Source organism: Humulus lupulus, chromosome 2 (genome assembly GCF_963169125.1).
Source record: "Humulus lupulus chromosome 2, drHumLupu1.1, whole genome shotgun sequence".
Taxonomy (NCBI): domain Eukaryota; kingdom Viridiplantae; phylum Streptophyta; class Magnoliopsida; order Rosales; family Cannabaceae; genus Humulus; species Humulus lupulus.
In genome coordinates this window covers 12,882,619-12,954,707 of record NC_084794.1, presented here as the reverse complement: position 1 = coordinate 12,954,707, position 72,089 = coordinate 12,882,619, and the positions used below count along the sequence as shown (strand labels likewise).

At 35.2% G+C, this 72,089-nt stretch overlaps 4 protein-coding genes across 4 annotated transcripts; 3 read left to right on the top strand and 1 right to left on the bottom strand.

Annotated features, from left to right (window-relative positions):
• Positions 1-31,450: 31,450 nt before the first annotated feature.
• LOC133813927 (uncharacterized mitochondrial protein AtMg00810-like) lies at positions 31,451-32,599 on the top strand. Its single transcript, XM_062246956.1, has one exon. The coding sequence runs from the start codon at positions 31,451-31,453 to the stop codon at positions 32,597-32,599; it is 1,149 nt and encodes a 382-aa protein (XP_062102940.1).
• Positions 32,600-39,296: 6,697 nt separating this feature from the next.
• LOC133817313 (agamous-like MADS-box protein MADS1) lies at positions 39,297-48,069 on the top strand. Its single transcript, XM_062249796.1, has 9 exons — positions 39,297-39,654; positions 39,768-40,009; positions 43,370-43,451; positions 46,653-46,714; positions 46,799-46,898; positions 47,026-47,067; positions 47,185-47,226; positions 47,347-47,570; positions 47,708-48,069. Exons 2-9 carry the CDS (start codon positions 39,783-39,785, stop codon positions 47,709-47,711), a joined length of 783 nt encoding a protein of 260 aa, XP_062105780.1. The 5' UTR covers positions 39,297-39,654; positions 39,768-39,782; the 3' UTR covers positions 47,712-48,069.
• Positions 48,070-48,130: 61 nt separating this feature from the next.
• Positions 48,131-53,286, bottom strand: LOC133817312 (probable galacturonosyltransferase 15). Its single transcript, XM_062249795.1, has 7 exons — positions 53,129-53,286; positions 52,664-53,035; positions 52,290-52,333; positions 51,204-51,356; positions 49,430-50,011; positions 49,038-49,340; positions 48,131-48,938 (listed from the first exon to the last, which is right to left on the bottom strand). Exons 2-7 carry the CDS (start codon positions 52,899-52,901, stop codon positions 48,651-48,653), a joined length of 1,608 nt encoding a protein of 535 aa, XP_062105779.1. The 5' UTR covers positions 52,902-53,035; positions 53,129-53,286; the 3' UTR covers positions 48,131-48,650.
• Positions 53,287-63,583: 10,297 nt separating this feature from the next.
• Positions 63,584-66,830, top strand: LOC133813926 (uncharacterized). The gene is made up of 2 exons (XM_062246955.1): positions 63,584-64,220; positions 65,356-66,830. Exons 1-2 carry the CDS (start codon positions 63,584-63,586, stop codon positions 66,828-66,830), a joined length of 2,112 nt encoding a protein of 703 aa, XP_062102939.1.
• The last annotated feature ends 5,259 nt before the right edge of the window (positions 66,831-72,089 follow it).

Here is a 72,089-nt window from a genome sequence, read left to right as displayed (position 1 = left end):
CTACATCACTATCTATATCCATTAATTTCTGGTCATGAGTTTTGGTTGGTGGCCATTTTCTTACCTCTTTCTAGATTCTAATACTATCATTGTATATTAGTACTGTAAAATTTTCTGTCACTTAGCACATGAAATCATATTGATTCATGACTAAAAAAATATATATTAATTCATTCCATAAAAAAGTATATATATATATATATTGATTTACAATTTATGATTTTTAATATAGTATCAAAGTAATAGCTTGTTATATTTTATCTAAATCGGTCCATATAACAAATAATCACTTGAGAATATATTAAAGTCTGGCAGATGAAAAATATGAGGAAATGAACATGGTCACTCTACTCCCTACAATTGAGGTTCATATGAAAGCTTATAATATAAATAAATATAGCATATGATGAAATGAAAAATAGAATAAATGAATAAATAAGAGAGACAAGAATGAAAAGAAATAATAATGCATAAGAAAAAATGTATTTTATTTAGTTATAATCATAGTCAAGTGTTATTACATTTTTCCATAAAAAGCGGTTCCAAGTTTGAATCAACCTCTACTAATGTAAACAAACAAAAAAATGTATATATTTCTAGAGATAAAAAATAACTTATTAAGTGATCATGTTAGATATATTTTGAATCAAAACCAAACGATCTAATTATATTCAACAACAGCATACTATTGCATTCTATAGGAGTCACTTCACAGTTTTTTTAAGTATTAATACACTTTTGTCTCGTTATAATATTGGTAAATTGTGAAATTTTTGAAAGAATGAATAACTAAAATATGAGAAAATTAAATAGATACAAAGTTGTAAATTTTTATTTCATCATATATGTATATGTATGTGTAATACAAACTTGATTATCCTAATCTTAAGTGATCAATATATTATTATTTCATTTTATGTGAACTAATTTGGTGATTGAATAAATTTTTCAAACATGTTTAACTGATTTCGTAATATAAAAACATATATACAATATTATATAATCCATCTCATTTTCTCAAAACGTGATCTTTATGTAAAACGATCCATCGATACATTAGTATACTCGGTGTGTAAAAATTGACATGTTACATAAGATTTGATATTTGATTATTTACCTATATTAAAAAAAATCTGCCATAAAATAAAGTGTAAAAAAATAGATAGTCACTGTAATTACTAAGCAATTTTTTTTATCTTCTTCTCTCTCACACAAATGCTAATTAAGGGCTTCTTAAGGAGTTCTTTCAAATGCTATCATAATATGAGCCACTTTATTAATAGTGCGGTCAACCACATTAAGAAACTGTGGAGTCTCGTGCGTTATGGTTAATATATTACAAATAGATCCTCGAAAATATTGGGAAATTTTACTGTGTGTTCCCTGCTTGCGAATAATTTTCAGTGCAATTTTTTTTTATAATTGTATATTTTGTAGTTATTTAGAGTATTTACAAACTGTGCCGAAAACTAGGTGTAAACAAATTGTTGTTTACACTACAAAAATCAGGGCCTATACCGAGAACAAATGTCCTCGGTATAAGCCGAAATGTCCTCGGTATATCTTCTACCGAGACAATGTCGTCGGTATAAAGTTGTCGGTACAGCCGCGTCGGTAAAACAAAACGTCTACCGACGACATTAAAAATGTTCTCGGTATAAGTTTTACCGAGGATAATGTCCTCGGTAGAAAGTGACAAATGTCCTCGGTACAACAAACCCCAATTTCTCATCGTACTGGTATATACCGACATCTTGGTGGTATATACCGAGGACAATGTCCTCGGTATAGACTTGTCCCCAATTTTTTTTTATATTTGTTATTCCCTTATTTATTTATTTATTTTGAATTAAATATAAGAAAATAGAATAAAATTAAAACACTTATATTAAAGATATAAATAAAAACATAAGAGTGTATTCGTTGAATTAAAATAAAGACTTGTCTTAAACATGATAATGTAATAGTCAATTGTAATAAAATTCATACATAAGTCCTACTGAGTCGGTGCTCCAACATCAGGATCATCGGGTGGTGGTGGTGGGGCAGATTGAGATCCCGGGGTGATACAATGAGTCCGGACATGCTCCTCTAACTGTCGAAGACGCTCTCTCATCTCAGACAACTCTTCATCTCTAGTTTGTGAAGGACGAAAATCAAATGGAGTTCGGTCCCTTATGTTAAGGATACGTCCATATCCTTTCTGGTGGCCCCGTCGTTTTCCGAAGACATTTTGTACCAAAGATATGTCTTCATCTTCAGGCGCACTCGAAACTGGTGTGGAACTCTCAGTATTAGTTGCCTGTGTCTGCTGTGTGTCGCGGTATGCACGCAATTCCTCCTGTGATACAATGTATAATGTAATTAAAATTTTGAAACAATTAAAAATTTGAAAAATGTTTAAAAAAACTTAACGTACCCAAGTATTTTTTGCTGTCTCTGTCACCCACCCTGTGCCTGATTTATGGTGAGTATCCATCCAGCTATCCGGGATGGACTCAAGTTGCCCAGTCTCTAAATTGCGCTGTCACGTACATATATTTTTATAAAATTAATAATTAAACGTAAATAAGAAAAATAAACTAAAAAATAATTAATTAACTAACCTTTTTATAGCGTAAGGCTGGGATTGACTGAGAACCTCCATAGCTAAGCTCTTTCAGTTTCTTTCTATTTTCCTTGTTGACCACAGAACGTTTCTGCAAAAAGTTATCGTTAGTAATATATTTAATTAAGATAGTTAAGTTTAGCAAGAAATTAATAACGTAATTTCTGGGCGACAGAAAAAATCAATTGCTTTTTGCCACTGCGTATCCGTGCAACCACCATAACGATTTTGTGGCCCATTAATCGTTAAGTGCTCTTTAATATCGTACTTCCAGTCAGAATACTTTTTAGCACACGAAGTATCAATGCCTCTCAAGATCCCAGGCATATGCCCTTCTCCATATCTAGTACGTTCAATATCAAACAAATCATCCTAATTTACAAACATTTATTGGTGTTGCCACATTGCAAGTAGAGCAAGCATGATAACCTTGAGCAGTCCATCCAGAAAGGCTACTCCTTGCTGGGTAATCGTTTATAGTCCACATCAAAGCTGCCCGAAGAGTGAAGAAACTGCCATCGACTGCATCTCGAGTCTGTACACCAGTCACCCATAATTCTTTTAACTCATCAATCAATGGTCTTAAGAAAACATCAAAATCTTTTCCTGGCGAATGAGGTCCCGGAATTAATAAACTCAACATGAAATTAGTTTCTCTCATGCACAACCATGGTGGCAAGTTATATGTCGTCAACACTACTGGCCACATACTATAAGACAGACTCATATTACCAAAGGGATTGAATCCATCTGCAGCCAATCCAAGCCGCACATTCCTAGGTTCCATTGCAAATGTTGGATTATTTCGGTCAAAGTCCTTCCAAGCTTTCCCATCAGCAGGATGACGCAATACATCATCTTCTTTTATACGTTGCTCGTGATGCCATCTCATATGTTGAGCAATGTGCCTCGATGCATATTTTCGCATTAACCTAGGGGTTAAAGGAAAATAACGCATCACTTTATGAGGCACTTTCTTTCCCTTGGTGTTCTTGTCCACCCATCGATCCTCTCCACAAACAGGACATTTGCTTTTTCCAGCATGTTCTTTCCAAAACAGTGCGCAATCATGCTTGCAGACATGGATTGACTCGTAGCCCAATCCAAGTTTCCGCAACAACCTTTTCGCTGCATAGTGCGATTTTGGAAGCTTATTTGGGGCTGGAAATGCATCATGTAACAACTCCAGCATTCCATCAAATATTTTGTTGGGAATTTTTCCCAACACTTTGAAATGCATTAACTTCACTAGGAAATTCAATGAAGTGTAATTTTGACACCCGGGGAATAATGGAGCCTCGATCTCAGCAAACAAATCGTTATAATGTTGCCCACTCCTGTAGTCAGTTGTAGGTATCTCTTGGCCGCGCTCATTCTCCGCTTGTTCGTCATTGTCATTTTGCATAAGATCAGTGAGAAGATCCATCATTTCATCTTCATCATTTTGATCTATCCGAGCTCTCATTGGTATTATTTCATCCTCTCCATGCCAATGCCAATTGGTATATTTCCGTAGAAAACCATTTACAAAAAGATGATTTTCTAATACATCAATCGTCTGAAATTCAACGTTGACACACCTCCTACACGGACATTTCACCAATCCCCTTGAGTCAACGCACTGCCGGGCTCTCTGGAGAAAATCCATCACACCAGCCTCATACTCATCGGATAATCGATCTGTCAAATTAATCCAACTCTTGTCGATCGACATTGTATGAATGTAGCACTGCACGGAACACTAATCATCAAACTTACAATCAATTTGTGTGTGTCCTAATTCAGAGAGAGGCAAATGTAAGAGTCTTCAATGACTCACCCTCTCTAAACGGGTCTAAGGCTTCTTGTGATGAACACTAAAAAAATATAATATTATCACTATGTGATAATAACACTATTATATCTTTGGTAATAATTTCTTATTACCAAAGAAAAAAGCAAATATAATTAAATATGTTTTTTTAATGTCTTATGCTTTTTGAAGTTAATTATGTTGTTTTATGATATCTAACTATAATATATTTCAGTGTAAATATTATTAAACTTATTTAAATTTGACATATTAATTTAGTATTTATTAAATTACATATTTTACTTATGCTTTATTGAATAGTTTGATTAATTTAAACAAAATTTCTAAAATTTGTTTAAAATTTATTTAACTACTTTAGGATTATTTTTTATTTTTATTAAAATTTAGTTGCATAATGTTAATGTTAATTTTTTTTAATCTTAATTTTAAAATATATTATTTATATAAAAAAAATAAATTATTCAAAAATTGAAAAAAAATATTAAAAAAATACAGAAAAATTAAAAACAACTAACAAATAATATTAAAAACATATTTTTTTAATTTTAATTTTAATAATGATTAAAACTAACAAATATTAAATTTAATTTTTTTAATTTTAATTTTAATTTTAATAATGGTTTTCTAATAATATATTTGTTAATTTTATTTAATCAGAACTAACACATATTATTTTTTTACATATTAATTTAGTATTTATTAAATTACATATTTTACTTATGCTTTATTGAATAGTTTGATTAATTTAAACAAAATTTCTAAGAGTTGTTTAAAATTTATTTAACTACTTTAGGATTTAATTATTACTTAAATTATTTAATTAATGTTTATTTTTATTAAAATTTAGTTGCATAATGTTAATGTTAATTTTTTTAATCTTAATTTTAAAATATATTATTTTACTTATCAATTCACTATTTATTAAATTAGAAATTTTATTGAGTACTTCTACTAATATTCACAATATCTCTAAATTTTACAATTCTAAAAAAATATTAAATATGTTTACTAATATGTTTAATACACATAAAATTCACCAAAACAACATAGAATTTATTTTTAAAAAAATACTAATCAATCATATAACAATTTTCCAATTCCTAATATCATTTTTACTAATACATATTTTGAAAACCTAAAAATAAATACATTCTATCTAATATAATAATTTCATATTTTTATTAAAATTAATATTATATTATTTATATAAAAAAACATAAATTATTCAAAAATTGAAAAAAAAATTAAAAAAATACAGAAAAATTAAAAAAAAACTTACCAATGCCTTCAATATCTTGCTAGCAATCTCTTTAGTCCAACAAAAACCGAATATCCAACCTTCAAACAAAAATTACAAAATATCATTATACAATTTCATAAATATATATATAAAATGAATAAATCGTTAGAATTACTTTAAGATTTATTACTTATTTAAATAAAATTTCAGGATTAATGTTTATTTTTATTAAAATTTGGTTGCATAATGTTATTGTTAATTTGATTTAATCATGATTAAAAATATATTATACAACTTATCAATTCACTATTTCTTAAATTATAAATTTTATTGAGTATTTTTAATTCTAAAAAAAATTGGGCAGCATAACGGTTGTATTTTCATATATCCCAAAATTTAAAAACCTGCAAATAATACATAAAAAAATATCCAGTCGCAGAACATACACAAAGCAATACAAATACATTGTAAATGACTATATAATTTATAATTATTACTCTAAATTTTATTAATTATTCAATTTTCTATTTAAAATATCATAATTCTACTAAAAATTAACAACAAAAACAAAGCATCAATATTCATCAACACTAAGAATAAAAAAATTAACAACAACAACAAAATTCAAATTAAATAAACAAAACTCACTCTAATAATCAAAATTTATTAACCAAATCTAATAATCTAAAACTAAAATTATTTAACTCAATCTAAAAAACAAACAATCAAATATTAAATTTTCATATAAACATATATTTATAACTAAAAGTCAAATTATATACCTAAAAAATAAATTATTAAATTAATAAATTTTCATACTAATAAATTAATTATTTATCATAGGATTAAACTAACTAAATCTTAAAACTATATATGTATTTTACAAAAATACTACACAATATATTATTTCCTCTAAATTGGATATCACTAAATTTTTAACTAATTTTCATCACAAATTATTATTTTTACCTATTTTAATTACATAATCAGAAATTATATATATAATATAACAAATAACAATATATTAACAATATTAAACAAATTATAAATAAAACCCTAAATATATTTATGCAAAAAATATAAATAAAACCAAAAAATTACAAAGAAAATGTGAAATACCTCTAAAACCGCTGGTATACAATGCAAAACCTGAAAAAAAATACCACGAAAAACTCATTATAAAAAATCAAAACTGAAAAAAAATTTAACAATTTATACAACAAAAAAAAACTGAAATATTTGTAAATCATTACCTCAATAAGCCTTATAGCCACTTAAATCGCCTTTGGAAGGGAAACTTTGACCAAAAACAAAGTTTGTGGGGGCCGAAATCCAGGAAAACAGAAATGGGGGGCGGAGAAAACGGGGTTTGGTGTTTTTCCGTTTCAGAAAAATAAGCTCTCTGTTTGGGGAAGATGAAGATTATAAAGACCCTATACCGAGAACATGTTCTCGGTATAGGGTCCTCGGTACACAAACTAAAATGAAATAACCGCGTAAAAAAGGCGGGAGTCTGAATTAACTATACCGAGTACACGTTCTCGGTAAAGACCCTATACCGAGAATCTGTTCTCGGTATAGGGTCATCGGTACACAAACTAGCAAAGAAAAACCGCGTAAAGGAGGCGGGTGTGTAAAAGATCTATACCGAGAACTTGTACTCGGTACGATGTTCTCGGTATAGGACGTTTTTTTTTGTAGTGTTACGTGCATAAAAAAATTAGTCAAACCTATAACAATCTGTTTTGAATCTAGTTTTAACCACTATAAATTATTCAGAATTTTTTCAAAATTTGCAGAATGCACTAAATGACTACAAAATACATTCATAAAAAAAAATTGTGCCAAAAACTATTAATAGGTCGGGAATATACAAAAATCCTACCGGTTAGACTCATCTGGAAGCCCTTTGCAGTATAATCTCCCTACATATATTTATATATGCTACAAACTTTTTCAGAGAATTGCTAAAATACCTTGCTAACCAATGATTTGCAGGCAGCTCTGGCACACTACAGTAGGTTTGGTTTCAAAGCCTCGATAACAAAAACACAATGGGCCTCACACGGTCACAGAAAATCATCATCATTTTGTTCTGAATATCTTGTCACATATATACATGAATGAAGCTAAGAATCATAACATCATCGTTGCAATCAGACTCCCCAAAGTTTCCTCTTTTATACATTTGTACCACCACAAGGAGTTGTTTGGCATTTATAAAGTTAGGTATGGCATTGAAGACTCTGCTTTTTCACCATTATCAAATTTGTTTTAGCTTTTCCATATATCATGTAATTCTATTATACATATAAATTAATTGTGGTCCCAGCTGCCCAAAAATTTATATTCATTTTCACATACATTTTAGCCATGATGCATTATTGGTTCTCGTAGTTCGGCCTTATCAAACTCAACATTATTCTTTCCAGAACAAAGCAAGCAAAAGCCAAATCTGAATAATATCATGCATATTGCTTTGTATCCAACTTTTGCTTCTCTATTTTTCATCATTTTTGTTCTTTTTTTTTTTACTTGCACTTAAATTTATATATAATATTGTATTGATGAAGGTTCCCTAAAACACAATATAGACTCCTCACAAACTTTTGTTGCCATATTTATAAATATACACAATACAATAAGCAGCTCATGCTGGTCATATATATACGTATCCATATATCAACGAGAGAATTCTCTGAGAGGAATTAGAGAATAATGTTTTCTACTTATCATGATGAGTATCAAGATATAAATAGCACAATTTGTATAAATCTATCTAACAACTTGTAACACCTCAAACAAACACCAAAAACTAACACAGTTCACAAAAGCAAAACTAACTAAAAATATTCCTATTCTAACAAACAACTAACTGATGTTGATATAGTTCCTCTAAAACTTAGAGTTGAAAGAGTTTTAACTTTGAGTTTATATCTTAGAATAGGAAACCTTGAGCTAGAAATAACCTTGGTGAAATAATTTGCTATTTGGTCATATGCAGGGACATGTCGAACCTCCAAATCATTGCTCAGAACTTTTTCTCTAACAAAGTATAGATCCAACACAATGTGATTAGTTTTAGCATGTAAGATCGGCTTAGTAATGCTCAGATTATCACACCAAAAAACAGGAGCATTAGAAAGTGACACCCTTAACTTCTTCAGTATAGACTTGATCCAAGGCTGTAATATTTGCAAGGGGCTTCAAAACTCTGCTTCAGTAAAGGACCTCGAAATAGTATGTTGTCTCTCTAATTGCCAAGCAATGAGATTAGGTCCTGTTAGACACTCAAGAAGAGAGAAAAGAAGGTTGTGTATAATTCTCTGTTTATTGAATGAAAGGCTTGAATGCCTTATATATAAGGTGCCAATTGATATGCAGTAGTAGCTAAAGTTAGTTACAAGTTGTTAGTACAGTAAAACAGAATTAAGCAAAACTAACTAACTAATTCTGTGTCCCTAACAACCCCCCTCAAACTCAGTGTGTTTAAGGGAACAACACTGAGTTTGTCACGCAGAACAGAAAAGCGATTGATGGACAACAGCTTGGTAAGGCAGTCATGAACTTGAGAGATGGCAGGAACATGACAAACACTGAGTTGTCCTTGAAGCACCTTGTCATGAACAAAGTAAATGTCAATTTCTATATGTTTGGTCCGAGCATGAAGAATGGGATTGGCAACAAGCATCACCGAACTCAGATTGTCACACCAAATACTAGGGGAGTAGACAGAGTGTGAATGTGAAGATCACGAAGCAAGGATTGGATCCAAGTGATCTCGGTCACAACAGATGCAAGGATGCGGAACTCTGCTTCAGTGGAAGACCTTGAGATTGTATGTTGCTTCTTGGATTGCCAAGCAACTAGATTACCTCCAAAATAGACACAAAAACCGGTTGTAGAGCGACGATCATCAGGATCACTAGCCCATTCAGCATCAGTAAAGGCTTCAAGAGCAAGTTGTGTTGGTCGTTGAAGATGTATACCATAATCAAGCGTACCAGCTAGATACCGCAGAATTCGTTTAACAGCAATCCAGTGAGACTCAAGAGGGTTGTGCATGAATTATGAGACCTTGTTCACACTATACGCAATTTCTGGGCGTGTGACTGTAGCATATTGCAAAGCACCAACAACAGAGCGATATAGGGAGGGATCACTTACGAAATCACTGCCATAGTTAGACAGTTTGAGTCCCGCATTCACTGGTGTGCCTTGAGACTTTGCTTCTTGCATCTTGGTCTTGCAAAGAAGGTCTTGAACATACTTGCGTTGGGACAAATGAAAACCAGCTGCCGTGTGAGTTACTTGAATGCCTAGAAAGTAGTTTATACTACCCAAATCCTTCAAAGAAAAAACGTTATGAAGATCATAAACCAGTTGAGATATTAAAGTTGATGAACTCCCCATGACAAGTATTTAATCTACATAAACAAGGACATAGGTACAATGAGTAGCTGTAGCACAAACAAATAGAGAGGAATCGGCTTTGGAGGAAATAAACCCCCTTTCGCAGATAAAGCAATAGAAAGTTTGTCAACCCAAGCCTGTGGTGCTTGTTTAAGGCCATAGAGAGCATTATGAAGTTTACAAACTTTTTGGGGCATATGGGGATCTTCAAATCCTTGCGGCTGAACCATGTATACCTCCTCCTTCAACTCACCATTGAGAAAGGCATTGTTGACGTCCAATTGCCTAATTTACCATCCTTTTGCTAAAGCAATAGTCAAAACTACCCGGATTGTAACTGGTTTCACTACTGGACTGAATGTCTCATTATAATCAAAACCATATTGTTGATGAAAGCCCTTTGCTACCAGCCGATCCTTATACTTTTCAACAGTCCAATTGGGCTTCTCCTTAACTTTGAAAACCCATTTGCAGCCTATAGGGGTTCGGTCATGTGGTAGATCAACAAGAGACCAAGTGTTGTTCCTGTGCAATGCCTCAAACTCAAGTGCCATTGCATCTTTCCAATGCGGCGTACACAATGCATCTTTGACTGACCGTGGCTCCTTAGTAGCAATGAAGACTTTGGGCTTGTGAATACTTTCCTTAGAACGAGTCACCATAGGATGGTCATTAGTTCCTGCAATATTATTGTTAGGGGCAGTATGAGAAATCACAGGTGGTACATTATTAGAAATATTTAACAATTGGACAAAATTGGTGGTATTATGTGGTGAGTTGGAAGATGTTTGAGGTGAAGTGTGGTTGTCAAAATGAGGGGATGCAGGGGGCAAATGTTGGGCAGGGGATGGACATGAAGAAAAGGCAGTGGTAGAGTCTATTTGGTGCGGAAGCTTGTGAGAGATAGGAGGATTAGCTGAAGGCATATTTGGGATAGAATGGCGAGGAGATGCAGTAGGAATATTATTAATTGGACAATAAGGAAAAGAATCCTCTTGAAACACAACATCACGGGATAGATACAATCTACCATCTTTGGAAAGGCATTTATAACCTTTATGAGAAAGGCTATATCCAAGAAATGTACATGGGACAGACCGGTATTGGAGTTTATTTCTGTTATAGGGTCTAAGATTCGGGAAGCATAGATAACCAAACACTTTAAGAGATAAGTAGTCAGGCTTAATCTGAAATAGAACTTCAAGAGGAGACTTATTGTCCAAAACAGCAGTAGGCATCCTATTTATCAAGAAAACTGCAGTCCTAAATGATTCATCCCAGAATTTCAAGGGAAGGGAAGCATGAGAAAGTAGAGTGAGACTGGTTTCGACTATATGACGGTGCTTGCGCTCAACTACCATTTTGTTCATGGGTATGTGGACAAGAAACTTTGTGAATGATGCCATGAGACTCTAAAAATGAAGTGAAAGATCTGTACTCCCCACCCCAATCCGACTATATAGATTTTATTTGTAAGCCAAGTTGTAACTCAGCTTGTGCCTTAAATTTAATAAAAGTTGGCAGTGCTTCATCTTTTGTTCGAAGAAGATACAACCAAGTATGTCTAGAATAGGCATCAATAAAACTAATGTAATATCTATACCCATTAGAAGAAACATTAGGGGTTGGACCCCAGAGACCGGAATGGATGAGTTGTAAAGGAGCCTCATAAACAGTAGTAGAGAATGAAAAAGGAAGTTTATGATGTTTACCAAGACAGCAAGATGTACACAAATGAGAAGCATTTTTATTATGATAAGGAATACTACAATGATTGAGTACATTTTTGACAATTCCCACTCAGGGATGACCCAAATGATTATGCCACAAACTAAGACTATTAGAAGACATTTGAGAGTTTAGACATGTAGCAATAGGAATCTTAGAACAATTAGACCGAATACTAGGGACCGCATGTGGCTGTGAAAAAGACTTGGAAAATATGTCAAGGTGAATGGAATCAAACTTATAAAGTCCCTTGTGGCGCTTCCCAACCAGTAAATTGTGATACACTTAGAAGATTTTTAGTTATATGAGGGACATGTAATAAATTGCGTAAAACAAGGGGTGTAGAGGAAAAAGGTGTATGAAATGAGGTCTGTCCAATATGTTTTATTTCCAAACCTGTACCATTACCCATGTGGATTCGTTCATCTCCAAAATACTCAGAGGTCTGCACAAGATTGGCATAATCTGGAGTAAGGTGATGTGTTGCCCCGGAATATGGATACCAATTGCTGTCACGGACTGTTTCAGGAGTTGCGAGCATGACCTGCATATCACCGCTGGAACTTGGCGAAGGTTGTGAAGGCTGAAATGAATCTGGGTCATGGAAAGACTTGTCAAACCGATAAAAACAAGTTTTTACAGAGTGACCTTGTTTATGGAAAATTTGACAATGTGTTTTGGTACCCCAAGGAGAAAAGAAGGATCTTCCCGTAGACACAGTAGGTTTTGTATTTCCATGAGGATGAGACATTCCACGGTGAGTTGTAGAAAAAGAAGATCTTGGAGCAACATTCGGGTAATAATTCTGTGTACCAAACTGAGTAGATGAAGGCCCAAAATTCGATAGATAGCCCCGAGAAGACCCATGTCGAGATCCACCATTGTTGAACACGCCTCTGGAATTGTAGGTTCGGGAATGAGATGCCAAATTGACTTCAGCAGTAGACACATCAAGTTCTTTGAATCGTTTATCAATACGTGCCTCTTGCGCCATTAGTAACGCTTCTATTTCAGCTACAATGTAGGGTTCGGATCTTGTATTTACAGAGGTAATAAAGACTTCGTAGTCTTTGGTTAAACCATTGAAGATGGCTTCAACATGATCCTATTCAGAAATATTGTGACCGATAGAGGCAAGTGTATCAACAATATTCTTGATTTTCAACAGATACTCATTTAAAGAACCAAGCATTCGAGTATTACGAAGAAGATTTTTAAATTGACTTATCTTTGCCCTATTCTGGGAAGTGTAGTAATCATTGAGGGCTCTCCAGATCTGGGATGTGGTGTCTCGACCAATCATCCTATTGGTGAGCTTTTCACACATGGAGGACAGAAGCCAAGAAATAAGAAGACTGTCTTGCTTCTCCCAATCTTGAAAATCTGGGTTGAACCGATTAGAGAGGCGATCTTCATTGGTGAGGAATCTTGAAGGAGCATTCGAATCATCAAGAAATCGCTGCAGACCATTACCCCGAATGGCATGAAAAACTTGGTGTTTCCAAGGTAAGAAATTATGTTCATCAAGTCTGATGGAAAGAGAGTGAGCAAAATTAACTGGATTTGTGTGTGGAAGACTAGTTGTAGCAGAGGCATTGTTGGAAGCTGGTGCACCAGTGGTGGAGTCGAACAATTGTGCCATTGATGAAGAAAGAAAAAAATCGAAGAAGCTTGTTTAAGCGAAAAACTCTGATACCATGTTAGACACTCAAGAAGAGAGAAAAGAAGGTTGTGTATAATTCTCTGTTTATTGAATGAAAGGCTTGAATGCCTTATATACAAGGTGCCAATTGATATACAGTAGTAACTAAAGTTAGTTACAAGTTGTTAGTACAGTAAAACATAATTAAGCAAAACTAACTAACTAATTATGTGCCCTTAACAGGTCCAAAAGATATACAATAGCCACTTGTTGACTTTCTATCATTCGGATGACCCAATCTCCTATGCCACAACTGAAAAATAGAGGGTACATTATAATTCAAAGAAAAAAGTACAGTAGGACCTTATGCTGATGACAATTGCTAAAGTGATTTCAGATTTAGGACATGTTGAAGAAGGTTGAAGATTGATCCACGTTGCATCAATGACATAGAGGCCATAATCAAGCTTGCTAGAAAGAAGTATACTCTCGGTCTTAGATATCTAGTCCTTCAAAAAATAGGAATCATCATGAAACTCAAAATAAATGTTAGGATCATTTTAGGTTCAATTTAGAGATCGTTTTAGGTTATGTTTTAGTTATTTAGGATTATTTTGTGCAGATTTATGCTTGTTTGTTTCTTGCTTCAGGATTTAATGGTAAAGGATGTGAATTGGAGTGAAATTAGAAGAAACAAGTTCGAAAAAGGATAAAATTGGCAATTTTGAAGTGACATCAGTTCATGGTAGAGCTTAGGAGTGTTTGGGAAAATTTGAGCATTTTTGGAGTTAAAATGAAGAACTTAGAAAAATTTATTTAGCACCCCAGAGCCTGTTAATAGCGCTACAACACTATTTCAAACAGAGAGGAGAATTATGCAATTAGCAACCCAACGCTAGTAGCATTGCAACGCTATCAATGTAACACCCTACTAAACCAGGATCGTTACACTGTGTTTAAAATTGTGCTCAACTCGTTAAGAGAGTTGTTTGGACTAAAACGTGTAATTAGAGTTAATTAAAAATTTGGTATAAAAGTTTTTGGTCAAACGAATGCTATTTTTCATTAAAAGATTTGGTATGTACTCAGAATAAAAAAAAAAAGAGTTTATAATTGATACACGTGAAAATAAGCAAGGTACATAATACCCTTCCTAAGCGGCAACACCACTAAACCTTAGATCTCCAAAAGAAGTCTCGACCGTGGCGGTCGAGCAGGCTGCCTGTGTACACACCGCCCCCGAAGCTCTCCAACTCATTACTGGTCCAGCTTCCCCTTGCCCTTACCTGCAGCACATAGCACCCGTGAGCCGAGGCCCAGCAAGAAAATGCAACTAAGCAAACAAACAATCAACATATTACAATTATAAACAGCCTGCTTAATAAATATAAACAACGCTCAATAATACTCAATCTATTTATCTGGCAATAGGGCCACCCAAGTGCGCACTACACTTGCTTTGTTCAGACAGATATTGAGCTGGTCAAGCGTAACTCACGCCCCAGTTTCCTTTCAAGCGGCCATATGATCGTACCACTGCGCACCGCACTTCTACTTATAAACAGACATACATTACATACATAACACAACTATGTAAAGCACATTTATTCATACTCAAAAAACATTTCAAAATAGAGTTATAGCCATGTTCAATCACAGGGGCTCAAGCCCTAATTTCAACACGGGTGCAATTTTCTTACCTCGAGTTTCGTACGAATGATGATACGGCCTCAAGTGTGATCCCGATCTCGAGCCTTGCGAAAATCCCAAATCCCAAAATACAGTCTGAATTATGGGCTTAATATTGAGTTTTGAGCTTGATACAACCACCAAACGTGATTCTTCCAAAAAAATCAACACCAACACCTCCTCCTCTGAATTCGAACTCCCTTTGGCAAGAAATGATCCTAGTTGCTGCTGTTCTTCTTCTTGCTTCCAACATCCTTCATAGACTTCTCAAACCTTAGCTTCCAAGCTTCTAAGCTTAATTGTGTTCAAGAGAAAGCTAAAGGAGAAAGGTTGAGAGTAGGCTAGAACGTGAAGAAGGGTTGCTAACACTTAGCAGATTTTCACTACTTTTGGGGTCAAAAGACCGCTTTGCCCCTCACAACAACACCCTTCTTAACAAACCTCAAGGGAATTTAGTCTTTTGGCACTAATTTCCACTAACCTCGAATTACACTTAAAATTCTCAATTAAATCCTCTAATCTTCCAAACACCAACATTATCCTCAACAATGTCCCAATAATTCCCAATATACCAAAATACCCCTTAGCTCGCCCTGAGCCAGGTAATATTCCTTGTTGTGACTTTTCCGCCAAATTGCTCCAAAGGGTCGACTTAAGCCGAATATTACAAATATATCCACAAAATAATGTGGTCTCAATCACATAACATGTATAATTATAATTATACCCTCAACGGGTCAAAATTACAAAAATGTTATTTTTAACGAAAACGAGCCCACATGCATATTTAATACACATAAACATGCATAACTAGTCATACCACAATGTAACTCATATAATTCACATAATCACATAAATAATCACAATTAAATCATATTAACACATAGAAACTCAATTATGCCCTCCTGGCCTACTAATCAAGGCACTAAGCCTTATTAGCAAATTTAGGACGTTATAATCAAAGTTAGAGAACAAGATTCAAGAGAAACAGAGGCAGCGCTACGGTCTATACGAATTTTGTTGAACACCCAAAAAAAGGTATTTTTACAAGGGCATTTTGGTCTTTTCATTTAGGGAAACACATCGATTGATATTTAATCGCAATTTTCATCAGAAAAACATAGTTTTCCAAGCCCTAGACTTGGAGAGGACAATTAGGATCTCCTTGGAGAAGATTGGATCGCTTCAAGAGATTTTTTCTTTCTTTCTTCTTTTATCTTTACTCATGTTTGATTTTAGTTTAATGGATGTTAACATTATGGATATGAATTGAGTTCATTTTTAGGGCTTTTAATGGAGTCTCTTGAAACTCTTCTATGAATTAATGCAATTTCATGTTTCCTTTTTTCATTATTGAGATCTTTTCAATTTGAGTTTATTGCTTGTAATTGATTGGCCATCTGTTGCATGATATATGTATATGTGCTTGGTCAAAATCTAAGAAGTGAGATTTAAACATGCTGTAATTGATAGACGCAAATTTTGATATAAGACAATAATACTTATATGGTTTGTGTAGTTTTATGAGATTTTATTCTTAATGTCTCTTACATGTTGAGTTTATCACAGAGATGTAGGAAATTCTCAAATAGATTGAAGTTTATATATCTTAATTCGAATATAAATGTAACGACCAAAAAATGCTAATAGGGTTTAGTGCCTTGATTAGCGTGTCATGAGGGCATAATTGGATATATGTGTGTTTAATTGATTAAATGTGTGACTGTGTGGCATGCATGATTTATATGATTATGTGGATATATTATATGTATGTTTATGAGTATTAGATATGCATGTGGGCCCTTTACTGTTTATAATGACATATTTGTAATTTTGGCCCGTTAAGGGCATAAATGTGATTATTTGTGATAAAAGATCGAGACTACATTATTATCTGGATATATTGGTAGTTTATGGCTCGAGACGATCCTAGTGAGTGGATTAGCGAAATAGTCACTGTGAGGTTTAATACTCGGCTCGAGGGATCCTAGGGATATTTTGGGAATTTAGAGAATATTTTGGGATTGATTGAGTGATGAACAAGTATTTGGTAATTAATTGGACACGATGAGATTAATTGGTAAATGGTAGGAACCTTTGAGGAATTAGCGAGAGTCGGGAGAATGACCGTTGTACCCTTAGAAATCATTAGAAGACTAAGTAATGCAAGGGGCAATTTGGTCTTTTTGAGTTAAGAGATAAATTCAGTAGGAAGTCTAGAATTAGCAAGAAACCACCCAAGTCTATTCACTTCTTAGCTTTTTCTCTCCCTCTCTTGTGTTTAAAGGAATTTTGATGAACTGAAAGATAGAACCAGGGAATTTAGCTTGAGGGTTTGGGAAAACTGAGGTTAAGACTCTAAGGGACAGCTCAGGAACAAAAACAACATCATTAAGGTAAGGAATTTTTTCTGGTTTCTATTAAGAATTCAGGTTTATAAGATCAGCTGGTTTAGGTTTTTAAGTGATGAATTGTTGATGGTTGGATGGTAGTTTCAGTAGAGTTTTCTTTGATATTTTGTGCTTAAGATATATGATTAAGATTCCTAGACTTGGTTTGGGTCTGGGAGTATAATTGAGGTCAAAATTTGAGGATTTAGAAAAGAGAAACGCTGAGAAAGAGAAGGAAATTATGGGTTCGGGGCCTTGGGCCCTGTTCTTCAGGCGTCGCGGCTAGCGTGTTTTAAGGGGCTGGATACCTCTATTCGCCAAGCGTGTCGCGACCTGGAGGGTTGCAAGTCGTTGCCCACCTCCCCCAGATGCAAGAGGTGTGCCTCTGACTTGAGGCGCGCTGCGACCCCCAAGACTAGGTCACGGCCCGCCTAGACAGATTTGGCCTAGGCTAGTTTTTAGGCTCGGGGATTCAAACCCAGGCGTTCGGGACGAATTCTACTTCTCGATTTGGTAGAATTCAGGGTCCCAGAGGCTAATATTTGTTCCCTAAACATTTATTTGGATGAAATATTGATATTTACCCATTGTTATTGTGACTAGGGTTATCGTTAAGGCTCAGGGCTAAGGATCGTACTCGGGACCGCTCTTAATTTACTGCTCGGGATTTGAGATAAGAAAACTGCACCCATGTAGTTGTGAATGGGACTGAGGTTCCTAGTAATTGAATATATGTACTGTGTGACTATATGGTTGTTTTGCACTGTATGAAAGTACGACCTAAGGGTGTCGGGGCTGATGATAAGCGAACTGAACGCAGTTCGACCTAAGCGAGTCAGGGTTAACTAGATAAAAGAGGACTCGGCCTAAGGGCAACAACCCTTAACATTTGTATCACTGATTGAAATGTATGCTTGAAAACACATGTTTATTGTCGTTTAGCATAATGCTCGTACTCTGTTGAATTATTGAATTAACTGAATTAAGGTTGATTGGATGCTACTACTGCTATATGTATTTGTTGTTTATGGTTTTCTTGCTAGGCCTTGGCTCACGGGTGCTACGTGGTGCAGGTAAAGGCAAAGGGAAACTGGACCAACCATGAGTTTGAAAGCTCAGGGGGCGGAGTGTACATCGTCAGCTGCTCGACCACCACGGCCGAGGGGAAGTTACAGGAATAGAGCTCTAAATTGTATTTTTCCATTACATTGGCTTTTGTTTTACTAGCTTTTGAGGTTTGTATCTACCACATATGCCCTATTTTTGGGATCCCATGTATCAAACATCTGTTTTAATGAAAATTAACCGTTTATGATCAAAATATTTTAACCCTAACCTGTTAGTTGACTTTAGGATCACATTTATGTTCAAACGACTTGATTAGCAAGTCTTGCACTATTTTAAAATACATTGTGTAACAGTCTTGGTTATCCATGGCGTTACAATAAATTACTTTTGCAAACTCACTATCCCAATAGGAAGAACAATTGTGAAACACTGCATTAGTGAAATAGGAGAGTGGAAAGAAGACAATATTAAATTCCCTAGTTTTTCATCCATTAAAGTAATCTTATTTAGTGTTATTTATTCTAATTTTTTAATTGCTAATTTCATAATTTTTTGTTTATGTTTTTGCTTTATTCTAAAATCAATCTTTTGTTAACCAAATAGAAATAGGAAATTAATTATTGGTATTTGATAATTCAATTTCTGGGGGACGATACTCATATTTACCGAGATATTACTAAATTACGTAGCAAAAATATCACAACAATAAACATTATTGTCTTCAGAAAATTTTGGCACAATAGGTTTTTGGTAATGAAATGTTATGAAGAAAAAGAGATTTAGAATGAAAGGGAGAAATGAAAATAAAATAGCCAATGTTGACCACCATTTTGGCCAACGACGAGTAGACGCAAAAAATGACAAAAAGTAAAGGACAACTGAATAAAATATAAATGACATAATGATTCTTGTAGTGGTTCAGCCCAAAGAGTTGGTAATAGCCTAATCTACTTGGTGATTGTCTATATGTCAGCCAACACCTAATATCAGATGAACCTTACCCAATTGAGTTTCTAAAGTGTAAGTCAGAGAATAATTTGATAGAGCTTTCTCCAGAAAAGTAAAATTCCCAGTCCAAAGAGAGTCCCCAAAATGAGGCCATGAGCCTTGTATATATAGACTCATGGAATGTACAAGATGGGTCGTGGGCCTTGAGCAGGTCACCACACGTTTTAACCACCATTTATTAATAAAATATTAACCAAATTTGAAATACAATAGAATAGAATAGGCTATTTTTCAGGATATTTGGGAAGTCTTCCTCCGGTAGTTATGGAGCTTTCTTGTAAAGGATGTGCCTGATTGGCATACTCTTGAAACACTGCAAGGAAACCCTCTAGTTGGTCAATTTCTTTCAAAAGTCTACTGAACCTCCTGGTCGACACCTCTCTAAACCTCTTGGTTGGAACCCTTCTCAACCTCATGGTCGGCACCTTTCCGACCAGTGGCAACCAATCCAACACCTGGCCAGTAACTTGCTTTCTGACTTTTCACATTCTCTCTGGTTGGCACATATTTTACCATCAAGAATGTAACGTCCCAAATTTTCTAATTAGGCTTAGTGCCATGATTAGTGTGTCGGGAGGGCAATAAACAATTTAATTGTATTATTTCGTGAATTATTGTGATATACATGTATCATTATGTGATTGCTTGAGTTATATTAATATACGACTAGATATGCATGTTTAGGTGTATTAAATATGCATGTGGGCCCGTTCTTGTTGATAAGGGCATATTTGTAATTTTGGCCCGTTAAGGGCATAAATGTAAATTATGCGTGTGTTATGACTGAGACCACAGTATTGTGGAGATATATTTGAGATGTGTGGTCTAAGCATATCCTAGTGAGCGGATTAGCGGAATAGTCACAACGGGGTCAAATACTCGACTCAGGGTGAGCCTAGGTGTGACAGTCATAATCACGTGATCCGCATAGGGAAAGACCAGGTAAAAAGTTGTTCAATCCCACATCGTCTGGGGAAGGTCAAGTGTGATGATTCTAAGACTGTGTAGGTATGGGACTACACAGTTAAGAGGGCTTAAATAGATTGATGGATACTACCTATGCCAGCAAGATGCATCTTCTTTTCGGTAGCTCATCACTTGAGAACTCCAAAGTTAAGCATGCTTGACCTAGAGTAGTCTCATGATGGGTGACCTCCTGGGAAGTTTTCCCAAGAAGCATGCAAGTGAGGACAAAGCACACAGGAAAGACTCGTGTTGGTTTACAGGGCCAGTCGTCATTCCAGGAAGCAGCCATAGTGACGTGGGACGTTACACTAGGGGTATTTTGGGAACGCAGTACGTATTAGAGGATTACCAGGTAACGGGTAGTTATTTAGTGGTTATTTGGGTATGCCGATATTAATTGGGGATTTATTAGACTACATGAGGAATTAGCGGGATTGCAACGAATGACGGGTTTGCCCTTGGAAGCGTTAAAGAGCTAAAAGTTGAATTAGGGGCAATTTGGTCATTTTGAGCCAAAGGATAAACTTGGGTAGGCTCTAGACATCGGTTGGGCACTTAGAAAAAAAAAACACTTAGTTTCTCAGCCCTCACTCTCTCTCACACACATTTCTCTTTCCATCTCCCCTAGGCTTGTTGTTTATCTTTCTTTCTGAATTTTTGGTGGATAAGGGCTTGGGAACTTAAGGGAGTTAAAGTTTGGAAGTGGTTAACAGCAGCTAAGAGTTGGATTCGTCATTAAGGTAAGGTTATCGCTATGTTTTTTTGGTAAATTTATGTTGAGGCTGAACCAAGTTTTAGACTTAGGTTGGGTTTGATTTGAATTGGGGGATTTGGTTAGCATTCTGAGATGTTTGTACTTCTCTAAGTCTAGTAAACATATTTGGGACTTAATTATGGCCTTAGAGCATGTTTGGATCAATTTTTAGGGAGTTTGGAAATCTGAAAACGTTGGGAAAAATTGGGTTTGCGGGGTCGAGCCGCAGCCCGCATGAACTCAGAGGCCTAAGGGGATTCGTTGAATCGCCTTAGCGCCGCGACGCTGGGCAGGCACGTCGCGGTGCGTGTCCAAAGAAAATGAGGGTTGGGCTCTCTGACTTGGGGAGGGTCGCAACTCTAATTGTGGGGGCATCGCGGCGCAAGTAGAGGTTTTCGGTCAAAACATGTTTTTAAGCTCAGGAACTCAATCTTAAGGGCTCGGGAGGGATTCTACTACCCGATTTAGTAGAATTCGAGGTCCCTGAGGCTAGTATATTAATCCAAAGTTTTAAATTGTTTAGGGTTTGATGGATGTTTATTATTATTACATTGTGACTAGGTTTTTCCGCTAAGGCTCGGGACAAGGGATCGTGCTCGGGATAGCACAATACGATCAGCTCGGGACTCAGGTAAGAGAATTATTTGTGCCCGTAAAGCAGGGCATGACTTGATTATCTGTGCTTAGTGTTATGCGTGAATGGTTATAAATGTTATGTCATGTATATGTGTTTATGATTGATCGACAAAGGTCAGGATCGGCAAGGGCTGGAAGCAGCGATAAGCATGCTGAATGCGGGTTGCCATGGCATGGCCATCTAGGGTGTTGTACTCACCCACTCGGTGAAGACAATGAATATGGTGCCTGGTAACACACCTTGATCGGCTTAGGCTGCTATGTGAATTGTCTGATATATTTGTTTAAGTTATGTGTTTACTGATATAAACTGTTATATACTATGTTTGTGGAGTTTTCTTGGTGGGACTTGGCTCACGGGAGCTCTATGGTGCAGGTAAGGGCAAGGGAAAGGCCAACCAAGCATGAGTTGGAGGGCATGGAGCGGCGTATACATGTTTAGCCTACCTGGCCGCCACGACTGTGGTAGTTTTGAGGAACGTTGTGTAAATGATCGATTTCGTCGCCTAGGTCCTGTGTAAAGACTTTTGAGTTGTAAATATGTTTTAAAACAGTATTTTGGGTTGTCAATGTAACACTTTTACGATTTACGTGAATGTCCAAACTGTTTTATTGAATTCTTATTTAAATGAGTCTTTATTTTAAATTAATCACACTTTTGGTCTAACACTTCGATTAGCGAGTTAAGTGCATGTTTTCAAATCACATGGTAACGACTCTAGGGTAGTAGGGTGTTACAATGATGCCACCTGGTATAAATATATTGCCATGTGTCACTTCGAAATGTCACGTCATCATGTTAATTTTTAGGGATACCAACCATCATGTTTAATATTCAAACATTAGCCATTGCCAACTAGAATCTAATCCTACATTTAAAATTTTGAGTTGTTCATGGTGTTTTGGCATCTTTAGTGAGGTGGTTTGTTGCTCCTAAATTTGGCTACCAATTTGGATTAGCTATTGTGTCCAAAGTAGCCATCATGGCTCGCATTGGACCTTCAACATTGACTTGATCTAGGTGTTAGGCCCATGGAAAGATTTGTCAAACTTGCAAAAACATTGGAGCACAACATGTCTTGGTTTTTGACAAAGTTGACACACTAGTTTGTTTTGCAAGTCTGAATTGCTCCATTTATCACCACGATTGCCAGAGCCATAACCTTTACCTCTATTTGGAAAGTCTCCTTGAGTGTCAACGTCATCTCTTGGAGAATAATCACCATCTTTCTAAGGAAGAGGGTATTCTTGCTGATGTCCTCTATTGAAGCCACCTTTGAAGTTATTGTGGTTGCCCCTTGAATTGCCAAAATATCATTTGCCTCCATTTTGAGCAACAATATTTGCTTTTCTAATAACAATTTCTAGTTCTTTAAAACTTTTTTTTAATTCTTGCTTCTTGTGCCACGAGCAAGGCTTCATTCTCAGTAACTGTGAAAGGTTTAACGCGAGTGTTTATCGAGGTAGCGAAAATATCAAAATCTTCACTCAAACTGTAACGTCCCAAAATTCCTAATAAAGCTTAGTGCATTGATTAGGGGCTTGAGAGGGCAATGTTGGAATATTATGTGGATTAATTGGATATTGATATGATTAGGTGAATTGCATGGGTTATATTATTATATAGCTGATTATGCATATTTAGGTGTATTAAATTTGCGAAACAGGCCCGCTTTTATTTAAAGGGGCATATTTATAATTTTGACCCGTTGGGGGTCTAATTGTAATTATATGATATTATGTGATTGGGACCACATTATTATGTGGATATATTTGAGATATTCGGTAGGATCTGGTCCTTTCGAGGAAGATGGCAGTTTAGTCACAACGGGGAATTTATAGCCGGCTCGGGGTGAGCCAAGAGGTATTTCAGTAATTCGATGGGTTAACGGGACTTACTAAAGTATGAGTCATATTTTGGGAGAATTAGTGATATTCCGGGTTTAGTGGAATTAACTGGGAATTTTAAGTGTAGTGAGAGACGGGAGTGCAAAATGAATGTTTTGCCCTTAGTGGGCCTTGAGAGAGAGATTTGGCCTTAGGGGCATTTTGGTCTTTTGGACCCTTAGTTTAGTATGCAGCTGAGTTTATTACCTCGGGAAGCAAGGGAAAAACAGAGGAAAAAAAACACAAAAACAAAGTCTCTCTCTCTCTCTCTAAGTTTGGAAGGGAATTTGATCTTAAAGCTTGGAAGCAAGCTAACTAGGGATTTGAAGTGGCTCTAAGCAGGATTGGGAAGCTTGTGAGCTTGGACATCATGAAGGAAAAATGTTTTTAGTGAAGGCAATTCAGTTCAATGAGTTTTGGTTCGATTTTGTTTTAAAGTTTTGAAGTTTATTGAGTTTTGGATGTTCACCTGAGTTGTAGAGTTGTTTGCTGTGTTTCTGAGCTGCTGGGACCATTATTGTTGAAACAAGTGAAAAGTATGTTTTGGGATGGATTTTGGAGGATTGGCGATTCTAAAAATTGCTGGTTTTCTGAATTCTCCATGTCGCGTCGCGACTCTATTCTTGGGCATCGCGACCTTTATGAACTCAGAGGGACAGGCATGTGCCTCGAACCGCCTTGGCGCCGCGGGGCCAGGCGAGTTGAGCCGCGACGCAAGCCCTATGGTTTTGGGCTCGGGGCTCTCTGACTTGTTGCGTCGTGACCCTTAGTGGGGTGCCCGCGACTCTAATAGGAGAAATGAGAAAAAATGGGTTTCGGGAGCTGGGAACCCAACTCTAAGGGCTCGGGAATGGTTCTACTACCGAGTTAGTAGAATGCATGGTCCCAGAGTCTAGGACTGGGTCTGAAAGCCTTAATTAGTTCATTTCATGATAGTTATTCATTGTTATGGTTGGGACTAGGGTGAACCGTTAGGCTTGGGAGGAAAGGACCGTACTCAGGGGTCATCAAACACTATTTACTATGGACTCGAGGTAAGAAAATTGCACCTACTCTATGTTTAGGGCTAGGCTCGGTTATAGTACATAATTTTTACTATGTTGAGAATGTTTTATGAAACATGTTAATTGCCCTATGTTTACCTGTGTTAAACAATATCTACTTATCTGGTTATCTGATTGGGAAGCTCCATTTATAAGTCGAGGATTCGTCTGTGTGATCTGATGAAAATCTTGGCTTAATAGTCAAGGACATACCTGTTTTAAAAGACCCAACTTATCAGTCGAAGGTTAAAAGACTCGACTTATCAGTCGAAGGTTAGAAGACTTAACTTATCAATTGAAGGTTAGAAGACTCGACTTATCAGTCGAAGGTTAAAAGACTCGACTTATCAGCCGAGAGCGGTGATAGGGTACCAGGCATCGGCGGATGTGGTTGAGTTAACTAGGAAGAAATATTTATGCTTGAACGGCCCTAAGGCCATCTAAAATGTTAAGCATCAGACCCGCTTGGCTAGCTTTAAGGGTGGTTATGTGAGGAATTGGGCAATAGGCCCTGGTGTGACTCTATAGTCACTTATCTGGATTGATTACATGCATGAGTAGGGTCATTACTGCTAGGCATGCTAGTTATGAACCTGTGATATGATAATGTACTGCTTATAAGCATGATTATTTTTTCTTGTTGAGTCTTGGCTCATGGGTGCTAAATGGTGCAGGTAAAGGAAAGGAAAAATTAGACTAGCCAAGAGTTGGAGAGCTTCAAGGGCAGCGTGTACATATGCGGCCTGCTCGTCCGCCACGGCCGAGGTTATCAGTTAGAACTAGGGTTGGACCCTGATTTTGCCACTTAGGTCGACTTTTGTATACATTTTGGGCTGTAATCGTTTTAAACTATATTGGGATCCCATGTATTGAAGTCAAACTCTTTTAATGAAATGGTTGACTTTTGACCGAAATTTTTAGTACTTAAACTTGTGGTTAGTTTTAATTACACGGTTTGAGTCCAAATAACTCGTTTAGCGAGTTAAATACTATTTAAATCACACAGTATAACGGTTCTGGATTAGGAAGAAGTTACACAAACCATTGAAGATATTTTCAACATGAACAGTAAGTGAAACTTTATTATGACTAAAAAAAGTATAGCAAATCAGCTAGAATTTTTATTTTGAGTAGAATTTCATTAATAGATAACGAGTTCTTTCTTGTGTTACGAAGTTGAGTTTTGAATTAACTTGTTTTGGCTCTTGTTTGAACAGTGTGGTATTCTTGAAAAGTTTCCTAGATTTAACCAGAGGTCTCACTTCCAATTACACGAGTGAGAATATTTTCAATCATGGACAACATAAGCCAAGAGGGCAACAATTGATCTTGTTGCTCCCAATCGGGAAGCTCTTAAAAAGGACAATGAAGGGCTTCATCCTCAACAGTTATATACATTGGAGGTGTGACGCTAAGACCAGGGCCGGCCCTGGGCATAGGCGGGCTAGGCCCGTGCCTAGGGCCCACCTCTACTCAGGGCCCATTTTATTTAAAATTAGTTTAATTTTATATTACTAAATATTAGTTTAATTTTATTTAAAATTACATAAAAAAAATTACATATACAAAAGGGTCTATTTTTTTCAAATTTATTAAAACTGTTTTAGGCCCACTTTTTTTTTCAGGGCCAGCCCTGGCTAAGACTAAAGGTTTTTTTTGAAGACAATGACCTTTAACAATAGAACTTGATGTTTACGTGGAAGAAAATTGCGTTCATTGAGTTTGAGAAACAAAGAATGCTTGAAAAAAATTGGTACTTTTCAGCTGGAAGGTTAAACATTCATGGTGGTTGAGTTTGAACGAAGAGAATCAGAATTGTGTGGATGTTCTGATACCATGTCAATATCAATGAGAGAATTCTAAAGTAGAGAATGAGAGAAATATATATATATATATATTTTATTTATAGATTATGATTAAGAGTACAATGGAGTTATAAATAGACCAATATGTACAAAGCTAGTTCTAACAACTTGTAACAGCTCTAATAAACAACTAACACAACTAGCAAAGAACTAACTAACAATATTCTTATTCTAACAAACAGTTTAGCTAGTCTTAACACTGTATTAATTATATATAAATATATATTTGTAAAAAAATCAAGATTTTGAGTCTCCCGTTTTGCATTGGTGAAAGTTCCATCCCATTTCAAAAATTGAAGCTATAACATAAATGACAACATTATATATACTTATATATAGGCCAGGAATTTGGGTGAAGTATGACAAATATAAAATAAAATACATAAGATGGAGCATTAAGCATATATATATATATATAACTAAATTATTTATATAATAAAATTATATTTAACTATGTATTTATTATATGAAAAGGAAGAAAAGTATTAAGTGAGGGCTGGCCACACTCATCCTAATACTTGACCCAAATTTCTAGACAATATTATAGCCATTAGATCAAAAGTGTATGGCAACGATCATGAGAGGATGAGTGGGATAGCTACAAAGAGAGACATCATCCATGCCATGCCCATATAACTATATATATATATATATATATTTATATTTCAAACTTAATTTCATATATGTTATTTATTGTGTTGAGTATCAATCTAGACGTACGTACATTTGGTCCTACTCAAATTAATGAATTTGATTTTGGTTACTAATTAATAATAAAATACAGCTTAATTATTTGTGTGGAAGACAAGATCGACACTATCAACTCAGAGTAGTACTCCACGTACGGTACAATATTGTAATTATTTCATTAAGTGGTTGGTAGTTCATTATCAAACATTGCCCTAGTACGACGCAAATTACTATTTCACTAAGTGGTTGGTTGTTAGATATACGAAAATTTAATATTCATGTATTGTTTTTACTAGGGAAAATATCATTTTAGCCCATGTATTTTTTCCGAATACGTGATCGGTTATTGTGTTTTGTTAAATGATAATTCGGACTTTCTGTTTTACAAAAATAGATCAAAATAGTACCAAAATACCGATTTTGGTCAAAATATTTTTAATTATAAGATAAATTCTCGGGTATTTAGTAATGTGATAGGTTCATGATAGCAGAGAAAGTGGTCGAAGAGTTGAGAATGAAAGATTATATTTAAAAAAAAAATTATTAAAATTGGGTATAAGGTACTATATTGATCCTTTTTGTAAAACACAGAGTTTGAATTGTCATTTAACAAAACATAAGAGCCGATCATGTATTTAGGAAAAATTCAAAGGCCAAACTGGTATTTTCCATTTTTACTATATATATTTTTACCTGTTTCATGTTAATACAAACTTAATTTAATTTAGATCTAAACTAGTTTAATTGGAATATATATTTATGTTATTCTTATTTATTGTTTAATTTGTAGTTCTATATTAATGTGAAAATGTATGTATTTGTTAAACCATATTAATTTACTCTTTATTTGTATTAGTTTTCTAGTATTTTCTGTTTAGTCTTTTCCCTTTGCTTTGGACACGTGTCCCCTTTCTTTCTCTTTTAGTACTATATATCAATGTATTGTTCACTCAATTATTCAGGGAATACAAAATACTTTTTCACCATTTCTCTCTAACATGGTATCAGAGCCATAAACGGCTCCAATGGAATCAACCCTTAGTACAGGGTCTACCCCACAGTCACAGGGAGAAACCACACCTTCGAATACCCCTGCTGTACCAACAACAAACCCAGAAACTTTACCTTTACCAAATGCTTCTCCACATCCCCAAATCAACCCTAGTTTTCCCTCTATTAGCCAAACACTCACAGTCAAACTTGATGATACAAATTACCTTGTGTGGAGAATGCAGATGCAAAATATAATGATTGCCAACGGTCTTGAAGGGTACATCGATGGGTCGATTCCGTGTCCGCCGCAACACACTGAGTCTTCTCCGACGACGGTGAACCCCGAGTTCACAGCTTGGCATCGTTATAACAGGTTGATAATGAGCTGGCTCTATGCCTTTCTCTCTGATAACATGCTTGGGCAAATCGTGGGATATGCTACTGCCTCTGAAATCTGGTTCTCTTTGGAGCAGGTCTACATCGCAACTTCGTTCACCAAAATCTCTGAGTTTCGCACAACTCTGCAACATCCCAAGAAAGAAAGTCTCTCTGCAGTAGCCTATATCCATAAATTAAAGTCCTTCTGCAACGTTCTGGCCTCTGTTGGAGAACCGGTATCTTACCACGATCACCTTGGCTATCTTCTCAACGGATTAGGGTCGAAGTACAACGCCTTTGTTACTCCCATTCTCGCTAGATCTGACAAACCATCCATTGAAGAAGTTCATTCTCTTCTCTCAGCTTCGATGCCCGACTAAATCGTCAAAATACTGCTGCTACCCTTAGCTCCCTTTAAGCCAACTTCACTCACCTCAAACACCCACAAACGAGACCACCCAAACCATCACACCCATTCTCCACTGCTCCTCCGAGATCTCCTTCATTTTCCCCATTGCCCCTGCCCTCTTCTACAGTTCCTCCATCCACCCCTTTACCTTCCCCAAACACTCCATACACTGGCTCTCTCACTGACCCGAATTGGTACATGGACTCTGGCGCATCCCATCACTTTACTCCAGACCTGAATATGCTTGACTCTTCTCAGCCCTTTCATGGTGGTGATAAAATAACTATGGGTAATGGTATGACTTCCTCTATCTCTCATGTTGGCTTTGCAACTTTACCTACTTATTCCTCCCCCTTAAAGTTATCTCATGTTTATCATTCTCCCTCTCTCTCAAAGAATCTACTCAGTGTTTCAAAATTATGTCAAGATAACAATGCTTATGTTGAGTTTCATCCCTGTTGTTTTTATGTCAAAAACCAGGTCAGCCACCAAATTCTTCTCACAGGCATCCTTGATCAGGGCATTTATCGAGTGTCTCCTCTTCCTTCGCTGCCATTATCCTCTTCTTCTCCAGCTCAACTGCTGTTTTCTTCCAAAAATCAAGTCAATCTGTGGCATTCTCGCTTAAGACACGCAGCTCATGATATTGTTTCTCGTGTAGCTTCTTTATGTAATTTTTCGTTCCCTAAGACTGATAGTTTTTCCTTTTATTCTTCATGTCAACTTGGCAAGTCTCATCGTCTTGCGTTTCCTAACTCTGTATCTCGGGCTTCTATGCCTTTTGAATTAATACATACAGATCTTTGGGGTGCTTCCCCCGTCACTGCAATTATTGGTGTCCGATATTTCGTTTTGTTCATTGATTATTATACCCGTTTCACTTGGCTATATTTACTTACAACAAAGGATGAAGTTTTTCAATCTTTTATTACTTTCAAACAAATGATTTTAACTCAGTTTAATGGCCATATCAAACATATTCGCTCTGATTGGGGCGGTGAGTACCGCACCCTTTCTACTTTCTTCAAACAACATGGCATTCTCCATGAAATCTGTTGCCCTCACACACCCCAACAAAATGGTCGAGTTGAGCACAAAAATCGTCACGTCGTTGAAACTGGTCTCACCCTTCTTGCCCTTCCATGCCTCTCCAATACTGGCCTTATGCCTTTGCCATCGCGGTTTACCTCATTAACCGTCTTCCCACTCGTACACTTCACTCTTACAGCCCCTTTCAACTTCTATACCACAAAACGCCCACCTATGATCATTTTCGTATATTCGGTTGTGAGTGTTTCCGTTTCTTGCGCCTATACAATGCCCATAAGTTAGAATTTCGCTCTTCTCCTTGTGTGTTTCTCCGGTATAGCAGTCAACACAAAGGTTACTTGTGTCTTCATCTGTCCACAGGTCGTATTTATGTCACCAGACATGTTATCTTTACTGAAGACCGTTTTCCTTTTTCTGCCTCTCTTCCTTCTTCACCTTCTCATATTTCACCACACACAATTATTAATTCTCTACCTTTTCCTTCCCCTGTTTCCTCTTCCCCCAATCCTTCATCAGCCCCTCTTTTTCCTATTCCTCATCCTCCTTCTCCGTCCTCACACTCTCCCTCTCCCGCGCTTTCTCCTTCCAGTTCCACACCTCTTTCGGTTGCTCCTCCCTCTACTTCTCCTCCCTCCAATCCCTTAGCAGTTGAGTTGCAAGGTCCACATGAACATACCACTACCCCTGTTAATTACATCCTATGATTACTCGTGCTAAGTCTGGTATCCATAAACCTCGTTTGTTTTATAGTGTGGCTGCAGGTATACCAGTTGAACCATCCTCATTCAAAGAGGCATGTACTTCTCCTCAATGGTTACAGGCCATGGATACCAAACATGATGCTCTTCGATCCCAACGCACTTGGACCTTGGTTCCTCCTCCACCGGGTTACAAAGTTATAGGTTGTAAGTGGGTGTACCGCCTAAAACTCAAGGCGGATGGTATTGTGGATCGTTACAAAGCCCGCCTAGTCGCCAAAGGCTTCCATCAGACTCGTGGTTTGGACTTTCATGAAACTTTTAGTCCCGTTATTAAGCCTACTACTATTTGTTTGGTCTTATCTTTGGCAGTTTCCTCTCATTGGCCGATCCAACAGCTTGATATTCAAAATGCATTTCTCCATGGGGACCTCACTGAGACTATCTATATGACCTAACATGAAGGCTATGTTGACCCCACCATGCCATCTCATGTTTGCAAGCTCTCCAAATCGTTATATGGCTTAAAACAGTCGCCTCGCGCTTGGTTTCTCAAACTGAGCACTGCTCTTATTGATTGGGGTTTTACTGCATCTCAAGCTGATTGTTCTATGTTTGTCTATCGATCTGCTACAACCATGCTTATCCTCTTGGTTTCTGTTGACGATATCATTGTGACAGGTTCATGTTCCTCCACTATTGCTACTCTTCTTCGCTACCTGAACACAAAATTTGCCGTCAAAGACCTTGGACCCCTCCATTCTTTTCTCGGCCTTCAAGTCACTCGTAGTTCAGCTAGCCTTCATCTCTCACAGACCAAATATGTCCGTGATTTGTTAACCAAAACTGGTTTGTTGGACTCCAAACCGGTTTCAACACCCCTTGCTCTCACTGCTCTCTCTCTTCATGATGGGTCACCTTTACCTGATGCTACTGCATATCGAAGTCTTGTTGGGGCACTGCAATACTGCACTTTCACTCAGCCTGATATTGCCTTCTCGGTCAATAAGCTTTGTCAATTTATGCATGCACACACAACCACTCACCTTCAAGCCGCTAAACGAGTTCTTCGGTACCTACGGGGCTCGACTCACCTTGGCTTACTCATTCAACCTGACTCGACCATGCATTTGCATTGTTACACTGATGCCGATTGGGCCTCTTGCCCTGATGATCGTCGTAGCACGAGTGCCTACTGTATCTTTCTTGGCACCAACCTCATTTCTTGGTCTTCCTCCAAACAGAAAGTGGTCTCTCGCTCCAGCACCGAATCTGAATATAGAGCTCTTGCCAATGGTGCCTCTGAATTGTCATGGAATGAATCCCTTGTTGCTGAACTTGGTATTTCCTTATCCTCTCCACCTTCTATGCATTGTGACAATGTTAGCACGCTTCATTTAGCCTCCAATCCCGTGCTCCACGCCCGCACCAAACATGTCGAAATCGACTGCCACTTTGTGCGTGAACGGGTCCGCCGGAATGCTCTTTCTCTGGTCTTCACTCCTTCGAAAGAACAGCTTGCTGACTGTCTCACCAAACCACTGGTTACGTCTCGCTTCATCGATCTCAGGACCAAACTCACCGTCCTTCCCAGCCCGTTGAGTTTGTGGGGGGATGTTAAACCATATTAATTTATTCTTTATTTGTATTAGTTTTCTAGTATTTTCTGTTTAGTCTTTTCCCTTTGCTTTGGACACGTGTCCCTTTTCTTTCTCTTTTAATACTATATATCAGTGTACTATTCACTCCATTATTCAGGGAATGCAAAATATTTTTTCACCATTTCCTTCTGACAGTATTAATGTAGGAAATCAATTATATATGTTTATATATATATATATATATATATTAATGTTAAACTGCATAGCTGCAATATAAATCATCGCAATTAGGTACTGCATACGGTTATATCAATTATATGTTATTTTTTTCAAAATGTTTGGTGCCATAAAACACCACCTTATAATTATTACGAGTTTTTTTCAAATGAAAAGATGTCTCAAATGGAGTCTAGTTTGACCACTAATCTAAAGTACTTTCCAATGTTGTGCCAGGAAGAGAAAGCAAAAGTGGATAACTACATGAAAAAATATGTTCACTATTCCATCCATTACAAAACATGTATGTAATTAACTACTTTTATTCATAAAAAGATGTAATATTATTTATGCTCTTCAATAATAAATTGAATTTATATATATTAAAAATCAGTCTTAATTATTTAGGATATAAACTTATATATATTTATATATATATGCTACAAGAACAAGGGTTGCGTCCCTCACATTGGTTCGAATCCGACGTCTTAGGCATTGATATGTAAAAACTAAAAATTGTCATTATTGTCGATTTGTTGTAAATAAGTCTCTCTTTTGTAATTTTCCAATCTTATTGCTCTTGTCTTGTCACTATAATTAATAAGACAAACAGAATGTCAACACAAAAATGTCGTAATCGGAAAAAACCATTAATTGTCTATGATACATTACTTTTTTTATTTTTTTTTTAAAAAAACTACATTAGTGGATACTCAAATAACATTTATAATATTTTCTATTTATTAGGACATGAAATTATAGTATTATATAAAAGTAACTTTTTCTTCATGTTGAACCACATAAGAAGATTTTACTTTTTTTCAAAAGTAAAAATGAATTATTAAAAGTTAGAAAAAGTGTCTTTTGTATGTGATAAAGGAAAAGTCTCTCATGGATTTTGAACTCTTTCAAAAGTGTATATCAGAAGTGTTAATCCTAGGAGTGTGCCCCAATGGGTACCCAATTTTGTGTGCGTGGATGAGGATAACTCACACACTTGACCACCACACGTGCGAGCGCCGCCGCCGACCAATCCGAGCCGGGCGGGTGGTGTGGTGTCACACTTTTTCTCACATGGTTTTAAAGTGAATGAAAATGACAAATGCATTTATTATAAATCTGAGAATGACATTTTCACTATTATATGTCTATATGTGGATGACTTGCTTATATTTGGTTCAAATATTCATGTTGTAGCTGTTGTGAAATCATTGTTGTGTTCCAACTTTGATATGAAAGACCACGGAGAAGTGAATGTAACCTTGGTATAAAGATTGCAAGGTCTAAAATTGGAATTTCTTTAGATCAATCTCATTATATTGAAAAGAACTTGAAAAAAATATAATTACTTTGACTGTAAACTTGCTTGCACACCATATATATGATCCAAGTATAAAATTATTTAAGAACCCTGGTGATGGCATAAGACAATCTGAGTATGCAAGCATCATTGGCAGCGTACGGTATTCCATAGATTGTACTAGACTCAACATTGCCTAAGTCGTGGGATTACTGTGCATGTTTACTAGTAGACCTAGTATAGAGCATTGTCATGCTATTGAAAGGGTCATGAGATACCTAAAGAAAACCATGAATCTTGGATTACATTATCAAAAGTTTCTAGTTGTTCTTGAAGGATATAGCGATGCAGACTGGAACACTCTATTAGATGACTCAAAAGCAACAAGTGGATATATCTTTAGTATAGCTGATGGAGTTGTTTCTTGGAAATGAAAGAAACATACTATTTTGGCTCAATCCACTATGGAGTATGAAATGATAACACTATCTACAACTAGTGAAGAATCAGGTTGGTTGAGAAGCCTGCTAGCTGAGATCACTTTATGGGAAAGACTGATACCAGTTGTGTTGATCCACTGCGATAGTACCGCGATTATAGCAAAAAGTCAGAACCGTTATTACAACGGTAAGAGACAACAAATACGTCGTAAGCATAGTACTGTTAGGAAGTTTCCATCAACAAGAGCTATTAGAGTGGATCATGTACGCACTGATGATAATTTAGCAGATCATTTGACGAAAGGATTATCTAGAGAGAAAGTCCATAAAGCATCGAAAGGAATGGGACTATTGCCCTTTTAATGATGAATCACTCGTGATGGACCCAACCTAAAGATTGGAGATCCCAGGAACTAGGTTCAATGGGTAATAACAAGTTGTGAAGTGATATGAGTCGGATCATGCTATTTCCATTAAAGTATATAGAAGTATGGATTCCTGAAGCGATAAGAAGATGAGTTAATAGAAACTTTTAATGAGATCTATATTCTATGTGGAGTGGAGACCGAGCTACAGGAGTACTCTTGATAGACTCACCAATGTGAATGTGGAAGTGGGGGCCATTTCCAATGGAATTTTGGGTAAAATTTCTAGAGCATTCACTATACTGGGAAAGGCATGCATGACAATTAACGCACATGCTTTTGACTACACCCTTGAAAGGTTGGTGTGTGGTAAGATGTTAGAGATAGAGTTTAAGACTACATGTCACTCTAGTATAATCTAAATCCTATTCACTACGCAAATGTTTAAGTCGAAAGATACATTTGTTTATGCACAATCTTATAGATTCTGATATTGCTCGAGAAAATATTTTAAAAAATTCAAGTGGGAGATTGTTGGAACTTTTTTCAAAAGTAAAAGTGAATTATTAAAAATTGGAACAAGTGTCTTTTGTGTGTGATATGGAAAAAGTCTCACATGGATTTGGAACACTCTTCCAAGAGTGTATATAAGATGCAAGTGCTAATCCTTGGGGTGTGCCCCAAGGGGTACCCAGATTTGTGCGCATGGGTGAGAACTCACACACTTGACCACCACACGTGCGTCGTTGCCGTCCGACCGAGCCAAATGGGTGGTGTGGTGTCACATTTTATTTTTAATTTAAAAAAACTTATTTAATAAATATAATTTTTACTCTTTAGTTAAACGTGTTTAGTGCAGTCAAATTGGGAGACTGAAATATCTGTTTTTTCTCCTTAATTTTCTGCACGATATGACTTTTCTCCCATGTTCAGAAAAATGTTTTCTTCTTCCCGTTACTTCTCAGATCTAACTTTTTAATTCCATAATTATACAAATTAGAAAAACAGAAAAAACATGCCTTTTATAAAAAAAATATATATTCTTTTTTATTCTCTTGATTTTCTTTAGTAATTATGGGGTGTATGTGGTGGTTTCCTTCGGTGCAGAGGATATCGTACAGTGATGAACTAGACTGTTTTATCTTGGGTACGGCGCAGTTGATAGGTTGATGTGCACACTTAGGACAGAGCCATGAAACATCTTAAAAAGAGCGACTTGGTCCGCGACTCAACCCAGAAAACTATATTAGTATTTTTGTTCCTTGTTTATTCTCTGCATCAACACAAACAAAGCTGACCAAGAGTATAATTAGAACTAAGAGGACCATGTGTATTATCGCTCGAAAAAACTAAGATGAAAGTTTACATATACGATCCTCTTCTATTTTTTGCCGCAATTTATTCATCTGTTTTCAAAGCAATATTCAGTCCACAAAATGTCAAAATCTATACCATCTTTAATTTCATATTCATCGATCATATATAACAAATCAAGTACATAACATGTTCAAGATTTTGAGACATATAGTTTGAACTTTTGAATTGGTGGAATATACTGTAAATTTTTTGTTGGTATATATTATCTTGGTTTCTCCTCTTCATACCATGTTCATCTTTAAAAGTGCACTTTAGATAATGCATATCCTATGTAAACTCTTTGCGGTACAACACATGCATCCAATGCAATCGTTTAGGCCTGATCTATATACCCATATCCAAATATATCTAACGATCCGTGATCAACATGCATATATATATATATATATCGGCCTCACTCATTGTCTTTCTCTTTTGCAAGGGTGGCAGCAGTCTTGGTGGGCAGAAATATTGGGTCAACAAGAGTACGGTTGAAGAACAATAAAACTTGGATAGTTAAGAGTTGTATGATTTCTAGTTAATCGGGTTTGTATTTGTAAATAGGCATTTTATTTTATTTTTCCGGTGGGAACTTTTGGCTTCATTTATTATTTGACTTCATAAATTGACATAAAAAAAAAAAGTGAATTATTTATAAAATGGGTATGGAATATTTTAGTATGTAAAGTATTCTTGTAATTATTTTTTGTTTCACGCATACTTAAAAAAAAAATATGTCTCAAAAAGTTATTTCCTGAACAATCATGAAAAGCAAGTACTTTAAAAATATGAAGTCCACAATGGAATTCATGACCCTTATTATTATATATTTAGATACACTACAACAAAAAAGGATTTCGGGCTCCATATTTCATGTAGCCTTGCACAATAACTGCAAGACACCTGATGAAAAGTTTTAGAGCACATTTAATTTTTTTTTTTTTTTTGCAAGATAAGGACTATTGCAGTGGCTAATGGAACCTAAAAATCATCCCAATAAGAGCGAAACCACCTATTACGATGACATGTCACAATGTTAGTTTGTAATTGTTGTATTGGAATTAAAATCCGAAAACTTTCTTCCAAAATAACAATATATAAACACGTCTTGAAAAGTGAGAAGTTCTTAAATAAGTTGAAAATGTTATCCAAGTATGGGAAGCTTTCATGGTTAATCTCATTTTTATAAAACAACTCTGCCAATATTAGAATATAATAAGGACAAATGATTAATTAAACGCTGGTCATATTGACTATATAGATACATTAATTTTTATATAGTAGCTCTGTTACCAAGTAAACAGAGAAAGTGTTTGAGTAAAATACTTCTGATCAAGTGAGTGATATTAGAAAGCTTTGTCTTATTTATATATGAAGAGTTACAGAAGTTATTTACAATAACAGCTCAAGAGAGATTAAACAGAATAATATTACTAACAGATAAAGAGAGATAACTAACAAACATAACAAGACTAACTATTTTATTTAATTCAGGATAGAATGGCTAGAGAGAGGACGAAATAAATGGAGATAGAGCAATTGGCCAAGTACTCTTTTGGCTTTAATAAAGTATGGGCATCAAATTTGAGTTAATGTCAATCGAATACAACAAAAGAGATTCCTTTGGTGACCCCTGTTATTAGGTACTAAGACTTCATGAATAGAGCAGCTATATATATATATATATAGCTTCATATATATATATATATATGATCAACATTGGTACAATATATAGTAAAAAGAAGAGGTTATTTTCGAAATATATATTTGATTTTAGTTGATTATCTGCAAGTAAAATGTTCAACAAAATAGGTATTTAATGGCTATACGAAGAAGACATTGTATATGTTTAATGTCTTCCCCTACGGAGTCGTTGTTAGAGCAGAGTTATTATAAGTGGCCCTATGATAACTTTTATGGGGAGACTTTAGCATGCATGCAATGTGACATGGATAAAAAATATCAGGAGTAGCAGTGTGACATATATATACAATAAGAGGGTTCTTCATTGCACCCCAAAAATGGTACACCGGGGCATTTTTTTGTGTTTTTGGCTCGAGAAGTATTTTTGGCAAATTTCTTTTTTATGACTACGTACAATATAGTTATTTAGAGAATGTTACAAATTTTTATAAAATTATTAATAATTTACAGTACTGAAAACATGGTTCACACGCATAAAAAAAATTGTCACTTGTGCAAACTATTTGAACTTTGTTTTCTACACTGTAAATTATTCAGAATGTATCGAAAAATTTGCAAGATTCTCTAAATAACTACAATATACATGACCATAAAAAAAATTGTACAAAAAATATTTCTCGAGCCAAAAACTAGAGAAGGGGTGAGCACTAGAGAACTACCCCCAATACAATATAACAAATATATTAGGCTGAGTAGGGGCCGTCAAATGACATAACGGAGACAAAAAAGAAATCACCGAAAAAGGTTCTTTCAGTCCTACCATAAAATATTAAAACGATCATCAAGAAAACAGGAGATTTTATGAATAAATTTAATTACCATTGTTCACATGGGAATATCTCTTCATTTTTTGGTCCGCCCTATCCAATAGAAAGTGCCCAAGAGTACTACTGATCAAGACATGTTTGAAATGGAGCGAGACCCCAGGCTAGGGTCCAATTGGCATGGGATATGGGGGCCAGTAAAAAACTTTTTACCCCAGTAATAATGAACTCAGAAACCAAATCTATAATAAATTAAATTCCAAGAAGCAAATCATTACATATATGCATGGATTATCAGACTCTGATATCATCATTATATTTGTTCTCTCTCTCTCTTTGTAGCATTATTATAACTAGCACGTATTGAGTGAAGCTTAGAAATTAAAAAAGGGTTCATTATCACTATTATTTTACTTTTCATTTGTATACATGTGTATGTATATATATATATCATTCAATTCAAGCCCCAGCCATAAATACAAGTCATTTTCCAAAAGACTACACATTTATTATCACCTCCTAGCTTTAATTTCCCCTATACATAACTTTGGAATATATTTGAACTAAGTGAAAATATTATTTAAACCCTTTAACTCATATAGACACATATATATTTATAGCTTATTTCATTAATACATTCAATACCAAAAGAGAAATATATACGAAAAATAAAAAAAAAATGTTTATATATGTAAGTATTTTTAATCTAGACCCCACGATGAAAAGCAAATAAAAGATCAGTGTGAGTTGGAGAATGGTTAAAAGGTCTATTTTGAGTACCAAAAATACCCATCTCTGCTAGACCAGCTCCTGCACCTCTATATATCTTCTTCTTGATCACAGACTCAACTTCCCAAAACAAAAAACAAAAAAATAGAGTATTATTATAGGTCTTCTCCTCTATTATTTTCCATTACCATAAACTTTGATCATAGACAAGGTTTGTGCATATATATATATATATATATACATGTTAAGTTTGTTTAATTTAGTTGTGTAAGTTGTTATGAAATTGAGTATTGTTTTTTTGGTTGATTAAATATATATATATAGTTAAAATCAGCAACCATGGAGTTCCCAAATCAAGAAGCGGAGAGCTCTTCCCATAGAAAAATGGGAAGAGGGAAAATAGAGATAAAGAGAATAGAGAACACCACAAACAGACAAGTCACCTTCTGTAAACGACGCAATGGTTTGCTTAAGAAAGCTTATGAGTTATCTGTTTTGTGCGATGCTGAGGTTGCTCTCATCGTCTTCTCCAGCCGTGGACGCCTCTATGAGTATGCTAACAACAGGTCTCTCTCTCTCTCTCTCTCTCTTCATCATATCTAACTATACTATTCACTACTTTTGCTTAATATTTCATTTTTAATTACTTTGCTTTTATATATATATATATATATATATATATATGTACAATTTAATTCGTTTTTTTTTAAAAAATATGTGTGTATGTGCATGTGTATATATGTTCTTTGCTTATGTTAAAGGATCGATGAGCACCAATTAACCAAGAGAGACATAGTATTTCTAGAGAATAAAGATTGACCAGTTTCTATTATTTCAGATCTCAAGCAAAGATCGATTCTTGTTTTTGCTTTCTTTCTTTCCTTTTTTTTTTTACCCGGAGAAAAAAAAAAAGCAAACATTGATTCACTCACTCTTTTTTTTTTTTCCTTTTTTTTCTTTTTGGGTTTTTCTCTGGTGTGAACTTTTTGAGGGAAAAATCTTTTGAAGAATATTGAGTGAGGTGTGTTTGGTTTTCCTTTTCGTCTTTCACATATATATCTCCTATTCGTTCGTTCAACAGAAAATATTGTAGATCTACAGGCCCAAATAGTAGTATTAACATATCTTTATATACATATATAGTTATAATTTAGGGCAAAGTTGCATATATATATAGGCTTTACTAAAAGATTGTTTAGGTCAGTTTTATCACTTTGAATTTCATATGTTTGTATATATTCGACTTTGCCTCTAGATCTTACTTTCTCTCTTTCTTATGTCATATATACAATGAACCAAAAAAAAGAGTACTAGCGGTGTCACACTCTCATTAGCTCACACTGCCTAGCCCTCTCCTCTATTCTCTAGACTTTTTCTTAGTATATAATGTCACCAAATCGCCAATGAAATTGCGTACAGATTAGGGTTTATTTTAGGTAATCGAAATTAGGGTTTCAAAAACTTAAAAGGGTATGTTTAGGAAATAATAATTAATCAATTAATGCTCATATACTAATTACAGTTCCCTATATTACCCATAAAAGAAAAAGAATAAGAGTGAGATATATCACTATATTGCAGGGTGCACCTGCGTGGAATTGGAACTAGCAAGTTATAATATGTTATTAATTATTTACCATTGAACACATAAACACACACACACGAATCTTTTGATCACGTCATCACAAGTGATTTTTCACTAGTTTCTTTCTGAACAACAAGGTAGTGCATGCCAAGATTCCTTTACTCTATCTTTGGCTTTCGCCCTTTTCTTAATGCCCTTTTCTCTCTTATAGCAGTTTCCGCTTCTTTCTCTCTTTATTTTGTATTTTCAGTATACTAGAATAGACGATGATGAAAATAATATATGAGGCTAGTAGCTTAGTACTTTCTTTTACTAATAATTATTAATATATATTTATATAATTGTAATTACTTGATCACTTCAAACCTAAAATCTCAGACAAGTTATGAAAAGAGAGTGACAGATGAAGGAAGACTAGTGTTACATGGAAATGGGTTAAAAGAAACGAAGGGGTACGAGCCAATGAGTGGCTTTGTTTTGCTGACTTAGCTGATTATAGGAGATGCATGGAGAGTGATGTATATATATATATATACATAGAGAGAGAGAGAGAGAGCAAGAGAAAATATTGACTATCAAACACAGACTTTTGATAAGTTCTCTGTGTTGAGACAGGAAAAGGATCTGTTCTTTTCTTTTCTTTTCTTTTCATTATTATTATTATTATTAGTTTCATCGATTTTGAAATACATGTAAGTCGTGTATTGGATTTTGACGGTATCGAGGAAGAGGTTTTACGATGTGATCTTTGGTCATTACCCCTCGTGTAATGGGTTGTTGCCACGTGGCATACCTGTAGTGGTTAAGATACTCGAACCAATTATAGTTTGGGATCTTCTGCGAAGTTAGCAGAGACGACCAATCACTGGCTCGGGGAGATTAAGGTAGTAATATCCATGATGAGTTGATATAAATATATATATATATAGAGAGAGAGAGAGAGAGATGAGTTAGTATGATTTTGGTTTATGAAAAGAAAAGACATATAGGGTCTTCTCACACTAATCCCTTATATCAAGTCATCGTCGTCATTTCTCTCCGATATATATCAAGTCATCGTCGTCATTTCTCTCCGATATATATATCAAGCATTATTGTACTAATAAATATATTTTAACCCTTATTAACGTTTTGTAAATTGTAATCAATTGTATCTTGATAGAAGAAATTATCCTTTCAAAGAAAAAAAATAGAAAGAAATTATTATTGGCTAATATAGATGGTATAGTTTAGTTATCCATAACAATGCAAAACCATGTATATATAAATTATTTTGTAATAAAATATAAGACTGATATGAAAAGATAAACAATGTTCAGTAAATTATAGTTTTTTTTAATTTATTTAATTTTGTAAAATTTAGAACATTTATACATATATTAAAAAAAGATAATAAAAATATACTATATTAAGGTTTACGACATTATTTTCCTTAATTTGTTATTTTTCTAATCTTTTCTCTCATTAAAATTTTCCCTATTAAAGTTTCAATTTGAGATTAAACAACATTGATGCAACCTCCAATTTCAATTCAATCAAGATTATGTATAAGACTAAAAAAATATGCAGTTTTAGTCGAATGTTGGTAACTAAATTAAAATAAAAATTGTTATCGAAATAATAAACTTAATATAAATCTAAAAGGCTGGTAATTAATTTTTTTACATTTTGTTGTAATTAAATATACTGTTAGCTACAACAAATTAATTTTATTATTATCTACAAATTATTGTCATAAAACATAAATTTATTATACAATTTGTGATTAAATATTTTACAGATAATTAAGAAACGTACTTTTTGTTGTTGTTGATATTAGATGTTAGTTTAAGTAATTATATATTATTGCTGCAAAGAGAGATTAAGTATATTTAAAATAGATTATTAGTATATGCTAACCCCTTCTTCATTTAAGATAGTGAAAAATATTTATTGTGTTTATCCAGTAGTATTGATTGTAGCTAGCAAGCTAAACTTTCTTATATGCGAGCGATTTATATATATATATATATATATATATATATACCTAGCAAGCTAAATTTTCTTTTGGTTGGATTATGATATATACTTGTATATAAGTATATTTTGCAGCTTATTATAATTGATGATATATTCTCTAGATTAGCTACACGACAAGTACATAATAATAGGCCTCTCTGGTATATATAAAGTGCGATAACATAAATTTTTTTAATTATATAATTAACTCAAGGATGTATACACATGTGGCTTTGTATGACCATTATAAGGATTTATCAACTATTTTAATTATTCCCTGCTATTTATATTAAAACAATATATATAATAATAACAAATGAAGTTTTTTTTCAATATAATGCAGCGTTAGAGCGACAATTGATAAGTACAAGAAAGCATGTAGTGATTCTACAAACACTGGATCTGTTGCTGAAGCTAATGTTCAGGTAATCAATATATATTTACATATATACACACATATATATATATATATATATTTAAAGATTATAGCCTGTATGTTCTTGATAATTATACTACATAATTAATGAATGAACAACAAAAAAGAGTATGTCTTATCTGTAAACAGGGGTACGAATAAAAAAAATGCTAAGTATTAAACTATATATTTAATAAATTAAAAAGGGACTTTTAGTGGGGTTTCAGATATTAGAACCAGTGACTCACTTTCTGCTAACTTTAAAGAACATTGGTAAATAAATTGAAAAAAAAAAAAAAGTAGAATAAATCTTTTTATTTATTAAACTTTTGCAGTCTATTATAACATTTTGCTAAGAGTACTTTGAAAGAGGTGGATATCAAAGATTGTGAGTACGTAGTAAAAACATTCCAAAAATATTCTACTATACGTACTAAAGCTTTCCTAAAAGTTAACTATGGCAAAAAGTTTACATAATTTTCTGTAGTATTTTAAGAGTATTGTTATTCGATACTTTAAGGTGTCTAACACTATAATCAGTGTCACTTTATAGTTGATTAACAATATATCATAATATTTATTAAATTCAAATATGTGGAACCATATATTGGATTGTACCAATAATGAAATGTCACATCTTTACAGTGTTGAGCACCAATAATACTCTTTAACAATTCTCTTATTTTAACTACGATTGAAATTTGTCTGAAGCAAATCAAAATTGGTTTCCTGCTGCTAATATTAATGATTCTAATAAAATTGTCCCATGCATAATTGTCAATAATTAAGTTATTACAATCAAAAGTTATGTGTACCACACACACACATATATATATATATTCTATTTCTTTTAGAAGAAGTTATTAACAAAACCAATTAGCTAATTAGGTTTACATGCTTCAAAGAATTATTGTACACAGAATTTACTTGATGGTGCTTCATTGCTCACCTGAATTATATTTGTAAATAAGTTTATGGAAAATTAATAATCATAAATATAATTAAAGCATAACTATATCAGACTGGAAATTGAAACCTGCAAGTTGATTATATCAATACATCTACATTATGGTCTTCTCCACAACATATTTTACAATTGTTTTTTAACGTAAAATAATTAAATAGAAAATATTTTAGTAACATATAACAATAGATTGCTTGTAATTGTGAACATAAATGTGTGTGTGTTTTTTTTGGAAAATATATATGTTAAAACTATACTTTAAAAAAAAAAATACGCTGCTTTGTTTGGAATTTCACTTCAAAGTTGTTGTTTTAAACCGTAGAAAATGATGGTAAAAATAATATTTCGATTTTCAATTTTAAAAAATAACAAACAACCTTGGTAATCTTTATCTGTTTTTTTTTTTTTTATAAATGTCTTTGTAAATAAATTCGTATTTTCATATTTTTTTAGTTTTTAGAATTGTTTGAGAGAATATTAAAGGTATTAAAAAATGTTGATAGGTCCAAAATTTTAGTGAATAAGGGAAGATGAAGGAATCAACAAAGAAAAAAGATAAAAGAAGAGGAAAATCTTTTCTCTGAAAAGTTTGCTTCATTGACACCTGATTTATATTCGGTTGCAAATAAGTTGATTGAATAATTATTATTATTATAAACCATTCAACTACTAGCTAGCTACACTGGAAATTGAAACCTAATAATTTGATTTTGCATTGTAAATTGTAAATATCTTCTATTCTCAACAACATTGAAGAAATTATTATTTGAACTTAATTAGCTAGAATACATAATTAATCTTCATATTTAGACAAATGAAAAAAAATCACCTGTCTCCAAATTTCCTGTCTCCTCCATGTCCCACCAATTATTTAAAGACACCTCATTTATTTATTTAATATATATTTAAATTATTTACAACTTTCTCTTTTCCCAACTATACATAAATGTGGTGTCTTAAAATAATTGGTGGGACATGGAGGAGACATAGAATTGGGGACAGCAGATTTTTTTTCTAGACAAATACTCCTTTATTTTTGTAGGTATATGGACAAGTAAGCGTATCTTGTGAACATAAATGTGTGTTTTAGAAACACATCAAATATTGTTGTCACAATATTTATTTTTGGGTCTCTTGGCAAAATAACTTATTTTGTAAAGTCATTTTGCACTTTAATCTAGTTTTGATAATTCTTTGTAAAATGACATCTGACAATTTAGACAGCAAGTCCAAAAATTTAGACAGCTGGTTGAAAAATTCAGACCGCCAGTCAAAAATTTTAGACAGCTAATCGAAAAATGTAAACAATTGATTTAACAAGATTATTTTGCAAAAAATTATCAGAAGTATGCCAAAGTGCAAAATGACTTAAAAAAAAGATGTCATTCTTACTAATTTTCTTCGTTTTTCAATTCTAAACACTTTGTACACATTATCTATTAGTTTTTTTTTGTTTGGATTTTTAAGTCTCTTTATAAATTAATTTGTGTATGTATAGATAAATGTTTACAATTATATGCATACTTTTAGTTTTTTTTTATGTCTGGAAAAAAATATACTGAAATAACTAATATTTGCTTTTGAAATATCCAAAATTTTAGGAGAAAAGGAAGTTGAAGGAATATAGTAGACAAAGAAATAGAAAGAGGAAAGAGGAATTTCAAATCTTCTTCGCTGAAAAGTGTGATTTGATTATCTTTTGTTTTTCTAGCTTGTCCCCCTTTTTCAAGTATTTTAAATACTATACTATTCTACTACTAGTTTTTTTTTTCTCCTCGATATATAAAATCAAAAAGCTCCAATCGTTACTAGATTCGTATAACATACAAAAAAAAATTAAAATATATATCTCTAGCTAAATCAACTATAATTAAGTAAATTGATTAATAATTTATTTTATTTTGTTATCTTCCCCATCGGTTCTTGAAAAATTAGGGGTGCAAATCTAAAATAAATAAATAAATAAATAAAAATCTTGTATTCGTGATGAGAATTGACAATTTCTTTCCTTGAAGCAAAAGAAGCTAACTCTCCATGGAACTTAATAATTAATGTTGTTTATTCTATATAGTTGAAGATTCCTTCCACCACTTGTTTGGATTAATGTGAGGCTAATTAATAAACTAAACAAATTGCAAAAAAACAAAAACAAAATAGAAAAAGAAAAAAGAGTAATTTTTTTATTACTAAATATAATTAATATAGAGTTGATCTTATCATTAATTTTAATGTTATATACGTGGTCAGTTCTACCAGCAAGAATCCTCCAAACTGAGAAGGCAAATCCGGGAACTTCAGAATTCAAACAGGTAATTACAGTACTATTAGTTAGTTATTAACTATAGCTAGTTTAATTTGCCTATATATTGGGGCTTAACAGATCATTTAAACAGGCACATACTGGGTGAAGCTATAAGTACTATGACCTTCAAGGACCTCAAGAGCCTCGAGGGAAGATTGGAGAGAGGAATCAGCAGAATTAGATCCAAGAAGGTACGTGTATATATATATATATATGCAATATCAAACTTATTTAATTACTGTATTAATGAAAATTAACTAGCTTAATTATATGATATATATACCAATTAATGTTTATGGTGCGGTTGAATTCTGCTAGAATGAAATGCTATTTGCGGAAATCGAGTTCATGCAAAAGAGGGTACGTATGTATTCTGTAGCTTAATTAATATAAACACAATTTTGGCTTTGGTTTTGGACTGGGATTATTAATATATATTACTCGTATTTATATACATATATATATATATATATGCAGGAGATGGAGTTGCAAAACCATAACAACTATCTGAGAGCAAAGGTTATAACACTTTATAATCTCTTTTTCTTTTTATGCAATTATATAAGAAGAAAATTTGGAGGGAGAGTAAAAAGAAGGTTAACGTTTGGATTGGATTGGATTGGATTGGATGGAATACAGATTGCTGAAAATGAGAGGATACAGCAGCAGCAGCAGGATCAGCAAGAGCAAGAGGAGCAGCAACAGCAGCAAATGAATTTGATGCCGACGGCAACCAGACCCGCCAGCAACGACTCCAATGTTCCGGCTTCGCAACCCTATGATCATCGGAACTTTCTCCCTGTAACCCTCATGGATTCCAATCACCACTATTCTCGTCCAGACCAGACAGGTTTCCAACTTGTGTAAGATTTCTTATTCCCACAAGTATATGTATACATGTTAATTTATTATTTGAAACTAATAGATTGCCAACTAATTTATTATGTGATATTCTTTGATAAATTTTCTCTCTTTTTTGGAATTTTAATTTTGGGTGCAGTTGAAGTGCAGAGCAAACAATCCAGAAGGAGATTTGGAATTTTCTTCTCTTAAATATATTTGTTTTTCTGATCGATATACATATGTTATTGTTGTATATGTGACTTTGCAAAACCAGAAACTTAAGCGTACCCACGTACTATATATATATATATAGAGAGAGAGAGAGAGAGAGAGAGAGGACCTGTACTCCACTCCACTACAATTTCTTTATATATATAGCTAGACTTTATTAAGCTCAGTTTGGACTTTGCTAGCTAGCTTATTATTATAAGCACCCAACCTTTGTTGTGCACCCATTGCATTTTCCTTTAATTTCATCTTTGATGATTATATATACATGATGCCGATGTATCTATGTTCGAACATAAATATGCCTTTTCAAAATTGATGTGTATTTTCGTATATGATATCGCATGTAATCTTAAAAAAGAAGACAAATTCCTAAAGCCATGAATCCATTACAACAACTACAAAGGAAAAATAATATTATTCCAAACCTTTTAATAAATCAAGGTGGAAGTAATGAGTTACTATATATTCTCTAATCCATAGAATAAGGGAAAAAATAAACACTTCTCGCATGTATTACTTGGTATACATAGTTTGGAATGCTTATCGAGAGAATGATAACACTTTTAAACCGTTTTCAAGAGTTACATCTAATTATGCAACTAAAATTTACAATATTAATGTCAGAGTTACAACCATATAATCTCTCTTGAAGGTTGAATACGAATTTTGACTATAGTGTATTTCCGAGGTACGTACCTTCATGGTCTATTTTCTATTATGGACAAAGCATCTTATATCGGTCGGTCCAGAGCTTTAGTGTGAGCAGAGACTGAAGGCAAAACCTTCTTCCCTCTAGTCCCAAACTGTGCCCATGGTTTTTGTTCCAAAATGAATATGTGACAGAATGAGAGAGACAACTTCTTTCTCTTTCACCCCATGATTCTACATTTTCTCATAAAGTTGTTTGACGAATTTACATGTTTATTCCACAAGCCTCGAACCTCTGGGTTCCCAATCTCAAGCCACGGCTTTGCAGGTCCACTAAAATGTATAACCGCGGCAGCTTCCAGAAGTTGCCGATCACTAACGTCTGGATTGCGAAAACCTAATCCATCCAAGTGGAATGAGGGCTCAATCGGATGTACATGACCCTCAAATGCAATCAAGGTTGGTGCAGTTACTCCTGGATACCATAATGACAACCCATTTCTGAGGTTCTGCAATTGCAAATAAAAAAAAAAATCACATCATTGGTGATACTTACATCCAATAAACAGCTCTCACAACCAGGTAGTTTTGGACCAGAAGATACTTACAAGTTTCAACCATTCATGGTAAGTTTCTGTGATGTTGGACATCCTCCAAGCTTCAAGATCAAAGACATTCATACCATATAGCCATGCACAGCGATCATGATCAAAGTTGGATGATACAGCAGTGTGTGAAAAATTTAAGTAGTCCTTAAAATTTTTTCCTGGACAGCAGTCCTCTCCGCACCATGAACTCACAACTGCGCCAACAACTTTCTCATTGAGATCCATTTCCCACAAAGATGATATGTCATGCTGCACTACAACATCATCGTCCAAGAACACAATCTTGTTGAGATTTGGAAATAGCTGTGTGGCCCATGAAAATCAGATGCATCATTACAAATTCACATTCAATTTCGAACAGGGAGATTCTATGAAAATAATGGAGTAATTACCTCAGGGATATAAATTCGGAGATGATTCAATAGAGAAAGGCAGCCGGGACTTAAGGCCTCTAAGTACCTTTTATTTTGACTCTCGTGTTCAATATCTTCTTCTTTCAAATTATTGTAGTAATGACTCCATATCAAGCGATTGATCTCCAACATCTCTTTGACTTTAACATTAACTTCCTGAGACCAATCATATTGGTGCAGCCCCTTTACTTCCACAACTGCTGACTTAACAGGATTCATTGCAAACCATGCATGCATTGGAGTGTAAGTCTTCTTGTCAGTAACAATGTGGATCACCAATTTTTCAGGATTGGCCAAGTTTTCGAGTGTAGAAGAGACAACAACTGAGGCTGCTAGAATATTATCAGTAAGTAGGACAAGGTGGTGAAAGCTAGGGTCAGAAAGGCGAGAAACATATTCAGGAGGGGGTAAACGAATTCGAGCCATGGCATTTACTGCGTACTCTTCAGCTAACTTGAGGCATAAACAATGTAAGCTCTTGGGGACACCATGTGAAGCTAAATGCCAGTAAATAGATTCACGTTGTCTGGCTGACTGAACCTTGCGCTCCATTCTTGATAGCTGCATATTAAAAAATCAACTCAGATACGATTTAGCATGACTATTTGTTGTGTAAAGCAGGAGTTTGTTACTCTAAATTTTGTATATCAATCAATATAAATAGTCTCAGATCCGTAGAAAGTGAGATAAAAACTCATAGCGCAGATTTAAGAAACACAAAATCTAGAAGAATATTTGCATCCCGGTAGTTACTTGTAATGGTTAACCTATAACTACACAACCATATCAATTAGAGAAGGCATAGAAATTCAACAATATGCACGATTGTAGAGCCTTGGATATTTTTATATATTCATAGTTTCAATCCTTTGTCAATACTTGGTTCTTCATACTACTACGTTTGGTGAGAGAGAAATGAATTATTCTTTCAACTCTTCAACAAACTGTACTCCAACTTAACGTAGACATGTATCAAATGTGTACAAAATGGCAACAGGGTAAAATTACAGAGTACAGACTGTGATTTTATCCTTTATGCAACCAGTTTGCTAACTTTCTATATCGAACCTAGCCAAAATAGCAAATCAGGCACAGTAATTAACAGGTATCACATAAAATCTGATAGAAAGTAATAATTGACCAATTCCTGCTAAAGATAGTCTCCTGCAACATTCACAGTTGCATAAAAGCAAATATGACAAGCAATAACGATGGTGCAATTGCTATCTACATAAAGACGAGAGAAAAGAATCTCTAGGGGTCTATTGCCAAGTACGACTCGGATTTCTCAACTGTCAGAGGAAGGTACGCTTTTTTTTCTGTAACAGAAAGGCAAAGGGTCATGCCAGGTAGTGTTAGGCAACTTGACAAGGGCTAACCACTACGTACCAGGGCAAACTAAATGGTACCCTGCTTAAACTTTACACCACACTATTTTTGCCATCATATTTACTTCTTAGTTGACCGGCAAGCAGCTCTTCAAAACCAGAACTGAAGGAATTACTGATGTACAAGAGTAAAAAAACATACATGTATACAAAATAATCTATGTCTCGACCCGGATTAACATTAAGGTCGATAATGTAAAATCGATTAGTCCTAAATAAGAAGCATGGACATAGTCAAAGTGGCTGCTGTCTGCTCACTACTAGATGTCGTCATCATTCAATCACGCAATAAAAAAAAAATGTGCAATGCATATTGATAGATGTTTTTGACAATGAAAAAGTGAGCAGGGTTATAATGCAAGTACCATAGCCTTTGTCTTGAAAGCGAAAGTCTTGATGTCTTGCCTCTTTGATGTCATCTCTTTTACAAGTTCGTCAAAAGATTCCAACCCGTCCTCATTATGAAGCTCGACTTCTTTTGCTTCTACTAGTGCTCTTGTCAACTCATCCTTAAGCTTCTACAGTTGGTACAGGCCACCACCATATCAAAAATAGACAGGAGAAAATATCATAACCATTGAGACCGTGTTGACGTAAGAATGCATCATCACACTCCACACACAAAAAGCTATATGCCAGTTGGGTTTTTTTAGCGTTTTCCAGAGGAGCATCAAGGCAACTCCTTTTTTAGTATTTACAAGGACATCATGAATGAATAATGGATTTAGCCAAATGTGAAACAGAAAATTACGCGAATTATTAAAGCTATTGTATCTATCTATGTCTTCTTTTCTTTTGTTTCCTACTCGTTATGTAAAAATAATTAATGGCACTGAAAATTGAAATAAAGTAGATCAAGTGGACGAGAAGAACAATATGATTCGCACCCAACTGGCCACATGGCAAGGAAAGCAATTGTTTGGAATACCGACAATTCCTCAGAATGCGCTTATCCAAACACTGTACTCTATATTTCACATGGACTAACATACCCTCTCTCCCAGAGATGGAAATTAGGAAAATGTTGAAAAATATTTGCTTTTAATGCCTTCATTTGTAATCACCATAAACAATACTATTTGAGTATATTCCATGCATACCGAACCAAATACTATATGTACACAATAAAATACTAAAATAAAAGTCATGGAAATAACAAATGAAATTATTAATATTACTGTTATGATATAACTTAAAAGTGACTGAAAATAAAGAAATTCTGTCAGGTTTTAGAAGAATTCAGCAAAATTGGGTCCACACTACTCAAGTGGCCATCCTATAGTGAACACGTAGGAATCAGTTATGTGTGATGTTCTTCTAGTTCCCAATTCACAGAATTTATTTCAACAAATATAATATTATAATTCTTTCCCCAAAAAAAATAATAATAATCTTTTAAAATAAATAGAGAGAAAAAGATTATCTTCGCGTCATAGAGATAAACCACTTACCAGAGACGAATCACTCCCGCTGAAAAGACCTCGTCCGATACAATCTGCAATTTAAAAAAATAATAATAATTTAATTATTAAAAAAAACAGAATCTTGATTTATTTTTGGGGAAAACAACATAAGCCAAAGGTTCATAACAATTTTTTTTTTTTTGCTGAGAACTTCATTCAGAGCAGAGCAGTACTGTACGCTATATTATCCGATTCAACAAAATGGCAAATAATTTAGTTTCCATGGTTGAGTACATATACTGCTTTATGGAGTACGTTTTTATCGAATTCGTACTATAACAGCCTCACAAAAGCTTGATCCCAAACCACTTCTTTTGAAATTTATTAATAACTAATAATTTGAATGAGGAATAATGAAGTACCGAGAGTGGATGAGCAACTGGTGGCGGATTCAAGCACGAGAAAGGTAACTCGGACGAATAGAAAGGGCAAAAGAAGCCCGAGCACCAAAACCACCGGCAGCAAGGTCCGAATCGTAATCCGCCTAGTCCCAGCCGTCGCCGCCGTCGGTGTGAATGTAGTCGGTGAAGCGGCCTTACCGGCACCAGAACTTGATATCGTAACCCTCTTTATCCCCGAAGTCGAGATGTAGAACTTCATCGATCACTTGTTTATCTTTATTCCCCAATTCGTATCTTCTTCTTCTTCTCTCCAATACAGTACTTCCATGAATATGCGTAAATATATATGTATAGAAACACACGCGAAGATTCCAGAACCAGAGATAATAAGATCTGTTCGTACACAGAGCAAAGAAACAAAGATTGGAGAAGATCGAAATGCAAAGAATCGAAATCAAAGAACGACGGAGACGAAGAAATAGATACCTGGGAGAGTAGTGTCAGTCACGGGTTCGATTCTTTGGCAGCTCCCATAACATAATTTTGGAAAGGCTCAACATAGATCACGCTCTCACTCTTTTATACTTGGAACAAAAAATAATAACTTAAAAAATATTTATATATTAAAAAAATAAAAAAAAATTAATGTTAACTAATTAATTAAATAAAAAAGAATTGGGGGAGAAAGAAAAAAAAATAAATAAAGCCAAAACTGAAGCCGCGTTCAAAGCCGCGGGAAAAAAGGAGGCAATTGTGTCATACAAAGAGTTAAGTGAGTGGAGTGAGCTTAATTTAGTTACTTACTACTACTCCATTGATAAGTGAAATGACATTTTTACCCCTGGTCTTTATTGTAATGGCACCGACAAATTGCGGGATGTTACACGTGTCGTTTTCTGGTTTCTGTTGTTTTGATGAGTGCTCGCACTCCGTGTCGATGATTGTAAATTAATTAAGCATAGAAATATAGGATAGGAGTGAATGGATTAAATTAAGGGGTTGTGATTAATTAAAATGGGTGATTTTCGTTTCAAATCTTAGATGTGGTTCCCTACAATTAAATGCCCACATGTGAGCTCGTTTTTGTGCTTTGAATTTCTTCAGCTTTCAACGATAATAAATAACCTATTCAATTTCATGAAAGGTTATTGCATTCGGGTGTGTTTGGGTTGATAAGGCAAGTACAAGTACAACACTGTGGAGAGATCATTAGATCAATTCTATTTTATTTTGTTTTTGCTTTTCTTTTTTTAGTTTGAAAGAAAAAACTCTTTTTATATCTAGAAATTTATTAGGCTTGGAAAAACAATCTCCAAACTATAATTGCTTTGACAAATTGTTCTCCATAAATATATATGTTCAAATTGTTTCTCAAACAAATTTACTATTTTGATACAAACACGTCCCTATGATTAAGACCACTAAAAAAATATATTAAAATAACTTACAACGGGAAGAATTAAATATAATTTAGTCCATCTACTTTGTATATGTTGACAAATTAGTCATTATCATACCACTATTACAGGGGATAAATGAAATCAGGAAAGATTTATTTATACTACTACAAAAATTAGTTTTTATGTTATTTTTTATGGCATTCATTTAGATGCGAGCTTTAAAAGAATTTCTTAAATTTTTTAGGATATTCAGTGAAAGTCTTTAAAAAATACATTCTAAGGCATGCAGTGTAAGCCCTAGTTATTGATGTGAGTCCTAAAAGACTATGAGAAAATTTGAGTCATTTGAGATTTTTAAGGGCACACTTTAAGTATGCTAAAAGAGTATTTAAGGCACTCAAAGTGGGTCCTACAAAATAATAATAAAGAAATAAATAAACAAAAATAAATTTAGAAACCCTAAAATGGAGCTAACTTTTTTTAAGTTACTTGGTTTCTCTCTCCTTTCTCTCTATTCCACTCGATCCTTATTTCCCTCTCTCTCCTTCTTCCTTTCTGTTGCCTCTACCAGACACGAACAGTAGACCTCTGGCCACCAAACGGCGACACTCGCCACACCACAAGGTTCCCAAGCCCCAGAAATCAAAAGCCATAGAACCTCGCCTCCCCACTCGTCGTCCTTTGCCTCAACGAGCCATCCGAAGCTCTGTTGTCGCTGTGGCTTCCCAAGCAGTTTTCCGATGAGCTCGACGTCGTCTCGGCCGATGGGTGGCATGCATGGTTGGATTCGTGAGCTCAAAGGGATCAAAACCCCTATGGAGATTGGACTGAAATGTCACCAGAGGTGCTTGCCGGTGTCATGGAATTTCGAAGGTTCTCGGCCTTATTCTGACTGCCACAGTGGGCAGTGTCTCACCACGACCACTTTTGAGTTCCCTTCGACCTCGACTTCAAAACCCAGGGGTTGATTCCTCAACCACCGCCGCTGGGGTGGCGTCGCTGCTGTCATCGTCGGAGCTCCGACATGAGCTTCGTCCAACAATGGTGTGGGCCGACCCGAGGCTCGTATTGAGCTCTAAACGTTCCCATGCAATTTGTATCGCCCTCCATGGTGTTGGTATAAATTTCTAACTCCAATTTTATTGATTTTTGTATTTTAGAAACTTATTGTGAGTAAGGAAACTAAATGCAATTATGTGTGTTTATAGTATGTTATAAGTTATTTAGCATATTGAGTTTGTATTGTGATGTTATTGGACTGTTCTGGGATTGTTTATGCGGTGTGTTTGCAGGTTTTTAAAATTTGGAGATGTCCAATTTGTAGTCGTTATGCTACCCGTTATTCCTATGATATGTTTTAAAGTGCTAGAGCATGCGACTCAAGAAGGATATGAAACGAGAAAAAAAGTTAAATTAAAAAGAAAAAATTAGCCAAGATTTAAATATTAGATTTTGCATTGGTATTAATGTATATGCACAATTTTCATTGAAATATAATGCAAAGAGCTTGGCTTGGAAGTTTATTAGACCCAAAAAGGGGCTTCAATGAGTATGATTTTGTTGATATTTTCTCTTGTTGAATTTTGTATTTGTTCCTCTTATTTGGTTTATGAATGTTCAATTTCTATATTTGTTTCTCTTATTTGATTTTAGAATTGGATTGTGAATCCAAATTTTTTGAATCGTGTGTTATTTTATGTATTGTACTATGGCTAGTGACTATGGCTCGGGTCGAGCCTCAAAGACAAGGAATGCTCAAGAAAAGTTGAATTTCACTCTCGAACTCGCTCAGAAGGGCATTTGATCAAGAAAGAGAATTGAGCTTGAGGAATTCGAACATCCAAAAACTGTTATATATTTAGCATATGTAAAATTTTAATAAATGCTTTTTAATCAACCTACGAATCATGAAACAATTATATGATATTTGTTTATATTTGATTGACTTACCTGAATTTAAATGCTTTGATGGTAACAAATTTCCTTAATCATATGAAACACTAGTGCAATGATAACTAAATAAATAAGGGATCATACTGCCGAAATTGTAACTCAAAAACAGAGGAGAGAATAACATACTTCACTGAAAGTAACCAGGCCCTTTTACCTAAGTGGTAGAATAACGCTTCAAATTCGATAAGGGGCTTTGATTTTTTCATAAAATTCTCGTGGGAGTATTCATAATTGAAAGAAGAATAGAAATATTGTTTATATTTATAATAAAATAAATAATAAATAAACTCTTTTATTAAGCCATTTTTTTAAGGCAACCACTATTATCTTTTTTGCTATTTATATTTCATAATTAGTGTAATAATATATTTGGTTAACTATCATTGACAAAAAAATCAACTCAACAGCCTCAACTATATTTTTTTATTTTAATATATTTATAATATTTTGTAAAGAAATTATAAAATTAATAAAGAAAATGTAAATATAAATAAATAAACTAAATACTTATTTGTACGAATAATTTTCAAATTATATATATTTTGGCATGTTGGTCCCTGTATTTTACAAATCGGTCCCCAAACCTACTGTTTTGATGCAAATACATCCCTAAAATTGACATGTTAATTAATTTGCTAAAATGTGATTCGAAAACTAAACAAAAAATTAGATAAGAAATTAAAAAAAACTATAGAAACTTACATTAACAAAAAAAATGTATGTATATAAATTTATTCTAAAATAAAAATATTAACAAATATTAAATTGAATAAAATATTATAAAAATATAGAAAAACATTGTATAGGAATTTACAGAAACTTTAGAGTATAATTAAATATAATATTATAATTTAAACATTTTCTATTATTTGTGTTTATAATGATATTGTATTTATTTTAAGGAAAAATACTATTTTATACTTCTCAATTTAATTAAGTTCATCATCATATTTAAGCAGTAATTTTGTCCATCACTTTTGGGCGAGGTGGGGGCTTTGGTCATCGTAACCCCCTCAAGCCAAAAAAATATATATTATGTACATATTATACATTGTCCTTTTATGGTGGTGGTGATTGATGTCCCATTTTATCGTGGTGATGTTGGTCCCTCTCTTTGCAACTTATTTGACACTCATTTCCTTAGGGTCATGTTAAAATATTTTTACTGGTGAGCTGTGTTTGACTTAAAAAATTTAAATGTAAAAAGTTGGGACTCATCATAGTATATTATGTACTACATTGTAATATCTTTGGTAGTATATCTAAAAAAATTATATTTTTTAAAAAAGCTAAAAATATAACCCACTATTTTTTTTTTTTTTAATTCAAGCTCATTAATATATATATTTTATATATATATAATTTTTAAAATTAATCAACAAAACATTATACGACTTAGAAGCCCTTCAAATAAATTACTTGGAATTATTTAACATCAATGATTAATTGATATTTAAATTTGTTCGTACAGCTTATATAGTGATGGAGTATGTCGAGCAAGGGCATTTTTCTCATGCAGGATGTTTGGACATCGTAAGAAGAACTGCCCAATGCGGAAGAAGAATGAGCAAAAGGGGGTAGACAGCTCGATTCCAACTCGAGCGTTTACTCCAGGGCAATCAGAGTCTGAGACCGAGACTAGTTCCTCGGGGGTGACAGGTCAGTTTACTAGCCTTGAGTTTTGAGTTGTGCCGTTTGGCTTTGGCGCCATGCTTTTCTTTTGTTGGTATGTATATAGAGAAAGGTATATTGATGGTATATATAGATCACATGGTCATGTTGTGATGGGAAATGTAATACGATACTGGCAACTTAAGAGATAAGTTGAGTTATGGCGAGGACTCATCAGGGATTCTGATAAAGCTGGTTATGACAGGCTTTGGTTTGATTTAGGGTTTGGATTGGTTAAGTAATTAAAGAGCAATCTTGAATGGCAAGGAAAGTGTAGTAATTCTTGAGCTTGTGAGCAGAAAACCTTGTGTTAGTCGGTTTGGTATATGGTATTTTATGTTTGTGATACTTGTAGTGAGGGCTGGAGTTTGTGCAGGGAGGTGCATGGAACTCTTAACCAGTGTGGTGAAAACCACTTAGATTGTGTTAGTGAGATCAGGACAGACTGGATTAGTCTGTGGGTTCTGAATGTGTTCCCAGGTGGTTTGCCAGGGCTCCTTTTTATGAAAAAAGACTAGAATGGTGATTGGTTTAGTGCCAGAGATAGAATCAGATATAAGTATTGTGTTTGAGTAGCTCAGTGGAGTTATAAGAATTAAAGAGTTAGTTGCTGAGTAAGATGGAATCCTTTAAGGTGGATCTTGGATCTGGTTAAAACCAGTTAGAGATCAGAGTGAGAAAATCATGTAAAAGATTGTGCTGGTATCAGATTAGAGCACTATGAGTGCTGAGTATATCTTGAGAATTGTCTTGATGCTAAGTGTTTGTGAATCAGAAGAATAGTGCATTCAAAGGTTTATTCGAATGAGATTTATGATCGTCTTTGACGATGGTATAGTGGAGTTTTCTCTGCGGAGAATTGCCAAGAGTGAAGAGTGCCTTGGGGACAGATGTGTCCATAGATAGTGAAGATATTTCAGGTGCCTTGGGGAGAAAGTGTTGGGTCTTTATAGACCAGGATCAGTTTGAGGATTGTTATGACATCCTAGTGATAGAGGGAAGTGATTACCTGTGCAACATGTTGATTAAAGAATCTGTCCGGAATTGGAGTAGGGTTTCTGGCGGGCCAGGTCGCCAGTTTATCGTTTGAGATTATTATCTCAAGAAAGATCAAAGGAAAGATGGTTAAATGAGCCACAGACGGGCAAGATTGAATGGAAAGCTTTAGCTGGATTAGCTAAAGGTTTTTTGGTGACAGACATGAGTTTATGGTGGAATAGAGATCGGACTTGGGATCCGATGGATATTGAGGTTTACTGAGAGATTCTGGATGAATCTCATGCTATTCTTTTATTCGTTTCATTCAGGCATTGTGAAAGGGTAACATGACATGGAAATTTTATAGTGATGGCCTGAGATGAAGAGACATATATCGAGGCATGTGTAAAGTTCTTAACCTGTTAGCAGGTCAAGACAGAATATCAGGAAACAGCAAGGCCATTACAGCCTTTGGGTATTTTATAGTGGGAATAAGAGAGCATCGCGATGAGTTTCGCGGTGGGATTCCCAGGTTGATGGATCGGTATGAATTGGCATTAAGTCATTGGGGACCAATAGTCCAAGTGAGTATACTTTTGTCAGCAAGGATTAACAGTACAGCTGATCAGAATTCATATCTCTTTGTGAGAAGGATAGAGTGCCTTTGTGAACTCAAGGTCTATCTTATTAGATGAAGACTTTATTGTGACTTCTAAGTTTTGGAAGGGTTAGAAGGTGATGATTAAAGAGATGGAACTCAGTACAGATTATTACTCTCAGACTGGTGGCAAATCAGAGAGAGAGGGTTATCCAATTATTATTGGAGGAACATCTTATAAGATGAATGCGATAATGTATATCTGGGTCCTGAGGTGGTTAAGGGGATTAATGAGATTGCTAGAGCTTGAATTTTGGTTGCTCATTTCTCAGAGTAGATGGAAAAGTATTATTGAACTGGACAGTAGGAATGTGGAATTCCAAGTAGGAGAATGTATCTTCTCTAAAGTATCACTATGGGGAAAGGAATGAGGAATTAAGGTAAGTTAAGCCCTAGTTTGTTTCAGCAGTTGGATCCTGACTGGGTCTGGTTAGAGTGACTCTGAATCAGTTTTACTTTTGGCACTGGTAGTTGTGTACAGTGAGTTGTGTACTTCCATGCAGTGGACATGGGTTAAAGAACATATAAAACTGAATTATGAGGATCTGAAGGTTAGGTTAAGTACTCCGGTAAGGAATAGCCAGTTCAGATTGTGACATAAGTAATGAGGTTCTATTGAGCAAACTGTACCTTGGGTTAAGGTAAGACTGTTGAAATAGTGGGGTCAAGGAAATGACCTAAGGAATTTATGTCAGGTGAGTGGAATTCTGGTTCTAAGCTGTTGAGTAAATTTCGAGGACGAAATTTCTGTAAGGAGGGGATAGTTGTAATGCCTCAAATTTCCTAATAAGGTTTAGAACCTTGATTAGGAGGCCGGAAGGGCCATAATTGATTTATTATAGTATTTAATGATTATATGCATGTTTACGTGAATTATATTATTATATGATGGTGAACGCATGCATAAGGGCTCATATATTAATTATGAGGGTAATTTGATAATTTGGCCACTATGGGCGTAATTGTATATTTTGGGTGCATGATTGTGATTAATTAATTTAGCCACATTATAAGGTGGATTGGTTCGAGCTATTCGACATGAGACGATCATGAGGTGTAAGTGTTCGGTCTAGTCATAACGGGTTTAAGTTCGGGGCTCGGGGTGAGTCTCGGGGTGAATTTAATGATTAGAGCATTACCGGGAATTAAAGGGTAATGGGGTATGATTTATTGGTATTTGGGAATATTGAGAATAGCGGGAATTGGGAAGCGTTAATTATGATTAACGGGATAAGTGAAAAGTTCCAATTCTACCCTTGAAATGGTTATAGAGACTTTAAGTGACTTAACGGCAATTTGGTCATTTGGAGTTTGGATATATATGACTTAGGAGGGCTGTAGAAAGAACAGAGCCAAAACAAGGGTTTTCATCTTCAACCCGTACACCATCCCTCACCATCTCTTCTTTGGTGTTCTTGAGGCCATTTTGGGGTTTTGGGCTAGGAAATCAAAGGTAGCAGCTAGGGAACTTGTTTCAGCCATTAAAGGGGATTCAAAACCGTGTTTGAGGTGAGTTTTTGTCATTGAATTCAGGTGGTACTCTGTTTTCTTCTTTAGTTTTTCAGTTTTGATTTCTTGTTGGAAGTTTGGATTTAAAGGGGTTTTAATTGATGTTTAGTTTGGGTTTTGATGAGGGGGAGTTATGGGTGATGTTTAGAGGTTTAATTGAGTGTTTGGAGAAGATTTGGAACTAGTTTGAAGGATTGGTTCTAAGGGAATATGCAGGGGAGGTCGAGCTGGTGCGTTGCTGATTTTTGGCTGATCTGGGTAATGAGCCGCGGCCTGGCTTTTGTGTGCCGCGGCCTAAGGTGGCTTCTGAGGCAATTATGCCTCTGTCAGGGGGATGAGCCGCGACATGGCTATGGTGAGCCGCGGCCCATCAGGGAAGATTTGACCAAAATTGTGTTTTTCGCTTAGGGATGCTTACCATAGGCCTTGGGGTTGATCCTAGTACCCGGTTAAGTGGGGATTGATGTCCCGGAGGCTAGATATTGGTTTGGGAACTTATGTTGATCATTTTTATTGATGATACCTTATATTTGGTTATGGCTAGGTGACCGCTAAAGGACTAAAAGTTGATCGTTCTCAAGGGTCGTTCTTTTAATCGTTCTAGCTCGACTTTGAGGTAAGAAAACTGCACCATGTGTATATGTGACATGCATGGCTATCATGATGCATGTTGGTGGATTATTGATTATGACATGCGTGGTTATTATTGATGCATGTCGGTTGATTATTGAGTATGACATGCGTGGTTATTATTGATGCATGTTGATTGATTATTAAGTATGACATGCATGGCTATTCTCGATGCATGTTGATTCTCGATGCATGTTGATTGATTGTTAAACGTGACATGCATGGCTGGTATTGGTGCATGTTGGATTGTTGGATATATTGCATATGATGCATAAGAAACATGTGATTAGGACATGCTTTGTATACTGGGTGTGATATCATTCAGAGCTTGAGCCTCTGTGTTAATGCATAGTCCTAATTGTACTAATATCTGTTAAGTAAGCATGTTGAATACCTTGTTTATGGATATTGGACATGTGACATATGTTTGGTGGCATGGCTTACCTGTGTATGGCGCTGACTTATTAGTCAGAATCGACAATGGTGTCAGATCCGTCTGTGAAGCTGTGACTTATTAGTTAAGTTCACCACGGGCTGAGCACTAGTCGTGTTTTACCGACCCAAGGGTCAGAGGTGGCAGTGCGTTGTGAACGCCGGGCCAAATAAAGATTAGATCTAATCGAGGTCGGCATTGAATGACTCATATGGGGTATTAATGCTGGACCGACCAGAAGGTCAATGAGAACTATAAGCGCTTGCCTGGTCTAAGACCAGAAGATTTCAGCCAAGGTATATGACCCCGGTGACTGTTTGTCACACGGCTGGGGGACGCTATCCTTAGATACGACTCTAGAGTCGAGAGGATGGTTATGTTGGTGACTAATCACCATGCACCTATCCTAATCAAGCTTATGAAGGAACCACTTGTCAGTTAAGCCCTGGTGACCCTATCGTCACATGGCTAGAGGAAGCTGTACCCACTTCTGTGACTTTTAGCTATTGTCATCTATCTGTTTTGGACCGTTGGTCCTGAATGGATGTTATGATTATTGTTGATATTATGTCATGTTATATTGTGTTTTCTTGCTGGGCTATGGCTCACGGGTGCTACGTGGTGCAGGTAAAGGCAAGAGGAAGCTGGACCATCCTTGAGTTGGAGAGCTTAGGTGATGACGTGTACATATGCAGCTGCTCGTCCACCACGGTCGAGGTTTAAAGTGGAACTAGGGTTGAACCCTGTTTTGCCGCTTAGAACGGCCTGTTGTAAATATTTTCTGTAATAGACTCTGAATTTATATTTTCGGGATCTCAATGTATATACTAAACGTTCTAGTGAGACGTTACATCTTAACCAAAGTTTTTAATCCCTAAACCGCTAAACATACTTAGTTCACGATTTTGGCCAAATGACTCGGTTAGCGAGTTTAGCACTGTTTACAAGGCACACCGTAACGGTCCCTGGAGTTTGGGGCGTTACACTGACCAAGCGTGAAGTCTTCTGGAAACAAAGATCTAAACAGATGTGGCTCAAAGAAGGGGATCAGAATAGTAAGGACTTTCATGCCTATGCGAGTACTAGGAAACAACATAACACAATTCATAAGTTACAAGACGAACAGGGTCGGTGGTTTGATTGGGATTCGGGGTTGAAAGATATTATGGTTCGCTACTTCACTGTTTTGTTTTCAGCCTCTGCTGTGGATTGCTCTGATGTTGTGAACTGTATTGAGCACTCTGTTACCACAGATATGAATACAGAGTTGTTGAGTCTTGTTTCTGAGGAAGAGGTGCGCCTTTCACTATTTCAGATGCACCCTGATAAGTCCCCAAGTCCAGATGGGATGACCCCGGGCTTCTATCAAAAGTGTTGGTCTTTGGTAGGTACTTATATTGTTATTCTAGTGCAACGCTTCTTTCAAACAGCCGAAGTCCCTAGTGGTTTAAATGATACGAACTTGATTTTGATCCCTAAGAAGAAGACCCCGATCACTATGGGAGATTTGAGGCCTATTTCTCTTTGCAATGTGGTTTTTAAAGTAATTTCTAAAGTTCTTGCAAATAGACTGAAGAAGGTGCTGGATACTATTGTCTCGGCTTCTCAAAGTGCATTTATCCCGGGTCGTTTGATTATCAGATAATATTATGGTTTCATTTGAGATCATGCACTACCTCAAAATAAAGAGCACTAGAAAAGTTGGTCAGATGGCGTTGAAGCTCGACATGAGCAAGGCTTATGATAGGATTGAGTGGCCTTTTTTGGAAGCTATGTTATTGAAATTGGGTTTTGATCGATGGTGGGTTAGACTGATCATGAGTTTAGTTACATCGATGAAGTATTGGATTCAGGCCGGAGGTTGTTCAGTGGGACCTATTATTCTTACTCGAGGGATTCGGCAAAGGGATCCATTATCCCCTTATCTTTTTATTATTTGTGCCGAAGGTTTATCTGCCCTTATTAATAATTTTATTCGTAGACAATTGATACATGGGTGTCGAGTTGCTAGAGGCGCACCCAGTATATCCCATATGTTTTTCGCGGATGACAGCTATTTGTATTGTCGTGCGTTGGAGGATGAAGCTATTCAGGTCTTGAGTCTCCTCAAGTGTTTTGAACGTGCTTCAGGCCAGAAGATCAATCTCTCTAAATCCTCTATTTTTTTCAGCAAAAACACCAAGGAGGATGTTAAACTTCGGTTGTGTTCCATCTTGGGTATGAGGGAGGCCGATGCCCATTGCCTATATTTGGGACTGCCTAACACGATGAGTCGCTCTAAGTCTGCTGTGCTTGGCTTTCTCAAGGATAAATTGAGGAAAAGGATAGTGTTTACCGAGATTTTCGGCAACTATCTTAATGAAGGATATTTACTGATAATAATAATGAAAATGGAAGATCGACGCAAGGGTTTTACGTGGTTGGGGCGTTAACTAGCCTTAGTCCACGAGTCCATGTATAAATCTGTATTAGAGCTAGGATAAGCTTTTACAATGGAGTTTTCTAATTATATTTGAACAGGGGTTCTGCCTTCTCTCCCTTTTCTACGTTGTATTACAACTCGTATTTATAGGACGAGGGGGACATCAGGTTTGGGCCGGATCCGACCCGGACCCATCCAAGGAATGTGCACAAGGGACCTCCCTAGTGGAGGCCCCAGCTAAAAAGATATACAGCACACCAAATCCAAACCAGCTCAGGCCCAATTAGTTTCCCTGAGACGCAAGCATTCCCCCGAAAAAATGGCACTTTGGCTCTGACCACTTCGAGTCACGAGGCCGATTTGGGAGACAAGACCGGTCAGAGTACTTGGCTGCGCAGTCCTGACACGCCAGCAGATAATCCCAAGGTGACCCTTTCTGCAAGTGAAAAGTGGGGGGACAAGGCTCACGCGAAATGAGTCGGTTTCAATGTCCTGGATGCCTGGGGAAGAAACGGTCCAGGTTCGTTTACTCCTGGCCCGCTACGTTTTCTCCGAGCCCGGACCATTCCAGGGCCGGGACGGGGATGCAATGGCCGCGACAGTCCGGGTACTTCGGACATTGCCGGGACCATTCAAGCTAGAGACGAACCTGGAGGAACGTCCCGGACCCATATATGCAGGCCCAGTCCGGAGTCCTCGGGCAAGGCCCAAATACCGAGTTGGTCCCCTGACCGTGGGCCAGGGCAAAGGCCCAAAACCCTGACAGGAAATGGGGATAACAGATAGAAAATTGGAATGGGAGATATTTATCTCGGGCAGGGAAAGAGATACTTATAAAAACAGTAGCTCAAGCGATTCCGAATTATGCTATGAGTGTATTTTTGTTGCCTAAAGGAATGTGTCATGAGTTGGAGCAGCTAATGTGTAATTACTACTGGAGGTCAAATTCCAAGCAAAGCACGGGAATAAATTGGATGAGATGGGATCCTTTATGTGAACCATAAATATTTGGCGGACTTGGCTTTCGACGGTTACATGATTTCAATATTGCTCTTTTAGGGAAGCAAGGGTGGAGACTCCACGTTCGGAAAGACTCGTTGGTCAGCTGTGTGTTTAAGGCTCGTTACTATCCTAAGGGTTCTTTCCTTGGAGCGGAATTGGGAAATAATCCTAGTTTCATCTGGAAAAGTATCCATGCATTTCAAGAATTGATTCGGAAGGGTGGTACAATGGCTGTTGGTTCAGGAGAAAATATTAGTATTCTGGGAGATCCTTGGCTCCCGGATAGTGCTCAACCGTTTGTTCTGTCTATTCATCCATGGTTACAGGGGAAGTTTGTTAACAGCTTAATGAAGACTGAGCAAAAAGCTTGGGATGAAGATGTAATCAAGGACATGTTCACGATACATGAACAAAATTTAATTCTGAATATCCCCTTGTTTGATTCTGTCATGGAAGACCATTGGCAATGGAAGGGTGAACACTCGGGTATCTACTCAGTCAAGAGTGCCTATCGCATTACTCAGGAGTTGAAAAGGGCTGTTCATAAAGATAACAATTCTGGTTTCTGGAGGGATTTATGGAATCTAAAAATTCCACCCAAAGTGAAGGACCTTATTTGGAGGGCTGTTTCAAATTGCCTCCCAAATCGGTTCCAACTTGGCTATCGCAAGATAACCCTCCCTTCTTCTTTATGTCCAAGATGTTCGCGATATGTGGAAACCATTCCCCACTGTCTGGTGGGCTGCTCTTTCGCCATGGCTTGCTGGCGTTCTGCTGGTCTACCAGTTGTTGCAATAGGGGACAACTCGTTTGGTGGGTGGCTGCAAGAGCGTTTTAAAGATTGGGGGGATGATATGAGGCATATGGCGGTTATGGCGTGCTGGGCATTATGGCAGGTTAGAAATGAGAAAGTTTGGAAGGGTTCAAATAGATCTGTGAAAGAAGTTATCGCATTGGCTAGAGGTAATTTTGATCAATGGAGATATGCTCATGATAGAATATTCATTCCCTCTCTGTTATTGCGACATCCAGGGGAAGGGACTGAGCATTGGTCCGCACCAGGAGAAAACAAGATCAAAATCAACGTTGATGCAGCTGTCTTTCCTGATCTCAATAAGTTTGGCTATGGTTGGGTGGTTAGGGATGCCTCTGCTACTCTCCTCAGTGCTCATACAGTTAGCAAAGTTGGGAATATTGATCCTACTCTAGCTGAGGTGATTGGTGTAAGGGAGGTTCTGAGTTGGATTAAAGCCACTGGCCTCACTGATGTAGTTGTCGAGATAGACAATTTAGTCACAGTTCAGGCGTGCAGAAATGAGGTTAAGATGCATTCCAAGTTTGGTTTCGGTATTGATGAGTGCAGGGCACTAGTCTCTAGTTTACATAATGTTTCTTTATGTTTTGTTAAGCGATCTACTAATCGTGTTGCTCACCATTTGGCTCGAGCCTCATGTTTGAATGCTGGTTGCAGTTATTCGTTAGCTTCGGCGCCGAATAATTTGATTGATGTAATTTTGCTTGATATGGCTTAATGAAATTGCTGATTACCATTCACACAAAAAAATAATAAATAAAATATAGTAAGTAAAAAAAATAAAATTAGGGAACTAATCCATAAACTAATGTAAATATGTAATATACATGTATATATACACATATATAAATAGGTATATACATAATGTTTCTTGACTAAGATAGAAACGGCGGTAATATATTTTTTTATTAATTGCCATTTGATTTTGTTAATTGACATATTGTCCATTTGTATTTGAATTTAATTTGCCAAAAAGTATCTCTTAACTTTAGAAAAGACTTCTTGCAATATATAAAATTAAAACACTAATACATTTTTATTTTCAATTGGGAATTGAATATATATTATGGCAATGAAAAGTCCAAGAGGCAATGATAGAATAATTCTTTTCTGATATGTTGGAGTAGTTAAGGACAAATGCAAGAAATGACATTTTTCCAGTGGTATATATATTTAATTATATATACTCACATGTACATATTTTCTTTTATGAGTGGATTAAGTTGAGGATGTTATTCACGGGTGATAATATATATAAAATCTCAATCAGATAAGATCACCTTCAATAATATGTGTCAATTTCACTGTTAAACTTAGAATAAAACTTATTAAATATTATATTTCGTACAATATTTAGTATTATAATATTAGCAAGCATTATTTGAAAATCAACATGATAAAAGTCAATAATATAATATATATACTAAATACATAATAAATTTTACGGAAATTAAGCTTTGAATAAATATGACTGGTCAATTTTAATAAACATTTATTTAAAGTATTACAATACATATTACTTTGATTTATTTTGTGTTAAATTTGAAATAAGTTTAGTATAAAGCAAATTTAGTACAACTTTTACTATTGTATCAAATGATTTTTTTTTAATTATTGAGTCAAATATAACATTGCCACAAAAATGTCCTATGACAAAAATCATGAGACTCCATCTAAGAACCAATTGGTGATTAATGGTGTTCCATGTTCTTGTCATAGGTATCATGAGTCATATCTCTAGCAGACATTCATTCCACACCGATCCAAACAGTGAGTTGAATTAAAAAAAAAAAAGTAAGTTGCATGAGATCCACATAGTGCAACAAGACACTCGAGATTCAAATAGCAAGTTAAGCCGCACTAGATCCCGCTTAGTGCAAAAAAACACTTGAGATCCAAAAAATAAGCGAGCTGAAAAAGACCATTTATAATCTAGTGATTCAAGATTGGTGATAAAAAAAAAACCACCATCTTGAGAGGATATTAATTGGAGTATAGTGTTCCACATAGAACAATTGTAAGAATATTTAGTCATTAATAAAAACATGGATAACTCCACTAATTACCAACTGATTTTTAGATAGAATTCCATAATTCTTGCATTTGCCACACAAAATTATGAAACTAAGACTACGCCTTATAGGATAACATAAGAATAATACATGAATACATGTATAATTTAAAACTACATACATGATCACTTTTGCTTAATACAAGTACTCTTAGGGGTATTTGGTATGAGGGGTTTGGTTTGGGGGGAATGAGAATGAGAATGTCAAATCTAACCCATATTTGGTAAATTTATTTGTAATGACTTGGATTGTATTTCCAAGTGTGTCATATTTTTTTGTTTGATTTGATGGTAATCTTAACTTATTTAAACACTTAAGTTTTATATTCTATTTATATAAATTCCTTCTAATTCTACTCACACAAACTCAAACCTCATACCATAATTAGTAATTATCATAAAACTCGTTTAGTAGTTTTATATTTGCTAAATATGAATAATCCAATAAAAAATCTATAAAAAAAAATATATGCTGATGATGTTTGTAAAGCAAATTTGGGAATACTATTTTCATGAAATTGACAAATGATACTTCTTTAATAAAAAAATGAAAAAGCTTCGTCATCACTCTTGTTCTCATTGCAACAAATCAAACTATACAATTGACAAATGCTATTTCTTGCATGGCTTCCACCAAGTAATGGAGACAAAAAGAAAAGCAAGGACAATTTGAAGCCTACTGCCAAAACTTAATTCAAATGTTGGACCATCTACGGATTCAAATGCATCTCAACTCATTTCATCACTATGCCAACAATTGATTTCTCTTCTATCTAAGTCAGCAGCCTTAACAATCGTTCCCAACAGTAATTTCAATCAACCGGTTATCTCAAAAAAAAATTGTTAATTAACAAAGTATCAATCCCCTCTAATTTTGGGTAATTGATAATGGTGTAACTTACCACGTTTGCTTTGGTATAAGATGTTTTTAATCTTTTGATCCAACTCTCTTTGCTAATCATGTTACCTTACCTAGTAGTTCCTAGATTAAAATGGAAAAAGTAGGCATGTTCATATAAATAAGAACATAATTCTTACAACTGTTCTTTATGTCCCTCAATTTCACTTTAGTTTTATGTACATTCTTTCATTCAAAATTCTGTGTTTTCTCTTTACTTGGCAGCCTATACAAGTAGTATTGCCTTAAATTTGCCTCATCTTCTAAGTACTCAGATACACAATTTTCATTTTCAATAAAAGCATCCTTCACTTTTCTTTTCTCCCCATGTTTACCAATACATTCACATGAATGAGGAAATATTATAAGAAGTGAGTAGTAAAAAAAAAGGGTGCCAATAGTATCACTCATTATAAAATTATGTTGTTAGAGTGACAAGAATTATAGGACTCCATCTAAAATCCAATTGGTGATTAGATGGAGCCCCATGATTCTTGTCATGGTGAGTCACATCCCTAGCGGACATTCGATCTACACTGATTCAAATAGTGAGCTGAATTAAAAAAAAAGTTGCATGAGATCCGCATAGTGCAACAAGACATTTGAGATCCAAATAACAAGCTAAGTCGCACGAGTTCCCCATAGTACACAAAGACACTTGAGATTCAAAAAATAAGCGAGCTGAGAAAGTCCACTTGTGATTCGGTGATTCAAGATTGGTGATCAATGACATAGAGGTCACGATCTTGAGGGGGATGTTGGAGTATAGTGTCTCACATGGAACAGGTATAAGAATATTGAGCCATTAATAAGAACATGTGTAACTCCACTAATCACCAATTGATTTTTAGATGGAACCCCACGATTTTTGTCACAAAATAATATCCATAACATTCATTTTTGACACGACAAACAAATGAATAAAATAGGAGTCCCATATTTTTTTTCCAATTGGTGCTTCTATCCACATGCATAATTCATGATTTTTTTTTATCAATTTTGGATGAAATATAGCTTATGGGACTAAAAAGAGCGAAACAAAATAAAAGTTAAGGACCTAAACACTACCAAAAAAATAGTTGGGGACCTAAACAATACATGATCTCGGAAAGGTTGGAGACCCCAAGTGTTATTTACCGCGCCCATAAAAAAAAAGAATAAATAATACTTTTGCCCCCCGAACTATGACCACTATATGATCTTGCCATCTGAATGATTCGCAATGTTAAAAACTTCCTCCGAACTATACACATTATTGAAATATGATAGTTCTATTAGATTTTGTCCTAGGTGGCTAACATATTGATCATGTGACATTTTTATGTTGATGTGGCCACTACTAAAAAAATGGCTTTTTAGGGCTCACTATGCGAGTCCTAAAAACATTTTTAGGACTCGCATTGCTAGTCTTGAAAAGTTTTATTTTTTATTTTTAAAAAATGAATTGGTGGGTTTTGAATCCCAAAGCACAGTGGTGGTTGGCGGCGGCGGGGCTCAAGCAACGGCGGCGCCACCATTCAAAGGTGGTGGTTTGGAAGATAAACTATTGGGTTTTAAAGCCCAAGCCAAGGGAAATGTCATGGTGGCGATGGTTTAGTTTGAAATGGCTCAAAAAAGCTCGGATCTACGCTTGAAGGTTCGGAAATCACCATGGATTCCGACGAGCATTGACTTCCAACTCAAGTGACCATTGAGTCTGATTTTTTAGTGGGTTTTGAAGCCCAAGAAGCAAGGAGTATGGTGGTGGTTATGATGCCCCGAATTCTCCGATGTGGTTTAATGGCGGGATTAGTAGGCCGGGAGGGCCATACTTGCTTAATTATGCCATTAGTTGATAATATGCATGTATAAGTGAATTATATTATAATATGATGTTATATGCATGCATGTGGGTCCACATTTTAATTACAGGGATGCAATAGTAATTTGGCCCATTGAGGGTATAATTGTATATTTGTATGCATGTCAGTGATATATTGTTGAGACCACATCATAATGTGGGTTTGTTCGAGCTATTCGGCATGAGACGATCTTGGAATATTAATTAGCGGTCTAGCATAACAGGTTTAAGTTCGGGGCCCGGGATGAGTCTCGGGGTGATTTTAATGATTAGATCGTTACCGGGAATTAAAGGGTAACGGGATATGAATTATTGGTGTTTGAGATTATTGAGAATAGCAAGAATTGGAGAGCGCTAATTATGATTAACGAGATAGGTGGGGAATACCAATTTTGCCCTTGGGAGCCTTTGGAAAACCTTATTTGACCTAGGGGTATTTTGGTCTTTTCACCCCTAGGATAGATATAAACCATTTTTGAGCTGTGAAAGAGGTAGAAAAACAGAGTATATTCAAGAGTCTTCCCGTATCTCTTTTCCTTCAGTTTTCTTTGTGATTTTTGAACCATTCTTGATGATTCAAGCTTGAGAAGTAAGCCTTGGGAGTTTGGGAGAGTGTTCCTCCAATGAAGAGCATCATAAGCTGAGCTTTGGGTAAGTTTTTAGCCATTGAATTCCCTGGTTTACTGATAACTCTACAAAATAGAGTTATTTTACCACTTTTTATGTGCTAATTGTTGCTTAATTCTTGAGTTTTTAATTAACTTATTAAGTTTTTATGTAATTTTTAATTTATTAGTCTTATTGTTGTTTTCTAGATTTTTATATGTTTTATAGATATTTTATTATAATATGTTGTAGTTTAATTATTTGAAATTTGTGTTGATAGATTATAAGTTGAAAAAAATGTGATTTTATTGAACTTAATTCCCAAAGTAAATTAAATTTCAATTAGTATTTTCATGGATTTAATTTGAGTTATTTTATAATTGAAAATATTTGATTCTGATTTATTATTTACTTATTTTGTAGGGAGTAAGTTGTATTTTTTTTTTTTGCTTTGAAAAGAAAAGAAGGGAAAAAGAGAGTGGCAAATTTGAAAGAAAATAGCATGAAAAGTGGCATTTGTCAACTCTGCCCAAGGCCCAATTCGGCTGGCCACCTGCCAGGC

Excerpts from the sequence above, each read along its gene's own strand:
- LOC133813927 (XM_062246956.1), top strand. The coding sequence starts at position 31,451 with ATGCCATCTCATGTTTGCAAGCTCTCCAAATCGTTATATGGCTTAAAA.
- LOC133817313 (XM_062249796.1), top strand. The coding sequence starts at position 39,783 with ATGGAGTTCCCAAATCAAGAAGCGGAGAGCTCTTCCCATAGAAAAATG. Across the intron at positions 40,010-43,369 it reads TATGAGTATGCTAACAACAG|CGTTAGAGCGACAATTGATA; the intron begins GTCTCTCTCTCT and ends AATATAATGCAG. Across the intron at positions 47,227-47,346 it reads ACAACTATCTGAGAGCAAAG|ATTGCTGAAAATGAGAGGAT; the intron begins GTTATAACACTT and ends GATGGAATACAG.
- LOC133817312 (XM_062249795.1), bottom strand. The coding sequence starts at position 52,901 with ATGAAGTTCTACATCTCGACTTCGGGGATAAAGAGGGTTACGATATCA. Across the intron at positions 49,341-49,429 it reads TCCGAATTTATATCCCTGAG|CTATTTCCAAATCTCAACAA; the intron begins GTAATTACTCCA and ends TGGGCCACACAG. Across the intron at positions 48,939-49,037 it reads ACCATGAATGGTTGAAACTT|AACCTCAGAAATGGGTTGTC; the intron begins GTAAGTATCTTC and ends TTGCAATTGCAG.
- LOC133813926 (XM_062246955.1), top strand. The coding sequence starts at position 63,584 with ATGGCGTTGAAGCTCGACATGAGCAAGGCTTATGATAGGATTGAGTGG. Across the intron at positions 64,221-65,355 it reads AGTGTTTACCGAGATTTTCG|GGAAGCAAGGGTGGAGACTC; the intron begins GCAACTATCTTA and ends TTGCTCTTTTAG.